Consider the following 72089-nt stretch of genomic DNA (forward strand, 5'->3'; position numbering starts at 1 on the left):
TCTTTTTGGTCTGATTTTGAAAGATTACAGCCAGCTGCATGTGATAATGATACTGACTGAAATGCACTCCTCCTGATGCACGACAATCCGTGTCAGAGCACAGTAATTTATTGGAACAGATTATGGGAACAGACAGAATACTTTCAGGGGAAAAAACCCCATGGTTTAAGACACATCCACTGTTGAGTACCATTATATCTAGCTGAAATAGCAAACAAGCCTACACGTAGCAGCAGAATGAGGACAGAAAAACAAGAGCAGTCACAGCACCATGACAGAAATGGGCATTCTTGCTTTGACAAGCTTAACCAGGGGACAGAAACAATTTCACAGTTAGATCTCCCCGAAAATGTTAGAACAGCTTCCAAATAAGGGCCAGAATAACAAAACACAAGTCAACAGTCCCATTTTTTCCAACACAAATGTCTGTGTGCCCAGGAACATCAGACATGGAGCAGGATGGATTCTGTCTCAGATCTTCAGGTTTTTCATGATACTTGGTAATACTTTGTTTGGGGGGGGGGGAACATTGGTTTCATAGAGCTGCCAAATATTGTCCACATATACTTTCTGTCAGCAGACTCGACTACCTACAGGCTACCTACCCTCTATCAAGGTTTTTTCATTGCCTTAGAAATCCACCATGTTACTATGTCTCTGGTAGAAAAAGGTAAAAGTTTCTGTAAAGTTTCTCTGCTTTCCATGAAAATCCAGGACAGGATCTCAGATTGCTGCAGGTTGGAAGGGACCTCTGAAGATCGTCCACTTCAACTGTCTGCTTGAGCAGGGCCAGCAGAACTGTGGCCAGTCAGGTTTTAGACATCTTCAAGGATGGAGACTCCACACCTTTGCTGCGCCACTGCTTCGTCACCCTCACAGTGAAAAAGTGTTTGCTGATGTTCAGGAGGAATCTCCTGTGTTTCCGTGAGTGCCCATGGCCTCTGGTCCTGTCACTGGGCACCACTGAAGAGAGCCGGACTCCCTCATCTTCATTCCTGTCACCACTTATTTATACACATGGATGAGACCCCCTCATGAGCCTGCTCTTCTTGAGGCTGAATAGTCCCAGCTTCCTCCCTGACCCTAACCCTGTCTTCATAGGAGAGATGCTCCAGTCCCTTCATCACCATTGTGGTTCTAGGAGGCCCAGCACTCCAGATGTGTCTCACCAGTGCTGAGTATAAAGGATGGCTCACCTTCCTCGACCTTCTGGAGACACTTTGTCCCAGATGTCATTGGCCTTCTTTGCTGGCTCATGGTCAATTTTGTGTTGACTGTGGACCCCAAACTATGTGTTTCACCATGTCCCCCAGGGCTATTTCTGCCATCTGCTTTCCAGTTGGGTGCCTGGGGGCAGCACTTGGCTTTTTGTTTTTTTGAACTTCATGAGGTTCTTCTCTAGCTTGTTGGTAGGTAGTCAGAATCAAAAAAACTCCCTAGAGAAGGATTTAATAACTGAAGCTTGCATTAGCTTGCTCTGGAGCAGTCAGTTGCACAGACATGGTCTTACCTGAGGTGAAACACTGAGGATAGGACGAGAAGTATCAATTTGCACATTCAGAAAAACACACACTGAGCACACAGGGTGCACGTGTGGACAGTGTGCAGTAGTCAGCACTTTGGTGTGGCCCCTCGCTGGGCGTGTTGTGATACATACTCCATGTGTGTGTGCTCTGTCCTCCATTGGTGGTAAAGGACAGTTGTAATGGGAAGGAGCATTTTTCTACCATAAGACACAGAGGGGTTCCAGGTCTTTGTGTTTCCGAGCAGCTGACATGTCCGGAGAAGTGGTTATCACAAAGAGACCTTAGCTGGGGTCCCCATCAACAGACCAGAGCTCAAATCCTCTCTGCCTTGCATACGTGTCCTAGAACCAAAAACCCGTTGCAAACCATTTGCATGGACAAAAGCAGTAAGAACATCTCTCACACATTTGAGGCAGTGTGGGCTAACTGGCCAGGAGCAGACAGAGCACACAAAGATGTTAATTTTCCCTTGTCAAAAGTTCAAAACCATGTGGAAGATGCAAATCCTTCATAACTTGAAATGTGACAACAGCCTGGCTGACTCACTTCAGAGGACTAGGGGTTGAGATTGAGGGAGTTGCATCCCTAGTGATGTTCAGATCACTGGTTGCAGAAAATAGAACATGCTGCTTGGAATCCACTGGGGACAGGTTTGGCACACTGGGGTTAAATGGAGTTCTACTAATTTACAAGGTATATCCTTAAAGATCCTTTCTATGATTAAATTAACATAAAATGCTTTAATACATGAAAATCACCAAACAGTATGTATTTCTGAGAGGTTTTTTTTAAATTTTGTTTACATTTGATAGGACATAATGAGGCCATCTTGGTGCTAATTGTGTGTCTGCTAGAGACATGATTCAGGAGCACAGACTACCATTGTTGAATGGAATTGCCCAGAAAAGTAATTGCTTTTCAGAATGAGCTTGTGCTCGTTTATATGATTATTATTTTTTGATTAACCTTTTTTTCTTTCTTTCTGTTCTGTGCATGGTAAGCAGGATCTTCTCCTTTTGTAACTTTATCATTTTAATAAACCTTGGCGTGCCAGCAGCAACCCAGAGATCATTGTGACCTGCCCATGGCCACCTGAGCCCTACTTAATCAATTTAATTAATTTACCTTACACAATCCTTGATATCAAGTTTAATCAAATCTGTTGGATACACTAAAAGCTCACTGGCCACTTCTGTTACATCTTGGTGGGGGAGGGGTGTGTGTGTGTGTGTTGTAAAAGTTCTTCAGTTTGTCTTTTTAAGAAGAAATTACCTCTTTCTCTATGACCATTGCTAAGTGAAACCATATACATGAAAAGTAGTTAGATTAACTTCTCTCAGCAAAGGAAAACAGTGAGAGTGGCCATACAAGTTCATTTGCTCCATCTCAGTGTGACCAGTATGGGATGTCCCTGGAAGAGTACAGCAAAATGGCCATCACTGTTAAGATTTTAACTGAATATTCTCCAACTAAGTAATGATTTACAGCTCATGAGTGTCTGCCACCTTATTTTTAGCAAGATGTCCAACTCAGGAATGTGAAAAGGGGACAGTAATTCCCAACCAATCCTAGTGTTTATAAATTAGTTGCAGAATAATCATAGGAAAAGAGGTGCAAAAGGAAGAAAGGTTGGCCATACAACTTATAAACTGTATAAACAAAATTGCAAAGACACAGCATATTGAAAAAAGTCACACACAGAGTGACACACAATTTGAAAGCAACTCAGGTGACTGAGGCACCATCCCCAGCAGCCTGTGATGTGTTGGTCCCCAATATATCACAGCAGCACCTCCAGGAGGGGGAACTGTTACGCATTACACCCTCATCACAGCCATCCCTGGAGTTGACACAGGTCTACAAGGTGCTCTGCTGCAAAGTGGGCTTCCTTTAAATGTTACATTGAAATGACCTCTCTCCCTCTACTACTGCACGAACTCCTTTCTAAGGGAGATCTGTCTGCAAGTTAAGATATGCCTTTTGCTTCATATTGAACAAAACATCTTCCCTGACCCTGAAAATAAAGTCAAGGAGAATCGTGTTCTCCTTCCACCCAGAATGATCTTTGGTGGCTCCTAGCTGGTTTTCCATGGGGAAGGGAGACCAACAGAGCAGACTGGGTGTATAGAGCCACTCCTTATGGGGGCAGGACAGGACTGGTCCACAGGAGGGCAGAGGGAAAACCCCTGCTGAGGAGTGAGTGCTGGCACCAGAGGAGTCCAGCAACCTGCACAGCCCCTCACAATATTGCTCAGTCACTCCCCATCCCACTCAAGCCGCAATGACCCACATGCAGGCAATTTTCACCATTCCCAGGCTCAGCAGGGATAGGGGTAAGCCAAGGTTAATCAGAGAATCACAGTATAGTTTGAGTTGGAAGGGACATTAAAGATCATTGCATTCAATGCTTCTGTCAAGGGCAGGGACAACTTGTATTATACCAGTTTTTACTCCAAGCTCCATCCAATCTGGTCTTGAACACTTCCAGCAAAAGGGTGTCCATGAGCCTGAGCCCTGTCCACACGCTGTCTCTTGGCAGCTCAGCTGGTTGCAGCCCAGGCCGTCAGCGTGGCTGGATGGCTGTGGACTCATAGTATTCGGAACCAAGGATTCTAGAGTTGGAAGATTCCAGAGATTATCCACTCTGTACTTGAGTGCATATGCAGTTCTCTTTTCCAGTTTTCCAATTCACACACCCAGAGAGCCCTTGAGATTTGGATATGCAGTTCCATGTTCCTGTTGGCCCACAGCCCCGTTGCTGCCAGAGGGGTTGCTGGCCCCTTCACAGCACTCTGTTCCAGGGTCAGAACCCTCGGCAGCAACACGCCTTCTCCTCAGCCTCAGGGACTCTCCATGCCCAGCTGTCCCCAGCACAAGCCTTTTCCTTGTGAACCAACACCTGTCAAGTGGGAGAGCAGAGGGTCATGCGCAGCACCACAAACAGAAAAGCAGGAGCCTGCTCTCCAACTGCAGCACACCACCTTCTCCCGCCTTTCCTAAAACACATTCCAGACTCTGAGGGAGGAGAAAGTGCCCCAGACCTCCCCTCTGCCAGGAGGGCATAGGAGGTGTGTCCCCACTGCTGTCCCTGTGTTTAGCATCCCACTCTGGACCTGTGCCTCACTGCTGCCCTTCAGGGGCTCTCCATCTGAGGCTCTTCATCTGACTTCTGTGCTGCTGTAAGGCGGAACCTCCCAGCAGCCAGTCAGTCCCCCTCTAAATGCAATATCCTCTTCTTTTCCATACACACCCATAATCACCTGTCACAGGACTATTTGTCTAAAGCTGAGTACATCAGTATTTTGTGCTGTGGCCAAGCAGCCGAGGGAAGACTCTAGGCCATGTATGGGAAGTGGAACACAGTGATTTTGAGGAAGACTGTGATCAGATTTATTTTTTTTAATTTATTTTTATTTTATTACAGTACAGTATACAGTATATAAATATTGCTGGTACAGTTCCACTACAATAGATTACAGTATTGTTGGGTCACAGTCCCTCCTGTTGAGTCATGAGCCCTCTCCGTCTGAACTTCCCAGAGAAGTTTAGGTCTACTTAGCCTCAGATTTGGTCACAGCCTATGTCTACAGGGTTATTATATAAGCAGGCTCAGCTAGAAACACAGGTTTATGGTATATGGCCTTGCAGAATTCACAAGCGTTCAACAGAACGCAGGTGTTCTGTTGGTTTTTGCTTTACAGTTTTATTCTGTACTGATCAGGATTTTATCTAAGCAGCCCAGATCCCAATGTTAATCTCCTTTTTTATCCCATAAATTAAACAACTGAAAAATGTATCACTATGTAATTAATTAAAAACGAATGAGTTTCTAGCTGCTGAGCTTTCAATTAAAAGAAAACCTGTATTACCCTGAACATTTGCATTAGGAGGCTGTAAAGTATTGTTGCGCAGTGATATTGAGAGAGTTTAGAAGATCTGAATGCAGATCTTCATGTTTCCAAATGAAGATGTCGCTGCCAACAGTAGGAAGCCACGTCATTGTTCCCCATTTGGGAACTTTGCTTTACGTTGGCTAAATTTCCCCTTGCTAGGCCAACACATCCAACAACTCAGTCACATTTTCCCACCTGGTCTGTGAAGCTGAAACCCTGAAAATTAATACTGGAGCAAGGCTGATTATGTTTCTTCTTTCCCAATTAGCTACAAGTTTTCAAGAAAACTGGTTTTGATGGGGAATTTAAATTGCAAATGAAAATTTAATTTTCACAATTGATAACATCATTTTACAAGGTAAATATCAATCATTTCTCTCCCTAGGAAAAGGTTTATTGTTTTTCTTTCTGATGTTGGGCCAAAGTTACCTAATCCCGTCAGTCTCTGTGCTTGCTTCCTATACTGCTCCTCAGCCTCATGAAACTCCTCAGAACGTCCCTGATGTTTCCTGAGCCCCATGAGCTCACTGTCTGGTGCTGACGAGCACCTTCTCTGAGTTCAAACGTGGGGAATCCTCCTTCTGGCCAGAACTTGGCAGGGACAGCCAGCTCCTGTGCTCCAGGGAAAGGCCTGATAAGAGATCGAGAGAGGCCCCAGCCCTGGAGCTCCTAAACCTGCTGCTGTACATCAGCTTGTGAATTCCACAGGCATTCACAGAATCAGAGAGTCATTTAATAGTTTGTGTTGGAAGGGACATTAAAGGTCATTTTGTCCAACTTCCCTGCAATAATGTTTTGGTTTAGATCTTCTTGCTGAATTTTTCCATGCCACCGTGAGGTTTTTGGTGGGAGGGGGAGGTGGTGTGCGGAGACGATGGCGCATGGCGCCTGGCAGCAGCACCGCTGCCACTGCCCCAGGCCCGAGCAGCAGCCCCGGAGCAGGGAGGCTGTGCCGCACCCCGCCCTCCAGCGGCGCGCCGCGCCTGCCGCTGCTTGGAGGGCTGGCCGCGCAGCGGGGTCGGGGCAGGCGTCAGGGGAGACAGGATCCCTGAAGCGAAAACACCATGGGAAACGAGATGAGATCCCCTGAAGTGAAGGTCCTGCGAGAACTGAGGCGAAATAAAAGAATCCGACAGTTCCACTTTCGCTCTCTTTGCCCTGAGACCGCAGCCACCGCCGCTCTCGCTCCTGGATGGAACCCAGCAAGTTCCCGCAGCCACCTCCGCCTCTCTTTGTCCTGAGACGGGACCTGGGAAATCTCCACAGCTGCTGCAGCCACTCTTGCCCCTGCCGTGGAACCCAGGAAGTCCTCGACCGTCGCCGCCACCTTTCAGCCGCCGCTGCCTCACTGCTGCGCGGTGCCGGCTGAAGCCGCGCCGTCTGTCCCCGGAGCCCCTGCGCTTGCCGGGCTGGTCTCCAAACGCTGCCCACTGCTCCAACCTACCGGCTCCCTGCGCCTTCCCCCCGATCCCACCACCCACTGGGGCACCGACACACCGCAGGCAGAACCAGAGCTGCCCGCCCATCCCTGCCCGCCACCGCCCACATGCCACTTCTGCAGCCGCCGCAGCCGCACAAATCCCGTGCGCCACAAGCTGCCGGCGCCTGGAGGGCTACCCTGCGCCAGACATAGCTCACCATCGCAGCCCAATGCATGCAACCAGCAGGAACGAATTAACTATCCAGGTTTTGCTTTATTTTAGGAAGGTGAAATCAGTGGGAAAAAAGCTCTCCACCACCTTCCCTATATTCCCTTTGTTTGTCGAGGGCAGGGGAGAGCCATGCAGCTGACTGGTCTCCAGTCTCTTCACGGGAGCGGGTGGAGAGGCAGACCGTTTTCTCTCTATATTCCTGTGGTTACTGTGTTTTGCTGCTTTTGTTTGTTTTGTTCTGTTTTGTTCTTCGTTTTCAGTAAAAACTATTATTCGTTTCTATACTTTTCTCAGAAGTCTCATAATTTCAAATTTACAGTAATTTGGAGGGAGGGGTTTCTGTTCCATCTGAGGTCCCACCTTCTGGCATACACTGTCTTTAAACCAAGACAAATGAGCATCTCATCTCCCACATCCTGATGTGGGATAGACAAGCTTTCATGTGGTTTTATGAACATGGTGGCACATATCACAAAATAAAGCAGTTGCAGATGTCCCCGCTTACTGCCTGGGGGTTGGACTAGATGGCCTTTAAAGGTCCCTTCCAGCCCTAATACTTCTGTGATTCTATGAATACTGCCTGGCATCAGCAGTGTGACATGGAAATTGTCTCCTGTAGGATATCTTGATTTGCTTTACAGAGTTTCTTATGACTCATAGTTCCTCCTTGGGATTGTGAGTCTTGTGAAGGTTCATCTTCATCTTGCTGTTGCAAGCAAACAGTCTGTCTGAGACAGTAATTTCTCCTTTTGCCAGCAGATAAAAGGGAGAATTTTTCCCTAGAAGGGATGGTCCTTAACTCGCTCTGTTTATATTGTCTTCAGGAAAAGTGGCAATGACAGGACTCAAGCTGGCAGGAAGGGGAGCCTGGGAAAACTGAAATCCATGAGAAGCAACCAAGGACCCAGAGGGGTCGTGGGAGGTAACGAGCATCCTCCAGAGGGAGGCTTTGAGTGGGAGGCAAAGGAGCTGAAAGCTGCCACAAACTGAGAAGGTACAAGTTTTCTGGAAGAAAGGGAGAAGGAGGAGGAGGAAGGTGATACGGGTAAGAAGGCTCTAAAGGGTGTGGGACATGTATGTGGAAGGAAGACTTGCTACGGGTGAAAACATAATGCTGAGGATGGAGAAAGCCTATAGTCTGCTTTCGAGGTCTGTGACCACTGAAGCTAACTCACACCCCACGAGCTGCTGGTGAGCACAGAGCTTTGTAGGTGTATCTGGCTCAGATGGACTTCGGAAACCCTGTGTGAAGCAGGGCCAAACAGCTTCCCATGGGAGTCAGGGTTAGGACAGGTGCTGACCCCCAAGAGGCAGGAGCTGCCCCTTGGTCTGCCCAGCTCAAACCAAATCAGAATGTGGGTGATGCAAGAGAAAAACTACCTGATTTCTTTTTGGGGAGTTGTTGGGTAAAGGGTGGTTTTAATGTCACGATGACTGGAGGCAGTAGGAAGGGCTAAAGAAATGGTTTTTGCTCCTTTGCTACAGACACACAATGAAATCTGCCCATTACTCCCAGTAGGATATTTTTCCCCTTCTCTTTCCTTCCTCAAAGAGAAGGTCCTTAAATTAATGTCATCTCAAGATATAAACACACTTTATTTTCCCAACACTTGATTAGGCATATAATTTCCACCACTTAACATTTAAGTTTAATCATGAAGTTGTTAACCATAAAAAAACTATTAAATGAGTACAGTACATTCAAAAAAATTAGTTAAGTATTTCAGAATGAGCACTTAAAAAGAAAATTTATGCACAGAAACAATGGAGAATTACAATTAAGAGCTCTAGGGATCTGAGAGTGATCTGTCCAGCCATTACACAGTCATTTCAATTTAAATTAAAATTGCAACTATTTTCTAATCTACTAAAAATATGTAGTGTCACATTAAGAGTTTTAATGGAGCTTTCTCTAGGGAATGTAGCAAAGCTAGTTAGTAGCACATAAATAACTAAATACTGGAAACTGAACATATTGTCTGCCAAAACCCTAATATGATAAAAACAAAAATGACAGTGGATTATTTCATTTTCTCTAACAAAGTGCAGCCCTTATATTAAACAAAAGGAACAGTTCACAGGGTGTCCAAATCTACATCATTTAACCAGAGCTGACTGACAAAAATAAGTAAATCTGCCATACATATTTTTCTAACCTGTCAAGTATCCATGTGAATGATGCTGCATACATTGTTCACAAGATACAACAGTGTTATTTACCAATGTGCAATTGTCCCTCCTACTTCTAGGACATGCAGTAGAAGTCGCTATGGTTTATTCAATATCTCTGATGTTGGGAAAATTAGCTTAGTCTCTAAGTTTTAAGATTTTAGCTTAGTGTTTTCACTAAGCAAAACAGGTTTTCAGAAACTGAGTTGCTTTGTTCAAGTCTACTTAAACACTAAGATCTGACCAAACAAAATATACCAATGTGCCTTCAGGTGAACCTGGATGGCTTTTGCAATTCAGAAGGTACTTGGAATCTGGGAGTGGCAACTGGGTCATTTGGGGTCGGCTATCCCAGCTGTGCCCCCTTCCAACTCTTTGTGCCCCCAGGACTGCTTAGAGCATGAGAAGTTGAAAGTCCTTGACTTAGGTTAAGCACTGCCTAGCAACAGGGAAAACATCTGTGTGTTCTCAACGTTATCCTCATCCTAAACCCAAAATATGGCACTGTAGCAGCTCCTGGGAACAAATTAAATCAGTCTCAGCCCAAACTAGCATAATAACGAACATAAACTGAGTTTAGACTCTCAAAGAGGTTGCTAGTCAAGGGAGAGAGGTTAGTACATACCAAGCATGCTTTCAAGACTGATACACATGATGTACAACCTGGCTGCCTGAAAATAAATCTTCAGGCCCTCTGTTCCTTTGTGCAGACTTCCACAAGCTTGGCACGCAACTGGTGCTTCTCCTTATCCACATATCTCCTCCGTCTATTCATCTTTGTTTTTTTCTCCGAGTTCCACCTGAAGTCAGCTGAAATAGATTTCCAGCAATCTCAGTAAAAACAATTACTGACCAAGTAGCAGCAGTTTAGTTTAAAAAAAAAAAAAGCACAAATGATTCTTGTTCTTGCACATTCACTGATTCCTATCACCAGATGGCATGCATTCACAGCAAGGAATATTAGCAAAAAAAGTCGACGTGGTAGCCTATGAAGAGGCACCTTATTTCGCACATCAGCTTGTAAGACAATGTGAATTAAATCAGTGATTTTTACCTTAAAAGGAACGAAGAAGACATCTTAATTACTATTTGTGCATTCATAACATCAGTTTTGTCACCACAGGGAGGAGATAGTTACACAGAATGTGCTTCTGAGCAGTGGCAGTTAGGGTGTTCCAGGATACTTCTGTAGTCTTTCCTGAATTTAAAACTCAAGGAGTGCAAAGGCAATTGAATGTTTCAGTTCTTCAGCCCTTGGGCTTCACGGTTGTGACTGGTGATTTAAAACATATAGCATGCTATTCATTAGTGAGACTGTTATCAATATGCCTCCTTCAATCAACCCTTCTACCCTTACTTCAGTTCTGATCAAGTTCCAGACAGAAGCCAAATTCTTGAGAAGTTTGTATTGAAAAAAAAGAAAGCAAGGAAAACCAGAGCTCACACAACACTGCAGCACTCAAGAGACGCATCAGCTACAACCCTTGGCTGCTCCACCACTTGCACCTGATTTACAACTGATATTTAGCAAACTCAAATTTCAGCATGCAGAAACCAAACAGGAGTGTCATGTTGCAGCTGGGAATACCAAAAGTATTTAAATGCTGATATGAAGCTTTAAGCACTAATTTAGTAGAACAATAGGTTAGCTGTGCTTTTGGCAACACAAACCTTTAATTTATGTGCCAGTCACACTCCACTTAGGAGATTTCCTATATGTGTGGGCATCACCATTTACACTTCAGTACTAGCAGTTAAGGAATGTCAAGAGTATAATTGTCTCCTCTAGCATAAGCACAGCCAAGAGTACCGCAGAACACTGCCTGTGCCTTGACTGTATGTGTGTCCCCTCCTTGCTGTCTGGTCTAGCCCAGTGCTCACTGAAAGCATGCAGCAGTCACACGTGGGCCCCTCGGTACACCCCAGGCTTGTGTGTCGCCCTCAAAACCAGCACGCAGTCTTTGCCCACCTGACACCCCTGCCCCGACCTAGGGCGTCCTGCTTACCTGTTGGTCCAGCTTCACATTTGCTGGGGAATACCCACATTCAACATGGCTTGGGGGGGTGCAGACGCTCTGCCCCACAGCCAGCACTGGGCTGAGACCCCTGAGCATCACCCCATCAGCTAGCACCTTCCCATTGACTCCCCCCAACATCCCACACCCTCGGGATTCCAGTCTCACTAGCTGCAAAGTCCCAATTTGCTGCAGTTTTCCCAAAGCCCCTCCACTCGCTGTGACTGACAGCATTTATTGTCTTTCTGTCACTGAACGGAATCACAGAATACATCAAGCTGAAGGAACTCACGAGGATCATCAAGTCTGACTCCCTTCTCCTTGCAGGACTGCCTGTCAGGTTTGCATCCCTATATTTTTTATTTCTGACTTTCCCCCTTTTCCTTACTATGCCATTTGACAAGGTCCTCAGTTAGATAACCTTTCCAAAGTGAACACGACCACGTTCCACACCCCTTATCAATTAACATGACCAACCAACCCTGACTCTCGTTACAACCTCTCTTACCCTCTGTCAGGTGAACTTGTGTCATTGTTCATGTTGTCCCTCTTTTCCTTATAGTCCCTTCTGCATCTAAAAGGTTCTTGACCAGAAATGTTTCAAAGAGCAACAGTTTTCTCTTTGCTCTCCCTGCTTGCAAGTATTCCTACTTTTTCTTCAAAACTGCTAAAAATGTCCCTGTTCCTTTACCTGTCTAAAAAGCAGTAAACTGACAACTTGGCATTGGAAAAAAGCATTGAGGGACACTTCTACCTTGGTAGACACAAAACACGTCCTCCAGTTCCTGCAGTAATGGTCACAGAAAACAAGCAGACAGCTTTCATTACCACATGTCTGTCACTGCAAGTTTTCAGCAATGCTCAGCCCTCCACCCACCTAACCCTTGTGTGGATGTGCCTCAGGCTCTAGTTAAGGGGTGATAACGTGGGCTGTACATGCAGCATGTGCCAGTTGCCTCCAGGTAGTTTAAGAAAAAGCTGCAGCACACTGTCAACTTGTCTAGGTATTACTGGAAGTCTTTGCATACAGAAAGGCTTTAACATGTGTCTTCCCACTGCTGTTGCTTGGGTTCAGCCGGATGTGGTTGCTGCTGAAGCATAGCTAAAGGCAAAAATAAACAATCCACACAACAGACAGCACAAGCACATGCACCATTTTCTAAAGGTATTACCCCAACCCCCCCAGCCACCTCTTAGGTGTCCTTTCTTGTTCTGCATATTTCAAGTTTTATTTCCGGTGCTTAAATTCTGTTACATTCTGTTAAAGGTGTCACTGGATTCCTTGTAGACAGTCAGGGTGACAAATGCCTTCTCCATTCCCAACAGTTCAAAGGTGCTGTTGTTCTTCAATGATCCTTATATCATCACGTTAACATGAGAGCATCAGAAAGTGCACAGGCTTATTAAGTGTCATTGAGGCTTTGTAATGAGATACGGCAACACTTTATATGAGATCACAGTTTAAATCCAAGCACTCTTGACTTCACATTTATTGAAGCCAGTCCTATTTTGTACAACACTGAGCATATAGTGTAACTCTGGGAACCACAGCTGTGACTTAGTTAATGATCTCAATAAATCCTACTTAAGCAGAGACAAGAGAATTATGCAAATTACAATTTCTGTGCCACATGCACTTGATAACTGAAGACATAGCACAAAAAGCTTCAGCACATAAACACCACTACTTTTTTAACACAGATATGTGAAAAATATATGAGAGAGGGAACAGCTTACAGAATTTTGCTTCAGAAAAGTTGCAGTTGCAGAACATTTATTATGAACCTAATAAAGGAAACGTACAGAAGGCATATGTACAAAAAGGGATGGTTAAAACAGAAGAAATATGACAGATTTTTCAAATATAGCTGTGACTGTGACAAAGAATTACTTCTCTGAACAGACCTTTCCAAAACACCATGATAAAAGCCTCTGCCACTCACACTTGGCAGCTAGATAAGATGTCTTCCATCAGCCTCTTGTAGACCCAGGCGTCACCCTTAAGCCGTTGTCGCCAAATACCCACTGCTTCAGTTTTATCGAGTTGACACACTTCTAACTCAAACTCCATAGTTACTCTACCAAAATCTGACCGTGTTCGACATTTCAGGGTATAACTGTAGAAAACAAAAAGGAAAACAGAATAATCATTGAACCATTTAATGTTTGTTTTGCAATGCAATTTTAAATTAATAAAACCACTTTACAAAAAATATCCCATTGCTACTGAGAATATTGGGAAACAACCCACAATTTAGTCAACTGAGAGCTTTGTGAATACTTTATTATCAGAGTACTATTGTTATCATTATGACCAAGGACCAGGCGTTCAGCACCAATGTTCCACCCAGCCACAGGAACCCCTAGGGGCTAGCCACAGACACTCATCCTCAGAGCTGGAATGATGGGAAGTTCCCATGTTTTTCCTAAACAAGACCACTCTTATCTCTGGTTGTTACAGCTTAGCTGGTGTGAAAATAGGAAAATCTGAATGCACAGTTTGAAACATTACAATGGGAGAAGGTGCTGCGGTACAATCCAACATCCTTCCAGATTCGGAGCTTGGGAATGCATCAGAGGCTGATGTATACTCTGATGTTTTACAATGCCCATCATTGAAATACTCAAGAACTTGAGAAAATGCATATTGAAAAGTGCCCACAATGTTTATTTCATGTGTTGGGTACTCAGGAAACAGACACTGAGTTTGATCAGAAGTAAGAACCAATCTAACCAATCAGTACCTTAGTCTAGCTAGTAAACCCTACAAGTTAACCCACCAATGGTGTAGATTCTGCACAGCTTTTAAACTATACTGATCTCTTGGATAAAGGCTAATGTCTTTTAACTGCCAAGAAGGAGGGCTAAAAAATTAGTAAGTTACTTCCCAAATTGTCCCATTTGGTCATGTGACTGTAGCCAAGCAAACTTTTTGTATTTAAAATTTCACATGAGACACAAGATGATGTGAATTTTTATCTCACTATTATTGGTTGATAACTGTTGGTCAAAGAGATCTGCTAGAGCTCACTTAGCATAGTTTTGCATTGTGTCAACAAGTTTTATCGCACACATTAATGTAGTGCTTTGTACATTTTCTATAAGATTATTTTACAGTGGTGTCAAGAAAGTAAGTTTAAATACTCTCTTTATCAAAGACTGGAGTAACATCTATTTAGACAAATATAAGTTGGAGCCATCATATTTTACACTTACCCCTTCTGAACATATTCCACATGCTTCTTCGAAAGAACAGTGATTATTTCATTCAACAGTTGGTCTGCATTCAGTAGGTGAGTGATGGTAACATTGCAGTGTGCCTAAAATAGTCAGCTTGTTAAAACAATTAGAGGAATAAAAAAATAAAAATATCTCTCCTAAAACCGAAGACATTGCAAAATGTTTTCACAAAGAAAGTTTCAGAACAGCTAATCTTCATGACAAATGCTTCAACTTCCCCAAACCATCACCCTGCTGCGTGCCCTACAGTTGGGAGATGGCCTTAAGAGCTGAGACTGAGTGCTTCCGATATCAAGGAACAGGCACAGCACCATGCCGCTTTTCACGTAGAAAGAAAAAAGGTAACTTACTACTCAAAAATTTACTGTTATAAGTAAAGTATACTTTATATACATCACATCTAGTACTTCATATAAGAGCTTATGCACTAAGTGAACTCTTGAACAACTTGCGGACATCCGCAATAGATGTCCCGGCAGCCAGTCAACTGAAGGGACACATCACTGGCTTCTGCAGAACTGCTTATGCCTTGGTACACAACCTGTGTTCTTTCATGGTGATCACATTTTTCAAACATGTTGCCTACAGATTCAAGTACAAATTCCTCCTTGTATAGCTTCTGAAGTATATATGTTGCATTTGAGTGATGTATAACAGAATAGCTAGGTTTGGAAGGGACCTCTGTAAATCATTCAGTCCAACACCCCTGCCAAGGCAGGGTCACCCAAAGCAGGTGACAAAGGAATGCGTTCAGGTGAGTTTGGAATGTCTTCAGAAAGGGATACTCCACAACCTCCCAGGGCAGCCTGTTCCAGTGCTCTGCCACTTTCACCTACTTGCAGAGTACAGCACCCTCCCCACACACCCTGCCCATGCAAACTGCCACGCAAACTGCTGCACCACATCCCTTTGCTGCAACACGTCCTGTTTGTCCACCTGTTCACTTGTGCTCCCTGGAGCTTTTAAATCTCCGTCGCTACTTCTGGAAATGCCCCTCAACAACTGGTTGCCTGCTAAGGGCTTCTGGGTCCTGCCAGGGCTTGGAGCTGCTGCTTGGGTGTCCCTGAGCTCCAAAACCCTCCTGTACAGCTCGATCAGATGCTCACACCTGGACTTACCTCATTTGCCACTGCTGCTGCTTCACCAAATGACTGTCCTGTTCACTACAATAGTATCATGCCAATGCCATGTGATGTGTATTCTACACAGTTAATATTAACCTCATAAGTAATTGCAGTAAGAACAAATTAATAATGAAATATTAAAGTGTTCTGTGCAACACACTGCCTAAGGAACTGCTTTTTCTATGGCTACCTAAAGGATAAATAGCCAACCAGCTTGAATGCAGTGACATTGAAACCTAAACAATCTAAATTACAGGGACACTGTCAGAAACTCTCTCACAAGGTGTAGTTATTTAGGCTCTAAGTGTAATTTCAGATTCCCTAGACATCTAAGGATGACCCTAGAATGGACATATTGCTTCTGGGTCACAGAAACCTAAGCCAGGAAGGTTAGCATTTTTCAGTGGGACAGCTAGCAGTATTTCTTTACAAATAACATGAAAAACTGTCAGCTAGGGCTCTTTTAAAACCATTCTGCTTCCTTCACATTTGGTTTAGATGGGCTATAAGCAGCAATGATGAAACTCCTACCTGGATCGGATGACTTGCCTGAGTCCAGACTAAAAGATGAAATGCCCACTGTGAAAACTGGGGCATTGTCTTGTTAACAACAATACAGTAAGAGCACCCTACTGTAGAAAGCAGGCAAGACAGGTCACAGAAGCTTTCACAAGACCATTTCTGAAGCTATTGGATGTTTTCAATAATAATAATAATTGTAATATAATAATTAATATATAATTAATTTAGTCCTAATACTTGTTCTCCTGTAAGACTTTCGCAGCAACCATACCTTACGTTTCCTTGGACAACTTCTAGTGCATCGTTTCTTCTTGCTTGGCGTAAGCATTGTGATCACTTTATCTAAGCCTCTTTCAAGACTTCCAAATATTTTGGCTTTTCTCTTCTTTTGGCTGCTATCCATGTGACCTAGGTTGAGATCTAATTCCACTGAGTGACATCTGTTACATGAACAAATCAATCAGTTATTTTTCTCTCAGTGTTAAAAAATTAAGTATTTTTTGGACATGTCACTAAAATACTACCACACATGCCATAACAAAAAAAATCAAATCCAGTGCAGTATATTATAGGAGTTTCTGTTCAAAAGTTTGAAAGGTTTAAATCCAGAGATGTATCTAGAAACTGCAGTCCTCTGGAGAACTGGGATAGGAACTCACATTATGGAAAATAGGAATATATCCTAAAGATAATTGAGTTACATAGTTTTAAAACTTTTCTGTACCATCAGTGTTGTAGAAAGAGGTTTAAGGGAGGTTTTTACCAAGAGAATAGAAATTACTGCTTGCTGCTGTAACAAGACTTCCTAGGCAGCACATGGATTAAGGCAGTCCTGCTCTAAATCGGGAGTGTACACAAATAACTGGACACTTACCTTCTTTCAGGAAGAACCTCAGCTGCTGTGAATTCATCTGTGTTTGTCAGGTTTGTGGGTTTAATTGGGGTGACTGCAGTGAACTGGCTCTCTGAAAGAAAGCATCCAAGCCAAACAGGTATGTCTTTGCATAAAGGATTTTCTTTTCTTCAGCAACAATTTCTCATTATTAATAATTTATTTCAAAAATCAGATCCCTTTTCTATCTCAGGTCTGTATTTTCAAAATGATAAAATATGTTTTTCATACAACAACAGTACTACCTCTACTCTACAAATTAAAACTGCAACTGATTTCCCCAGGGCTCTACAAGTCAAACCATTGCTCTACAAGTCAGCAATGCAGTTCAATATAAGGAATTTCAGGATCCGAATTGCTTTCTTGCTCTGCCACTGCGCCCACAATAAATACTGAGCAATCCACTGCATCAAATAGTTGTGTTCTTCACTGATCCATTTCCCTTATACAAAGGGTGTAAGTTTATATAGCCATGTTTAATACATGATGTAGATGTTACATAGCAGCCTAAAAAGTCAATGTCTGCAGAGCATGGTTTTGAATGTGCAGGAGAAAACACTAAGTGAAACAGTCATCAAATGAGTTGGTGCAATTAAACCCAACTTCAATGTTCAAAGTTTCAGCTTTCTACAGAGTTGCACCTGATCCCAAACAAACAACCTCAAAATTTCCAATGAATACTTCCATTTTTCTACTTCTAGGGAAGTATTAATACCTTTCCTGAATCAAAGATTTTTCAGTGCATCGAAGAATTAGCTTTCATTGTTTAATAATCAAAAATCTAAATAAGTGAGCTAAAACAGTGTTTCTGCCTTTCCCATTTCAGAGAGTACCTATTTTGCTTTTTAAACTTACTGTGATGTCAGACTTCACATTATCGCACACAATCTTAAGATAAACTCATGAAAGACTAGTCTTTTTATTGCAATTGTTTAAACCCTTTACGAAGGATGACATTAAACAGCAATAGGTCCAAGAACCCTTATTCCTTGAATCAGTCTGCAAGGACTTACTGTTCCTGAACAATATTCCTTAGCATCTGGAACAGATGACTCTCCTATTGCAAGGAGCACTTGGCATTTGAAGGACAGAGATAGCATTTACAGTATCAACACCAAAACTTCTATGGTAGTCATTGAAAGAAACAGTAATGTACATACAGGACATGTACGTGACTAGACAGGCTGAGGATTGAAATACGTGATTACTCAGAAAAGCTGACATAATGTAGACAGATCTCTGAGGTTTATTGCATAGCTGCAAGACCTATATGTTGTTAACAGAAGTATTTTCACTGCTACAATGGACTGTTCCTGTGAAAATGCTGATATGCAACTATGAGAAATCCAAAAGTTAGGTTTCTCTTAGAAGTAGCAATAAAAGCAGATGACTAAAAGTGTACCTTTATTTTCACTTCAGGTAATCACAAAGGAAAACTGGAGTGTTGAGGAAATCATGTTCTCAACCTTCACGGAAAAGCAGAACCAGGTGCAAGTTTTAGGAACACAGCATTTAGCTCCACATTAGAATGTGTCAAAAGGAACTCATAGGTGATACTGTGAGCAGTAATAACTCCTGTTCTTAACACACAAGTAACATGCCCTGATGCATGGTTAAAACTCTTGCATCACCCTACCAGATGTACTAGAAAAATCAAGATGGTGACTAGGACAAAAGAAGTCTTCCAGAAACAGATGTGTTGGATGCACAAGTATTGTGCTCATATTTGAATTCCAATAATTCCCAAGCCACATATATGTTCTAAGCTGTCATTAGTTACGTTCCATGTACCTTTGAAGGCAGGTGTGTGAGGGGGTACGGCTTGTTCCTGTGTCTCAATCTGACTCTTCGCAAAAGGAGTCTTTGGAGCAGGAAGTGCAAAGGGCATTTCATTTCTTAAAGCTGACTCTGTCTCTACATTCTCTTTGTTTTTATGCTTCTTTGATGCCACTTTTTTTGTCACTGGAGTTGACAGTGTGAATTCCGTATCATCCAATTGAGCATCAGGCTTTGAATGCTACAAAAGATGTAACAGAAAGAAAAGAGGCATCCTTTGCGGTATTCTGACCATATTCAGGAATGTTACAGAAAAGGAAATTCTGAAGCAGGTTAAAAATACCGTACAATGCTTGCCTATAGAGCAAAATAGTTAGAAACTCTTCAATACTTCTGATTCCTTCTATAACTTGCTAATAAAGTTCTTGAGTAATTTGCCACTACTATATCTGCTCTTCTAAACTCTTTTGTTTGCCCATTTAAAACTGTTAGTGACCAACTCATTGAAACACAGCTAAGAATTTTCATTTGGCTTAATTGTAAAATTTTAATTGCTTCACTGGATTTTGTTGTTCAATACAGACAGGTTGCACTTCTTCGGAGACTTGTGCAGCTCTAGCCTAGCTCCGAGACCTTGTTCGCTCCACTTTATTTTTTCTAGGCAGTTTTAAAATCTTCATTTACTCATTTTCTAGATGTTAATTTTATGCAAATTGGATGTCAAGTTATAAAAAAAATCAATCATGACCTACAGCTAGAGGAAGTCACAACATATGTGCAGCCTATATATTTAAAACACCTCATTACTTAGTTTGTAACTCATCTTGGCTAGGGTCCACTAAACATTTAAATACACAATAATTTTTATGTTCAATGAGATAGTTTTTGGATTAAGAATAGTTTATCAAACACCTGTTTTGTTCCATGAGTATTTAGAATAAATTCTTCTAAAGGAGATTCTTTAAGCAGTGAAGCTGTATCTGAAAATTCCATGGATCCAAACGCGCATGGCATTTCACTGCAGTCTGGCATGTCTTCACACATCACAATGTTTTCAGACTGAAAAGAAAGATTCAGTTGAGATTCCACTGCATGCTTAGAAGTAGAATTTCATCAGAAAAGCACCATTAAAATCTAAATCTAATATCTTTCTAAGTTCCTAATAATGGAAGTTCCCATGATGGTGACCTAAGTTTTAATATCATCATTGTGGATTTGTCATTTGTATCAAAAGCAGATGTGAAACTATTCTCAAAGCATCATTGCCAAGTCATCTTTCATTACCTGTGTCAAGAAGAGAAGCAACTCATAGAAATACCCACCTTTGAATTCAAGGCTTGGACTACAACCTCTTTTTACCAAAAATCCTAATAGTAAAAGAATAGAGCAAAATTTGAAAGGGGGCTGGATAAAGGTAAACACATACTTGGAACTAGCATTTGGAACCTTTCATCTGATGGGTAGCTCCCCAAAAAAGTTGTCATTTGTTAAATCAAGGAATTGATAACTTCAGCCAAGATTGCTAACCGTCATGGCTCACACCACATACAGTCAGATGCATATCAAGGTACCCTTAGTTTCCAACACCTTTTGTTATTTTCGGGAAACTCTTCCCGATGCCTTGTTCCATAGTATTTCAGTGAAACTGCACACGGTCATTTGGTAGTCCTTGGCTGGAATGGATACCATTTTAGGAAGTTATGTCTGCTGGCAGGTAAGTTTCTGTTGGCCTATGATCAAGGATATCACAGTGAACTGATCTCTCATTGCTACTGGAATAGAGACAGAGCTCCCTGGTATGCTGCCAGACCTACCATGATGATTTACTCAAAAGCCCTTACCAGAGGGCTGCTAACTACAGCCAAGAATCTAGGAGCCTGATATTACAGTTGAAATCACATTCCATTACAACATGAATGCCTGATTAGGATACCTGGGCTACTGTGTTCCAGATAAAATTCATGGCATGGTGAATTTTTTGCAATATCCTTCCACATTAAACTGCTTGAAATAAAGAAGTATTCTGTACAAGCTTGTGCCACCAAATTCAGAAATGCCTAAATTAAAGGTTCTGTTTGCTTGGTTGTTTTCACATTAGACCAGGTTCAGCTAGAGAGCTCTTCTAGGTAGGTGTTTCAGCAAATTCAGTTGATATTCACCCACAGCATCTACACACAAGCAAGTTAAATGTGTCCTGAGTGCTGCTGGAGGATTAATGGATTGCTGTATTGTGCAGCAATTCCCCACCGTCACCTGGGAAGGCGTAATGCATATGTTAGTTAGTAGCATTTGCCAGACCAATTTACCTAGGACATCACTAGCAATACAGTAACTTCACAGTATCAGCGCAACAGAACCTAGAGAACCTCCATTTAATCATTGGAGTGTAGAAGGCTAACCTACCATGATCATGAAGTCACATTATGCATCCTGAGAAACACTTATGGTTCACGATCTGTTACGCAGCTCTAGTAAGCCTACAATTCTCATCTCAAAGAAGCTGTATGGGTTAACCAAAAGGATTTAAACACAACTGAATCAGATACATAAGAAAGTATTTCTCCTGAGTGCTTGCCTCTACACAGAAAACAGCACATTCAAGCAGTTTCACACAGATGCCTCAGCTCAAAGGGGAATGGCTAATGCTAAGTCTGAGATTCCACTGAATGCTTCTCAGTTTGTCTAACAGACAAATATCACCAACAGCTCATAGAGCTGCATATTATATACAACACCGCAAGCGATTTAGCAACTTTGGCCAATTTCTGAAGTGCCCTATGTGCACTTTGCTATCAAACTACAGGAATAGAAACTCCCTTAAGATATACAAAACTGCTTGAAAATCCCAATCATCAGAAAAAAAGCAGCAACATGTTTCCTTTACTCAAAATAAACCGGGTCCTCTCTAGGATTATGTTCCCAAAGGAAACAGATGAGGAAGGAGTGGCTCTCTGATCAACAGCTCACACAGTGCCCATGTCATCTCAAAGCAGGCTGCCCAGGTGACATGCCATGATATTTCAGATTTTCCTTACTAAGCCATGTGAAATGCAACCCGAGGTACAAAAATATAGAGAGAGAAACATGGAGTGCAGTAAGAAGTTAGTAATCACAGAACAAGATCTGGAATGATCACACAGGCCAGACAACAGAGGATTAGGCCCATTAACATGAGCCAAGGAGGGATTCTGTGCAGCACTTGATACATTGTGTCCTGCCAGAGGTATTCCAATAAAGCCAATCCATAGAAGCATCCCAGCTGCTAGGTCGTGTTAATAAGACTCAACTGTTTAATGACCAAGACTTTGGCTGACTGCATACATGTTCTCTTAATGATATTTAGAGCACCAGCATGTTTTCTCAGGCAGAGCTTTGTCAATGCAGAGCAGGATTTTAACCAGGATGCTATCCTGCTGAACTCAAGCTTACCTTGAGGCCTGCCAACGGCAGGGTTCTGGCATGCTGTGTTAGACATGGAAACCTTAAACACACACGCTTGCCGCGAGCCTTCTTGGATTGAAGCAAGAGGTATGTTGCTGACATCTGGTCATATTTCCACTGGCAAGACACAGAGAGAAAAAGAGTATTTTAATCTCCTCTTTGGAAACCTTGCAAATATGAGGCAAGCTCAGCCTTCTGAAAATTTCTGTGTCTCTGCAAGTTTTTCCACCTGATGTGCAACCCTAATGTTGGATCACAGCGTAATTTCAGACTTCAGGTGATTCACTTTATGTGTCTGAGATCATGAAACAGGCACTACGAAGGTTCTTCGCAAGTTAGTTTGCAGTTCATGTGCTAGCATGGAAACTAATGCTGGGATCAGGATCTATCTACTGAAGTGAATGGCAAACCTAGTAACTGGGTTTATCCAATATTTTAACCAGAGATTTGATTTTTTTGAAGTCCCTCCTGCCCATTCTTCCCCTACAAACAGCACCAACTTTTCGCAGGATTTTCAGCAACTCTGCTTGTGTGAGGAACACAAGCACCATGTTTGATAGATCTGCAGCATATACAGTTAGTTTGAATTAGTTATAAGGGATTAGAAGTCCTTCAGTAAAGGACTATGCAAATATCACAAAGCTATTTGGAAGGACTTTTCCCCATGTAGACAGACTTTTCTGATCATTTGCTGTAACTGAAAAACAAGGAGCATCGACTCCACAAACCTATCGTAAGTATCACACACAGTTTAAAAGTCTGCTTCTGCTACAGTTACATGGGAAACCCAACTGTTGAAAAAAAAACCCAACTATTGTCACTGCTAACAATTACAAAGAAGCAAAAAATTCAATTTTAAGGAAGAATTTTCAGATTCAGGTAAAAGCTGGAGTATGCTTTAAGTCTCTTCTACAGCTTGCAATGTTATTGCTAACCTTTGCACAATTCTTCTAGAAGTAGTCAGTTCAACTTTTGTCAGTTGTAGTCAAAAGTGACTCACTACTTTTAAAAAACTGTGAATAGTAACTCCAAAAAAATACATATTTTGTAGTCTACCTTGGTGTTGCTCTGATATTTTTCTCCTTTTTTCTTCACCTGCTACTTATTGAACCATTTCAAAGCAAAGAGCTAACCCAGCAAATGGCATCTGTTGTGCAAATATAAATTTCTGTAAATCTACTTTAACTTCCAGAGATTCAGAAGAATTTTACCATAGTGGGAAATAACAGTAAGATTTAGGAAACATCATGAGTACAATCAAATGGTAAAAAGAAATAAACAAATTTGAACTTCAGAACTATAGTTACAAGCTACAGCCAGATTCTAGTTCTGCAGGGGCTCCTTAAATCTGCAAAGTATTTAAAATGTCATACTTGAGAATACATAACACAGTATCTGATAACACAGTCAATTTTTTTACTCTATTACCATCATTAATTTCTGTAAGTTACTGATATATACTCCTTACCTCTGTTATTAATTCCATTATAGTCTCCCTGCTCTGCTCATGAAACACAGAAAGCTCCGTTATGCAGTCTTCATCAAGATGTCCCAGCTGTAAGAACACGATGGATATTGAAACATGAGGTTTTCAAGTTGTCTCATAATCCACACCTCACAGTGACGCTGTCATGAAACCCAGTGGGCTGAATCAATAGTCAACGATGATTTTAGACCTTGTCTTTCAAATGTTCAGCATCATAACTAAACATTGTAGGGAGTAGACTGCAAAAGTCATACAACTTCACAGCCTGGCCACTCACAGCTGAGAGCTTGTGAATTCAAGTAAGCCACCCAACAGGAGGTGAGATTTTTACTAGATAAGAGGCTGTTCTTTCATCTGTCCATAAATATCCAAAGCCACTAGACATGCATATCTTTTCCAGAGCCAGCTAGTAGCACTGACACTGCGAGCACAGTCAAGCTCTTCTTTATGTAGAGAAACAGTGGCATCTGGTGACAACATACAGGAACTTCTCAGCACCTTCTGCTGACAACCAGATTATTCTGTTTTTTTTCCTCTGCCTTCATCTCTCACACAAGTAAAACAAGCGACAGAGAGACAGCACGAACATTCTTTCAATGAGATTGAATTTTTTATTCATATTTTCAGTGAGGACTACATACAAGATAGACCATAATCATGTCTTAGCATGCTCTCCAGAATATTTGTGTTTTACACCTTAAACAAAGTATCAAGCAGCCTGGAGAAGGAATTGGTCATTCATATGAAGAAATACTTCACATTTTGATGAGAATTCAGTTATTTTGCAGATTCAGCTGCAGAATATGATGAAAACACATTTGAATTTTCTCCACAAGAGAAATCAAGAGCAAATAATAATATTTTGACAGTTAAAGAATCAGAAAGGAACCATGGCCAACTCAAAGTTCATCTTTGAAGAAATGCCTTCACACCCCCATACTGTAAGGATGGTAATAAGCCAGTAAAGATTACACTAAACAGTTCAATATTCATCTGACCAGAGTACTTACTGGGTATTTACTTTGCCACTGAACAGCATCAGAGTAGCCTTGCATAAGCCAAGGGTGACTTAACAGGTGTTTGACTGTAATCCTCTTCTTTGGGTCAACCTGGTGGGCAATAAAAATCAAAGTGATAATTAAGCTGTGGAGAAGTGAAAAAATAATTCGTCTTCTACACAGAATGGGTGGCTAGGGGTAAAAATGGAAACCAATACTGTTTCAGAATTTCATCAAAAGGAAGCTCACACTCAAAGATGTGAGCTGTGAAGGACAGTTACAGAAACTGTCAAGTTACAATAGATGTCCCAGGGATATACAGCACTGACTACATTCCCTAGGCGTAGCCCAAATACATATTTAGTAAGTTTACCTTCATTTACAAAAGAGCTCTTGTTTTTATAGTACATTAAGAACAACCGGAAGCAAGCTGTTCAAAGACTCTGTTAAATCATTTAAACTTTGTTTAATTATTTCCATTCTCAAATATTTTTGAGCCAAAGGCAACGGTAATAATTTCTTCAAAAGTGTATAAGAATTAAATTCCTTTTTCAAACACTGAATTCTTTTTAAATGTTTCAGTGATGTAATGTTTTGACCTATGTAACAGTACTTTATAGACCTGTGCAACAGAAACAATACCTTTACCTGCAGCATTTGGTCAAGGAGCAGTGTACTACTAGGAGAGAGCCACTTTGGAATACTGTATTTTCCTCTCTGCAGAAAAGAAGAGGATTTAGAACTAACCTTGAATCTCAGAAGGAACTACTAAAGTACTTGGACAATAGTAGCATCTGCACACAGAAAAAAAAGAATAGCAGGAACATGTTAGCTTTAAGAATGACTTGAATAAACATCAAGGTAGTACTAAAACCCAGCTGCATCAGTAAGGAAAATACCATGTTTGAATCACCAGCTGTAGTTTCAACCCATTCAGCTTGTTTGAAACTTCCATCTCTGCCCACTTTTGCAGCTAACCTGCTCTTTTATCCATTGTATCAAGTCAATACTGAAGTTCTAGAAGTGCAAACATGCTGGAGTATGAATGACTGATATTAGCGCTCAGAAATGTGAAGATTCACTGAAAGCAATACTTTTCAGACACTAAAAGTACACCATCCTCAGTATTAAGATATTCTTTTTTTGAACAGGTTAAATCTAATGCTCAATCTTATACTGCAGACAGGAGAAAGGTTACAGGTCTAAGAGGTAAGTTTTTTTCAATCAAATGATTTACTGTTGGTTTTCTTTAATTCTCAATTAGAAGAAAATTGAAAACAGCTTTCAGAGGTGAGGTACAACAGTGGCTAAAAACCAAACCAAATTCACCATCAAGGATCATTTACTTCGCAATGAAAATTGCCAAAAAAAAATAAAATTAATAAACAGTCATTGTCAAATAATGTACTTATCATTTTGTCATGGCAGTTTTCTTTCTACAGATAAATTCCTCAATGAAAAAACATTTGCATTATATGCAGCCTGCATTTCTAAGCAGAGTATGTACTGCTTTGACATCACGGTTAAAGAATTTAGCTTACCTCTTTACAGACCTTAGTAAAAGGTTATTTGTGAATACTTCGTTGGGTGTTTCACAATGCAGTTTTACTCTGAAACTAAGTAATGTATGTAATCTACATTTCGCTTTTAATATATTGCTACAGAAAATGATGTAACAAACAATTCTCATCTACTGGGCTATGGGCAATGCCGGATAGGTTGCGATATCTACCAGGTGCATAAGATCACACCAGATATAAGGGTTTTTTTACACCACAACTTGATTTTTCATTCAAAAGACATTCATTCTAGTATTCCCAAATGAAGAGAGGTGGAACATTCTGAGGAAAGAAACATTGTATGTAAGTCATACGATTCTAATTAGATTCAAACAGCAGATTTGACTTGGAGCAACTGGTCCAAATTGAGATTACAATAAATTTCAGGATTTGTAATGTGTGAAATTAAATTCCAGAACAGTGGGTGAGTATTCTCATTTCAAGCAATTTCCAGTTCATAGCCACATGAAATTAAAACAAATTTGGAGTGGATATAGTAAGACTGCATCTTAACACCTGTGACACGATTGGGTTTTGACCACTTCCAGACTAAACTTTAAAACCTCATTGGTTGTCTCAGCACACTTCAGCACTAGCATTATTTGGTCAACACTCCTCAACACTCATGTGGTTTAGTTTTAGGTAGTCCTGCAAGAAGCAGGGAGTTGGACTTCATAGCTCCCTTCCAACTCAAGATATTCTATGACTATAGAATCATAGAATCATAGAATCGATTGGGTTGGAAAAGACCTCCGAGAGCATCGAGTCCAACCCTTGGTCCAAATCCAGTCCATTTACTAGATCATGGCACTCAGTGCCACGTCCAATCTGCGCTTAAAAATCTCCAGGGACGGTGAATCCACCACCTCTCTGGGCAGCCCATTCCAATGCCTGATTACTCTCTCTGTAAAGAATTTTCTCCTGATATCCAACTTAAATTTCCCCTGGCGGAGCTTAAGCCCGTGCCCCCTTGTCCTATTGCTGAGTGCCCGAGAGAAGAGACCAACCCCCACCTGGCTAGAACTTCCCTTCAGGTAGTTATAGACGGTGATGAGGTCACCTCTGAGCCTCCTCTTCTCCAGGCTAAACAACCCCAGCTCCCTCAGCCGCTCCCCATAGGACTTATGCTCCAGTCCCTTCACCAGCCTTGTTGCTCTTCTCTGGACCCGCTCCAGCACCTCAATATCCTTTCTGAACTGAGGGGCCCAGAACTGAACACAATACTCAAGGTGTGGCCTCACCAACGCAGAGTACAGGGGAAGGATCGCTTCCCTGCTCCTGCTGGCCACGCTATTTTTGATACAGGACAAGATCCCATTGGCCTTCTTGGCCACCTGGGCACACTGTTGGCTCATGTTGAGCTTCCTGTCCATTAGTACCCCCAGGTCCCTTTCTGCCTGGCTGCTTTCCAGCCACTCTGTGCCCAGCCTGTAGCGCTGCAGGGGGTTGTTGTGGCCAAAGTGCAGGACCCTGCACTTGGCTTTATTGAACTTCATCCCATTGGAATCAGCCCATCTCTCAAGTCTATCCAGATCCCTCTGCAGAGCCCTCCTGCCTTCCAGCAGGTCGACACTCCCTCCCAGTTTGGTGTCATCAGCAAATTGTGAGTATGGAAGTCATGTAATTTTAATGGCACCTCATCTAAACATCAACACCTTTACACAACCTCTTTGAAGCCTTTGCTTTCTTCTTTTTCCCTTATTTTTTAAAGTTCTCTGCAACCACTCAAACCAAGCTTCCTAGGGATCTTCTATCCAGGTATTTAAGTCTGCTCCAATTCCAGAATAAAAAGCCACACTCTTTGATGAACTAGTCTGGTGCTTCATGGAGACCAGACTGTTAGCACGCTAAAAAGACTTCCTGTGCAGAGCAGTGTCAGCTGCCTCCTGCCAAAGTAGCCCTTGAACACCTCAAGGAGTTTTCCTAGGGGGGTTTAAACATACTAGACTCCGGACAAGAGAAGGAGAACGAGATAGATGAACCCAAAGCCCATACTGAACACTGCTGTTCCTCATCCCACTCACTTAGTGTAAGCTTTATCAACACAGATTTTATGGCAGCTCAGAAGTGGCTGGCAGAGGTGCATGTGTGATAAAAAACAGCATCTGTTTAGCCACATCAAGAGGAGTTTACAGGGAAACAGAACCAATGGCTTAATTATATAACTTACTATTTATTCAACTCATTTAGGAGGAGGAAGGTGTAAGAGCAGATGCAGAATCCTGCTTTTCCTAGATATGAGAATAGCTGACATTTAAGAACAATATTTTTGGTAAACCATAAAATACAAGGAGAAGATAGATAAAGACTCAGACGCAAAAATCTGGGCCACTAGCAAGAAAATGCTTCTACTGAAGCTCAGTTTTCTACCGTATCACAGGACCGGCCTAGAGTCCTGCAAAGGCTGATGGAAGACAGAAACAAATCCAAAACAAAATATTGATCAGAAAAGTAACAAAGCATAACAAAATTCCACAAATAAGCCTTTTGCCCAAAGCACAGCTCAACAAGTTCTGTCATCAGAAAGCAAAACCCTCTCATAATGCTTAGAGATGCCTGTTCCTCACGTATTCTAGCACCATCAATACCTACCAGTATCTTCCTGTAGACAGCCATGACATTGTCATCATCAAAGGGGAGAAAACCACACAGCAGAGCATACAACAGTACTCCCATACTCCAAATATCTGCCTAAAAAATAAAAGAGTGAGAGTTCACAAACCTGATCTGTCTAAAATGGCTCAGACACAGCTAACACTGTCTCTCTTTGGCACATGCAACTCACTAAAAGTAGGCTCCCTAAGTCTTTACATTCCAAGTGAAAGCACACAACCTGAATTCAGTTTTCAATTCACTCAAGCTGGAGCACTGGTAAAACTATTATCCTCTCCTTAGGTCACCAAATTGCTGCATTACCTTCAGCCCAGGAGGATGTCTCAAGCAAAAATGAAATCAAACTCATTGGAAGGGATTTTGTACTGAAATGTATTACCGATTACAATACCTATCAGCACAGTTACAATCAGCTTTAAAGCCCCTCTGTTTTTTCTATACAGTCATGACAAAGTCCATGTGCCTCATACTGTAATTCACACTTCAATCATAAAGCAAAAGGAGGTTTTGAGAAGCACTGACTTCATGGAAAACAAAACAAAAAAAGAAAACAAGAGTTAGAGGACAGGGACAGTGGTGCAAAGGGCAGTAAAGGAAAAAAGACTGACTCCACCCAACAGTAGAGCCAGCTAAGTTTGAGTGAATTGCAATTACAGCATTTTGGATGGATTTACAAAGGCAAGTAGCAGGCCCTAATGTTCCAGACATGGAATCAAAGCTGGATAAATTGCACAGTTTTTCTTCTCTCTAATTTTACTACACTGCACAGTACAAAGAGCAAGTTTTCATACACAAATTTAAAGGTAAAGTACACAAGACACTGAGACTGCATAAAAATTTCACAACAAGAGTTGAATAATTAACAAATTGCTGCTTGAAATAATGTAGACGGAAGGAGTATAAGTTACTTTTTGTAGGGCACTAAAACACAGAGTAACACCTGGAGACAGTGAAGGATTAGTCAGACATGAACAAGCCAGCTGGCTAAGAGCATGATATGCTATTCCAGGCTGTGACTGCTGTCAGTCATACAGCTTCTGAGAGCCACTGAGGCAACATTATCTAGTGGCATTGAAGAGAGACATCAAGGGAATGTATCTCAACCTCACCACCTTTAAATACAAAGGAGGCAGGAAAAAAACCACCCTAATCCACAGTTGTGCTACATACCTCTGAGCCAATGTATGCTTTGCCCTGAATCAGCTCTGGTGCTGCATAAGCTGGGCTTCCACAGCATGTGTTCAGATGGTAATCAAGGCCACCCTAGAACAAGACAAGAAATCAATGACACAGAAGCATTGGCTCTAACACAGATGGTGTCTTCTAGCAACAACATAAGAGGTCTCAGAGGCTTCATTTTCCTCTGTTGTCTATCGACATCCACCTTATATTTTGCTTTGGTATAATATATGGGTTCACGAGGCAAAAACTGTCCACGGCCATGAGTGTCCTGCAAACATTCAGATCCCAAACTGCTCATTCACCTGTTATCCCACTAGTCTTTTCTGCAGCTCCTCCTCCGATAGGAATACTTCCTTTCATGACCACAAAGAGAAGAGATGGAACTTGGGAAGCAGTGACCCAAGAGCTACTGGGCATGAGGCTGGTTGGATATTTATACCAATATTTAAAGCAATAACTTCATAAAGAACCACAAAAAAATGCTCCCTTATTAAAACCATGTAAATACTCTGCCTGGGCTTTGTTCTAAGCAGATCAGAGTAAGATGACATTGTACCATCAAGACAGTGGTTGCAAGGTGCTCTAACTTGAGTCAGCTAAAACAATCCGAGGACTTTGGGTCAGGCAAGACTTTCTTCCCATTAAATTGTTTCTTACAAGCACCTACCTCACAGGTGAAGCTGACAGAGCAGCAGTCTAGAAATCAACTTTAAACTTGGAAAACAACTCTGTACAAGCATATGGATCCAGATGCTTTGTAAATGTAAGGGGAATCTATTTGATTTGATCCACAATCTCCACACACAGACAAATCTTATGGAAAAAGACACACGCCACCGAAATTTATTGGGGAAAAATGCACACCAACATAACTCTTACAGTACAGGTACTCTACACACACAAGGTGATCTCTGCCTTAGATTGGGATAAAAGATGAAGTATAAGACGAGAAAGTGATCTGAAATTCTGCTTAGAACATGCAGGTTACTTCTTTCTCACACTGTTAAGGCTCCACCAAGAAACCAGCAATGGGACAACAACTAGACAAACAGCTTGAATTCAATGCAAGGCTCTGCACTGCACGTTGAAGTTACATCTGCAATTCTTATGTGTGCGCTGTAGCTGATTTAGCTCTGCTCTGTGAGAGCAACTGACACTCTTACCTTTGGCTTTGCACAAAGTCCAAAGTCTATCAGCTTCAGGTTATGTTCCTCATCAATCAGCAAATTTTCCTAGTAAAAGAGAAAGCAGTAATGAATTCTTCTGTAACCCGTCATTCCAGAAACAACATTTCCTTTCTCATTATTTCTTCTTGCCATTAGCAGCTAGAATTTACCTAGAGCTCTCCTCTGGAGATTTTGACCAGTTGTTAATGATTATGTCCTGTATTCCGAACAGGGAATATGAGCTCCTACGTGCTGAGAAGGGCCTGGAAGTTTGCTAGACAGGAAGTTGAGTGTGAGGCAGAAGCCTGTCGTGGCAGAAAAGGCAGCCAGCAATATCCCAGGTGGTATGAAAAGGAGCAGAGCTGGCAGAGTAGGGGAACTGACTCACCCTCTGTTCAGCAGCCCATCGAGTTTCTGCCCACCCCCCCCAGCACAGGAAAGACATCAAACTAAGGTAAGCTCCATGGTTAGGCACAAGCCTGCCAAGGATGCTGGAGCACTTTTTCAGTGAGGAGAGCCTGAGGGAGAGACACTCTGCGGGTGAGAAAGTGTCAGTGGAGGTCTCATAGCAGCCTTTTAATTCCTTCAAGGGGGGGCCTGAAGACAGAGTCAGCCCCTCCACAGCAGCATGTGGTGGGATGATGACTGGGACTAAGGAAAACCCTTTCTCTTCGTAAGGAAGAAAGCAGAGACATTGTACCTCATCCTTGGGAGAGGTCCAAGATGTGACTGGATAAAGCCCCAAGAAGCTCAGTCTGATGCTGTTTTGAGCAACAAATTCAAACAGAAGCCACTAGAAGTCACTTCCCACCCAAGGTATGACATGATCCTATAAATCTGTCAGCACTCCTGTCAGCTAGGAGACAACTCCTTCCAAGAGATGCAATGAAGGTTTTCCTTGGAGAGAAGTTCTTTGGAGACAATGATTTTATGAGCTACCTAGTAAAATGCTTGTACAGTAAGAATTTGCTTTTCTCAGGGTTGCCAGCGTCTCTAAACATGCAAACTTCTAACCCCTTCAAAGAGAAATGGTCTCAAGGCTTCCATTCCCTAAACCCACACTTAAACCCTGCAGTGACAGCAAAGCCACAGGTCCTGTGGCATGTCCCTCCCCCTGCGCCCTGTCGAGTCTCCACTCGTTTAAGCTGTGGGGGTCACCATTCTCTTTTGGGCACGACAGTTTGCACAACAGAGAGGAAGCATAACAACTCTCTCTGGGTACAAGCTGAAATAAAGAGGATAGAAGGAATGCCTAAGCACCAAAATCATATCTGTGTCTGCTCCAGTCTCAACTGAGTGCACTGTTCTGCTTCTCTTTCAGAGGAAGTTCCTTCCTCAGATACAGACACATCCAGCTCAGCTGAGGAACAATGCATCAAGTAGAAATAATGCTCTTTCAGCAAACGTTAGAGAAGATGTTAGATAAACCTGCTCCATATTGAGAAATAAAACTGGGTCTTCATTATTATTTGTGCAAATTTGACTACTGTTCAGACTTACTGGTTTGAGATCCCTGTGGGCGTATCCTTGACTGTGCACATAAGCAATTGCTGAAACAACCTGCCGAAAAAATACACGAGCTTCCTCCTCGGAAAGGCGGTCCTTAGAAATTATGTAATCAAACAACTCTCCTCCAGGACAGTACTGCACAAAGGTAGGAGAAAGAAAACATCTGGAATACAGTCATGAAATCTAAATGAGAACGAAAGCACTCATCCTTTCCCTCTGCTTTATCCCAGCAGCATCCAAGTGTGTCCCAGGCCAGCCTGCAACAGACCCAACAAGCCCAGGAGCCCGACTGTTGCCCAACGTGTTGCTATAGACATGTCACTTTAACATCACAGGCAACAGAAACTGCCCAGGAGGTGACAACTCTGTGGGAGTTCTGGGGTCCTGTGTATCCCGCTGGTGCTAGTTTTTGGAGCATGAGATGGGAATTAAAGTTAGTTAGGACAGAACATATTGCCAGCTTTATTTTTAAACTATGGCACCTTGGACACACTTGCCATTGAGATGACTTTCTAAGAATTGTTTCATTTGGACTTAGTTACCATCTGCTGCTATAGCTAAACCCAGGGACCTTTGTCATAGCAGAAACGGTTTCTTACCTCTAAAACCATGAATATTTTCTTAGGTGTTTCAATCACATGATACAACCGGCAAATGTGCTGGTGACTCAAGTCCTTCATGGCATCAATTTCTAATTTAACACGAGGCAAATCATCCTAAGAGAACGCAACAGCAAGCTATGAAATTGCCAACTAGTTTGACAGCCTGTACATCACAGTAAGTAGACTACTGCACAACATTAAATGTCACAGCACACAGTCCAACTGCTCAAACTCAAGCAGCTCCAGCTCTGTCACTGCTCACACACTAGTCAGCAAAGCCCCAAGTGACAGATGTACAATTGCTACTATTCTCATCAGCACTGTGTCTGAATTACTGTAATTTATTCTGTCATTCATTATTTAAATCTATAACTCCCTCAGTTTTACAGCCAGAGAATGTTGCCCTTTCCATATGAGGGCACAGAATTTTGTGGTGCTCTGTTAACATTCTTTCAAGCCCACAGCATCCACCACCAGCCCACAGAGACAGTTGCACCTGTGTTCCCAAGAACTCCACAGGAACAGCACGTTACCGACTTAGAAGTATCTTTTGACTTACCTGTAGAGCAAGTTTGTCCATGATTTTTATCGCAACTTTTTCACCAGTGAGACGATGCCGCGCAAGTTTTACCTTTGCAAACCCACCTAGAATTTGAAACAGAGATGTGTAAAGCTCTGCATGGCAACAAGCTTTCTCACCTGTGACCTCAATCGCCCTGGAACACGTCCTATATGCACAGCATGCAGCACCTTTGTTAGGGGAAAAAGTGATCACTCCACTACCTTCCAGCTACATTTCCACACTTCTGCCTCGCAAAATACACCTTGGAAATATGATCCACAGCCTCCGCAGTAACAGTTAATCTCTGCTCAGATAAACGCTCAGGCGGGCGAACACGTCACATACACCTGTTTGCATTCCCAGACTAAGCCCACCTGTGCCGACTGTTCCGTGTAATTCATAGTACTTGAGAACTTCCGCATAGTCACCTCCGGCCATTCTGCGACCCGCAGGGGCCAGGCAGCTCTTCTCAGCTCCTGAGAGGAGAGATCGTAGCCCGCGCTCACGCTTTCGGGCACGGGAAGCGGCTCGGCTGCGGCCCCGGGGAGGGCGGCTGCTCTCACAGGCAAGTTCGAGGCGGACTCCGTAAGGGCTACCCGGTGACAGGCGCGAGCGAGTCCTGGTCCCCGGGGCGGTGCCACCAAGAGACTCCCAAGTTCAACCCCGCTGGGAGCAGCGACCCCGCAGCGCAGTCGCCTCGGGAGCCCGTTACCGTTCAAATCTCCCGCTTCCGGCTGCCGGGCCCGAGGGGCCAATGACCTCACGCTGCCGGACCGGAACGGGCAGGGATGGGAGGGGCGTGCCAGGAGGGAGGGCTAGAGCGAGCGGATGCCGCCACGGTGGGTGGGTGTCAACTCCCGGCTCGCAGCAAAGGTGGGCGGCCTCGGCCGCGAACGGTCCCTGCAGAGACGGGAAACAGCACCCGTACCTTTCAGGAAGCGCATCCACGCCTGCAGCCACCTGAGACTGCAATGGGACCCGCATTGCTGGGGCTGTCGCCACGCACAAGATGGCAGCCGGGACTGCGGGCCCCGGGAGACGAAGCCTCCCAGCGCGCTCCGCGGCCCCTCCCGTCCCAGGCCCGGCCACCCGCGGCACCCTGCGCGGCCTGCTCGTGGGCGCACCTGGCCACGGCGAGGCATGGCTCTGGCCCGGAGCAGCACAGGACAGGCGGAGAGGTCACTGTCATCCCCTCTGTCCCTCTGTGTAGATGGCCATTAACAGACAACAGGCTCATTATGCAGTATTGCAGCTTTGCTCTGTACACACAAAACCCACAAGCCAGTCTGTAACCTCGTGTGTCAGTTAATTTAAAAATGAAGGAAATGTGAGAGGAAAAGGGCAGGAGACATGAGTGAAAAAACGTGAGGGAAATGTGAGGGGAGAAAAGGGCAGGAAACGTGAGAGGAAAGCATAAGAAACATGGGGGGAGAGAAAAAGCCAGGAAATGTGAGGGGAAAAGGTGGGAAACACGAGGGGGAAAAAGGCAAGAAATGTGATGAGGAAAAGGGCAGGAAGTGTGAGGGAGAAAGTGTGAGAAACATGAAGGGGGAAAATGGGGAACACGCATGGGAAAAAGGCCAGGGAATGGGACAGGAAAAGGGTGGGAAACAAGCAGAAAAAAGCATGAGAAATGTGAGGGGGAAATTATGAGAAACACAAAGGGGAAAGTTTGGGAAACATGAGGGGGAAAGGGTGGGAAACATGAGTGAAAAAAAGAGGGGGAAAGTGAAAGAAACATGAGGGGAAATGGTGGGCAACATCAGAGGGAAAAGGACAGAAAACCTGAGGAGAGAAAAAGGGCAGGAAACATGAAAGGGAAAGTGCTAAAACGAGAGGGGGAAAGTCTTGAGAAACGTGAGGGGAAAAGTGTGAAGAACATGAGAGGGAAAGTAGGAGAAAAGTGAGGGGAGAAAAAGTCTAGAAAATGTGAGGGGAAAAGTGTGAGAGATGTAAGGGGGAAAGTGAAGAGTACTAGTTTGACTTAGACAGTAAGAAAGACTGAATTGCAGTGCAAAATCAGTAGCTCTGCTCACCTTGAGTTCTGGCTGTCCAAACGACAGTTCTCTGCAGGCACAGCTACACAGAGTTTGGCTTCCCGGTGCTGCTGAAAACGTCCTAGAATCCCACCATACTGGAGGTTGCTTTCCATGCTTAGTCAGAAGTTCTGAATAACCTTGGTTGAAATGTAAGACCTGCAGAGAGTGACTTCTGCTCTCCGACTGGGGGACAGACTGCTGGGCTTGAGTGAGGTTTCTCTTCTGATGTTTTAAATGTTCTCAGAATCCACATGTAAATCTTTATCTACAGGAGGAAGCTGAAAATAAACAAAAGAGAGAGCAGCTGGAACACTTGTGGAAGGACATGGGCAGTGTGTGTGTGCAGGGCAGCACACACAGGTACCTCCCCAGGAAGAGAAAGGTTACTGCAGAAGTTTTCTGAAGAGTTTGCCTTGTGAAGTAATACCGTGCTTCTTTGTCCTCACAAGAAGTGTGAAAGCAGCTCCATGTTAGAGGAGTGGGGCTTCAGTTCCTGTGGGATTGGTCACACTTAGCTCTTCTTGTGTCAGTCACAGGTTTGGAAGAAACCCCACTGTGTAGCTAAAGCAGTGGACCTACTAGAAATAATGAAATACTTTAGAAAAGGTGAAACAGTCAGATCAGAATATGAGAAAGCTCTGCTGTTGGCTGCACTGTTCCTTATATGAGCCGAGTAGGTGCTGATGGAGTCTGTCCTGTGTCTGGGATCCACAAGCAGCTTTCTGTCCCCTTAGAGCAGGTGTTCATTGCTGGGTTTCTGTGCAGATAGAAACCTTACCTTTAGCAAGCTGGTTTGTGTACAGCCGTTTCTGTTCCCTTCAAGGACCTGATGCTTCTGCAATGGGTCCCTCTGAGCTAATACTAACAATGAGGAACTCTTGATGAAGAGCAAGAAGAGAGGGAGGGTAACACTGATGACATTGACCATGAAGGTAAGGGAATGAGGTCTAAAAGTTGCCTGTCTAGTCAAGAAATCCCCTCTGTATTTCATGACCTGGATGGACTGTAAGGAGAGCCTAGAAAACAAGCAAACATTCAGTCACCTGACGTGTCAGAATCTGTAGCAGAAGCTCAGCTGCAATGGTCACTCTAGGGATATCACTCTGTAACCTTTGTGAAAGTTGAATTTTAAATTTTCTATTCAAGTAATTAATAGGTGTATAACACACATAAACCAGAGAATGCAGTGACTTCTGAACCTGATTATGCACAGATGTGTCCATCATCTTTTTGGCCTTACAGTTTCTGCCCCTGGCTCTCTTCCCTTTTCCTGTGACTGTGGTCTTGGAGCAATCTTCTAAGTTGTTACAGTGTGATTTTTCTCTTACATAGCTCACAGACTCAATCTTCATTCTTTCCCTGTTCCACTGATGGGTAGGATCACTTATTTCCTTTGCCCCGTAATGTAGTTGAAGATGGAATAGACTTTCTATGTTGCTTTGGCTATCCTGATTCTAGCTTTTTTTTCAGTAACACAAGTAGAACAAGTACTGAAATAGCCCCGGAGTGTCACTTCTTCCCCCAGTGACTGAGGAGAGTCATGAAGAACCAGCCTTCAGAAACTTTATGCAGGACATGTGGATGAAATGCCAGAGGAGAAGCAACCTGAATGAATGAGACCTTCAGAAACAGAAGGTTTGGAATCACTTGTAATGGAGCTAAAACTGAAGGAACGGCATAAAGAAACTTGCGCGGAACCATGCATGAAGACTTTTATCCGTGAACAACTTCCTCTGATAGATTTTTATTTTTCTTTCTGCAGTAACTTTTGGTCCGATGAGTTAAAGGTCTTGCAGCCAACTGACTGCACATTTGGCCATCTGCCACTGTGGCTTCCTGAAGCTGAAGGAACCAGAAAGCAGTTTCTTTAACTGCAAATTATTCAGATCTCTCTGTTGAGAGCTTAGATTTTGAGCTCTGACAGCATTAGCATCCAGAGTACTCACTGGTCCCCAGAGGCACCTTCTGTTTGCTGAGTGCAGTCAGGCATCTGCTGCAGCCAGGGCACAAGTTGATCGATCCACTGTTTGATGTTTTGCTTTTCATTAAATAGATTTTACGTACTAAGAAATGCATGATGGTTAACAGAAGGAGATTTCATGTCACCATTCTAAGGTGAGACTTTTTCCCCGGGCTTGCAGCCTATCCTGCAATCGGTTATGTCTATCTCATATTGGCCTCATGAGCCACCAGCGTGCCTGTAATAAATGTGGATAGAGCCTTCCTTAATCTCCGTTCGCAAAGCCTAGCCATGATGATGCAGCCTATCCATATGGATGCACAGCAAATGCATCTTAAGTATATTACAACCCTGCAGGTTACCTGGTGAAAACAGGGAGGTCCCTTTGCCCACACTGCGTTTCTCTGGCCCCTCTCCAGCCTGAGGCCACTCCTCTGTTCATTCACTCTGGCCTCACTGTCCTACACGATGCCTCTTCTGTCTTCTCCGATGGCTGCTGCCAAGAAAAGAGGACTCAGTGAATCCCAAGTGCTGACTCCTACACCTGGAGAACCACTGTGCCAGCTCCTCAGTGATTCCACCTCCAGCCCTATCCCCATATGCTGGGATAGCGACTCTGGGGCTGAAGCTGGAATATAGTGTCTAGAGCTGGACCCGAAGTAAACATCCTGCTCTGATCAAGGAGCAACTTCACTTGGTGGTGGGAAGACGTGGAGCTGGAGCTGAAATCACTGTAGGGCTGGGATAGCAACTGCAGGGATTGCAGAGAGGCGTGCCAGAGATTGGTTCGCAGAACCTGGGCGCAGATCAACTTCAGCATCAGCGGGGACTGCGCGGGAGAAGGAGGGTGGGCAGCGGGCCTGGGCAGGGGGACAGGCGGTGGGGACGGCACTTAAAAGATTTCGGCCAGGGAGCTGATCTCAGCCAGCACCCAGTCGGGGCAGTCTGAGTCCCCGCAGAAGCAAAACTGCTGCGGGGGGAGAGGCGGTCAGAGACGCACTGCTGCTCTGCGTCCTCCCCGCTCCCCGCCGCCAACTTCCGGCCCACCACGTCGCCGCTGCTCCCCGGTCCCCCACGCCGCACAGTCCGCCTTCGCGACCCGGAACCGCCCCGTGTGCCGGTGCGGGGCTCCCCGAGGGGCTCTGCAGGGGCCTTGGGGCCGGGCCCCCGGGAGTGCGGCCTGACCAAGGGGCGGGGCAGGGGACGGGGTCCCGGGAGCGGGACCCGGGACGGCCACGGCCCCGCGGGAAGGGCCCCTCCGACACGGCCTTCGTCCCTCCGCCCGACCACCCGAGCACCTCCCGCCACCCGCGGCCGCGGCCCCGCGGGCTCCAAGCCCCGCCAATCCGGGCCCGCCTTTCTCCGAGCCGTCCAATCACAGCCCGCCTTTTCAATCCGGCAGCGGTCCCGCAAGCTCTGCCCGCTCAGCCGCGGCGCGGCCCCTCCGAGCGGCACCGTCCCCCCGTTCCCCTCAGGCGCTGCTGGGACCACGGAAGGGCGGTGGGAGCTCCGCGGTCACGTCTCGTCCGGGAGGTCTCCCAGGAGAAGGGGAGGGAGGCGGGGAGCGGGCGGGAGGGGCTCCAGGAGCGGGGCCTGCGGGGCCAGCGGGGTTCTCGGGAACGGGCGGGCGGGGATTGGCGGGGCTGGCACGGGGGGGCGAGGCTGTGCGGGCCGCGGGCTATAAATACCGGGGGGGAGGGCGGCGCGTTAGGGCAGTTCGGCGGCGGAGGTGGAAGCGGCGCTGCAGCTGCGGGAGCCGGAGCGGGATCGGCGGTGAGCTGAGGCGGGACTCCCGCGGCTGCCGGTCCAGGCACCTGGCCTGCCTTGGGCACAGGGGCCGCTCTCTCCGGGAGGTTCTGGCTGGCTCCCGACCTGCAGGTCCGATCCCGGCCCGCCACTCCCAGCCCGCTTTTCTCCGCTCCGTCCAATCGCAGCCCGCCCTTTCAATGAGCCCGCCCTTTCCCGTAAGCTGTGCCCGCTCAGCCGCGGCGCGGAGCTGCCCCCTTCTCCACCTCGACCCCCGCGTTGCCCTCAGGCGCCGGTCTCGGCGCCTTTGCTTCGGGATCCGGCGGAGCCGCGCCTGCGCTGCCGCGGCGCCCGCAGGCGCTGTTGGAAGGGCGGGCGGGAGGTCCGCGGTCCCGTCCCGTCCCGGAGTTCTCCCGGGAGAAGGGGAGGGAGGCGGGGAGCAGGCGGAAGCGGAGCAGCCCCTGGGAGCGGGGCCTGAGGGGACAGCGGGGTTCTTGGGGACGGGCAGGGCGGGAACGGGCAGGCGGGGATTGGCGGGGCCGGACGCTGCCGGACGCTGGGATTGGCTGGGCTGGCACGAGGGGGGCGGGGCTGTGCGGGCCGCGGGCTACAAATAGCGTGGGCGGCGGGCTCTCGGGGCAGTTGGGCGGCGGGGCTGGGTGCGGCGCTGGAGCTGCGGGAGCCGGCCCGGGATCGGCGCGGCCGCTGGGCGGAGGAGCGACGGTGAGCCAGGGTGGGACCCTCGCGGCTGCCGCTCCAGGGAGCGGTGGGGAGCCATGGGGCAGCACCCCCTCGACTGCCGATCCAGGGGGGGCCGGGGTCGGTCCCTCACAGCTGCCGAGGCAGGGCGTTGGGCAGGCGGTGTCCCGGGCAGCTGTGCCGGCCAGCTTTGGTCGGTGCCCAGTGGGGAAGCAGCCTGTGCTCAGGGGTGCTCCCCCGAACCAGAAGGACTAGAATGCAGCCTCTCAGGGGGGCTCCTATTGAAAGTATTGTTACGAAGAAAAGTAATAAAAGGTGTTTCATTCTATTATCACTTTATTTTACTTTTATTTTCATCTTTGACTACTTGATTGTTTATTCTCTGTTTTGTTGCTGTAGTACTGTTCCCATTGGGATGGGTGGGACAGCTCCTAGAGATATTTAAGTGAATGACTGAAGCTGATTTGTGGCCTTGTCAACAGCCCCGGGCTGCAGAGATACCCAGAAGCAGCTTTAGGCAGAGGCAGCAGAAAGCTGAGGACCTGGAGCTCAGGCAGCAGAGCTGGTGGAGACATAAAGTCAGTAGGGCTGTGGGCAAAATGAGTGAGGCTGGGTTAAGGAGCATGGACCTAGCATAAGTACTACAGACATGGAGCTGGGATAAAAATAGTCAGGCTTGGCATGGAATGTGAGCTTGAGAGCTGGGGTGGAAAACTCAGACCTTTAACAAAAGAAAGATGCTAGGGTTGGAACGTGCAGGAGCTTTACTGGGAGCTGGCAGAGCAGAGCTGGCAGAGAAATAAAGGTTGTGGGTCTGGCTATGGGATAGGGAGAGTGGAGCTCGGAAAGGGACTGTGGAGCAGGGATAGGGACCATGGCACTGCAGCAGAAATCACTGTAGGACAGACAGGGAATGTGGCACCATCACTGAAATCCCTGTGTGGTGGCATAGGGATTGTAAAGTGGGAATGTGGACAGGGAGACTGGGGCTGAAATCAGTATTGGGCTGGAATTGTGTCTCTGGAGCTGGCAGAGTGTCTCAAGCTCAGATAGAGACTGTGGCACCGTCACTGAAATCCCTGTGTGTTGTAGACGACGGGATAAAGACACTTTTAGACCACAAAATTGATCATAACTTATCCAACTTTATTGCTGCAGGCTCTGTGCTTATAAAGGTTAATAATTAGCCTCATACATATTACAAACGCTAGCTCATCATTGGCTTCTAATTACCTAAGTTATATTTGCGCAAATGCTGTTTCTTTCATATACTTATGGTTACTTGTTTGCTATTTGCTCTGCTTTCCCATCCGCTTTATTCTATTTTTCTGTCACGTACACAGTTTCACAGATATAGTGACCTTCTAATAGTTTTCCCTTACCATGGGACCAGAGCTATAGCATCTTTCTCATGTCCTCTTTCTATCAACCACATTTCTGTAAAACTTTCCACACCTGTGCAGCTGTGGAATAGGAATTGATGGGTGGGAACATAGACTGGGTGGGAAGAGCTGAAATCAGTATAGGGCAGGGATTGCGACTTTGGAGTTGGGATAAGAGTTGTGGGGCTGTAGGAGTAACTGGGGGACTGGGATTGGTAGTGTGAGGTTGGAGCTGGAAAGTCCCAGAGCTGGAGCCAAGCTGAAGATCCTGCAGTGAGAACCTGGAGCAGCTTCCCGTGGCGGCGCTGGCAAGATGCAGAGCTACTGCTGAGAGAGCAGAGCTGGCAGTGCAATAAAGCTTGTGGGTCTCGAGCTGAAATCACTGAGGGGCTGGGATAGGGATGGGTTCTGGGCTTGGGACTGTAACACTTGGGCAGTAATCACAGCAATCACTGTGAGACAGGGCCTGTGGCACCATCACTGAAATCCCTGTGCAGCTGTGGAATAGGGATTGTAGGACGGATACATGGACGGGGTGGGAAGAGCTGAAATCAGTATAGGGCAGGGATTGTGACTTTGGAGTTGGGATAAGAGTTGTGGGGCTGTAGGAGTAACTGGGGGACTGGGATTGGGAGTGTGAGGTTGGAGCTGGAAAGTCCCAGAGCTGGAGCCAAGATGAAGATCCTGCAGTGAGAACCTGGAACAGCTTCCCATGGCAGTGATGGCAAGATGCAGAGCTGCTGCTGAGAGAGCAGAGCTGGCAGTGAAATAAAGCTTGTGGGTCTTGAGCTGAAATCACAGTCGCACCCCAGTGTCCCTGTTGGAAAAATCCTTGCTTTCGATTTATGAAACGGCAAAAAATACCTGCAAGACAAGGAAAATGGCAGCAAGAAATCCTTCATATTGCAGCGCTGGGTGCAATCCCAAGTCACATGGCCTGGAAAGCACACGCGGTTTGAAAAACAGCATTCTTTTTGTACCCTTTTGGTTACATAAGCTGTTAAATATTCAACAGGTGACAGGTATTTTACCTTAAAAGGTAATTTTTCGAATTCGGGAGGGGGTGTCACCCTCCCTCCTGATTGACTGATTGATGACGTACTGTCAGAGACTGAAACAGTGAATGATTTATGCATTCTAAGAGACTTCTACAGGCTTTTGACTTTCTGATGGGCAACTGGGCCCATCCCCCCCCCTCCTCCAGTGCAGAAGATGTCAAGCCCCGAAAAGGCGGGAAGAGCTGAGTTTACCACGCCCTCCACATGAACTCCGTGCCGCGCCAAAAAGGGGGACACCAACCTATGAAAACAACTCCCCGCCCTGGGGGAGGTGCTAAGGATATGGATTTTGACTGGTGACTTTGGGGGTTTGGCGGGGTTTTTGCTTTTCCTTCTCCCCCCACCACCTGCGGATCAAGACATCGCTGGATCCAGTGGGCGGTGATTATCTCATCTTCTTTTTTTTTCTTGCTCTCCCTTACTCTTACCCTGTCTTTCTCTCCCCTATACACTTTTCTCCTCCCCAGAAAGGTTACAGCACCCGAAAATGTTAACTTACCTATTGATTCAAAATTGTTAAAATAAATCTTATCAATATATGTTTTCATACACCGATTATTTAGTGTTGTTTCGCTTTAATCCACCCCAAAGGAATTATTGATGAAACCTGGGTTACTCCCTCCCCCCTCTTTTCCTGGGGCAGGTCGTAACACGTATCCCCCTGTACATGTACAGGAGGGTCTTTCTGCACACAAAGGCCGGCCATGTGGCCAGGGTATATTTTCCGTTTTTATAATTTTCCCTATCCGGCGTGGTGGCCACCGGGGAGCCCACCCGGTGTGGCCCCCTGGCGGCGTGGCCGGCTTGGCCGGGGGCTGGGAGCCCGCCTGGCGGCCATATCACCATTGGCCAATCAGAGCTCAAATCAGTTCAGCAGTTTAATTCCCTAGGCAGCCTCATCTCCTCGGATGGTGAGGTTGACGGAGAGACAGACAACAGGTTAGCAAAGGCATACAGTGCCTTCGGAAAGCTTCATAAAAGAGTTTGGCGAAATAAACACCTGAAGAAAAGTACGAAGGTCAGTGTTTACAGAGCCACAGTGCTGTCTACTCTCTCATATGGATCTGAATCATGGGTCATCTACCGCCACCACCTGCGACTCCTCGAACGCTTCCATCAACGCTGCCTCTGAACAATCCTAAACATCCACTGGTCAGATGATGTGACCAATCCATCTGTTCTAGAACAAGCAGCAGTCACAAGTATTGAGACCATGTTACTGAGAACACAGCTGTGCTGGGCAGGGCACGTCTCCAGGATGAAGGACCACCCCCTCCCTAAGATCTTGCTCTATGGTGAACTTGCCACCGGCTGCCGCAAGAGAGGAGCCCCAAAGAGAAGACACAAGGACTCCCTGAAACAACATCTCAGCCTTGGCCATATTGATCATCGTAACTGGTCTACTCTGGCCTCCAATCGGGAGGTCTGGAGACACACCATCTATAACGCTGCAGATGCTTTTGAGAATGCAGCAGGATCACCCTTGAGGAGAAAAGACAATGCAGAAAGAATCGTGCCTTGCAGAATTTACCATCTAAGGAGTCTTTCTGCTGTGCCTTTTGCAACCGGACATGTCTGTCTCATATTGGCCTTTTTAGCCACCAACGCACCTGCAACAAACGTGGGTAGAGCCCTTCCCAAATCTTCGTTCGCGAAGCCTAGCCATGATGATGAATTTTCCCTATCCCCACCGCAACGTTTTCCTGGCGTCAGGCCCAGATGGGCCTTTTACCTTACAGTCTCCACAAGGTGCCTAAAAAAACTTTGGAATTAAATGAAAGAAAAGAAAAACTCCACCACCCGCTGTTTTCCACTAAATTCATTTTACTTATAATAAAACCAGATTTTTTATTTCTCGTACCCCACTCCCAGCTCAAATCCCCCAAGTGCCTCCAGTCCTTCTCCAGCCTCCCCAGTCCCATCCCTGTCCCTCCCCACTGCCCCAAGTCCCTCCCAGTGCATCCCAGTCCTTTTCCCCAATGGAAGAAACACAGAGGGCATGAAATCCCAGGGCAGCTGCACTTGCCGCGGGGGCTGCAGTGAGAAGCAGCTGGGGGGATTTGCTCTCTGCCCCTTTCCCACCTTCCCCTTGGTTCCCTGGGACTCCATTGAATCCCAGCTCCCCTTGACTTCTCTGGGGGCCTCATGGAAGGGTTTCTGAGTGTGGCCCTGAGATTTTCTGGCCTTGGAACTGATTGCTGTTTTGGGGCAGGTCTCACCGGGCAGTCTATCTTTTAACACTTGCCGGGGCAGGAGAATTGCAGCGGAAGAAAGCAAAGGAAGCCCAGAGCCTGGACTAGGAAGGCCCGGGCCTCTTGCGAGCCCAGGCCTTGCTGCTCGGTGCTGATTGTGCCCGGGGCTGGCCCCGCGCCATCTGCTTGGGGCTTGTTCCTCACCGTCTGGTTCCAAATGAGAGAGGAAGCAAGAGGCAGAAAAGCCCACTGCTGGGGCTGAACTGTCTTGCAGTGCCCGGGGGCCAGGCAGGACTTGGCCCCGATGCCTGCATTGCTCTGCAGCAGCCAGGGAGGGATGCCAAAAGTCATCCCCCCACGTGCTGTGCGGCACAGCAGGGGCTGGGTAGCTCGGTTCCCGGCCGGGGGACACCGGGGGAGGCCGTGGTGGGGCTGAGGAGCTGCTGCTCTCTGGGCCTCTCGGGGTTTGTCTTGGAATCCCAAAGCCGGTGCCTGCGCGGGGGGGGGAGGAGGCAAAGGTGACTGTAAATTGGTTCTGCCGCTGCCGCTGCCGCTAGAAACAGCAACTCTGTGAATTGCTCAGCTTTTCCTAGGGAAGGGCAGGTTTCAGGGAAGAAAGGCCCGTACTTGCGAAAGGCGCCGTGGATCTTGCGCGGGGGGGGGGGCGGGGGGAGACGCGGCTGCAGTGCCGCTCCCGGCCGTGTCCGCCAGGCGGCGACTGCGAGGCGGGGCTCGGAGGTCGGGGCGGGCTGGGAAGCGGTGCTCGCGCAGAGCGAGGCGTTGGCCGGGCCGGGCCTGAAGCGCTCGGGGTCGCCGGGCAGGGCAGGGGCGGGGACCGCCCGGGGGCGGGGGGTGGTGGTGGGGGGGGGGGAGTAAGAGCGGGTTTTAGGGAAGAAATGCCTGTTGTGAGTAATCAGAAGAGAAGGGTGAAAGCCAAGAGCTTTTGACTTCCCCAGTGCACTTAATTCTCTTGTTCTCTCTTTCAGGACGGGGAAAATCATTGACTTGGGTCCAGCAATGCCCTTATGTGTTGGAGTGTGAGCAGCCAAAGGCAACAAGCTCCAGCCCCACTGACCGGTGCTGGGGGCACCTGGTGCTGCCCGTGGGGTGGGGTAAGTCAAAGGGACACATTTCTCTCCTCCTGGCTGTTGGCATTTGCTCCCTGGGCACTGGCTTTGTTTCTCACTGCAGGCTGGTCCTTGCGTGCTGGGAAGGGTGGAGAGGAAGGGGCAAAGGGCCAGGTGAGCGTGGGATCCCTGAGCTGTGGGGTTGGGCTGTGCTGAGTGGGGCAGGTGGGTCCCCGTTGGTGAGCCTGAGCCTTGGTTTGGGAGTTCAGGAGCCCGGGGAGCTGAGCCTGGGGGGGTGTTTGCAGCTCTGCCAGGGCTGGAGCTGACACAGCGCTGGGGGAGAGCCTGGAGCTGGGCTGGACCGTGGGACAGATGCTGTGGAGCTGGGGGAGGGTTTGGGACTCCCTGGGGGGAAAGGAGGGGTGGATGGGCTGGATGGAGCCACAGGTGTGTGCTCCTGGGAACACACTTGTCCAGGGCGCTGGGATCCGGGTCAAACTCTAGTTCCCCTCGTGTCCAGGGATGCAGGGTCTGAGGGATTGGATTTCCCTGGGGGTTTGCAGGAGACCAGGAATGAGAGGAAATGCAGTGCCAGAGCAGGCTGTGTTTCCCTGTGAGGACAGAGAGCCTATGGGCTGAGGTGAGATTGCTCTGAGTGTTGGGATGAGCATTCCAGGGAACAGAGAGCTCGGAATTCCAGGTGCTGATGGAACCATCGCCTTAGGTGTGTTTAGTTTGTGTCTGTGGGAGCTGGGATTCAGTCTGGAGAGCTGTTGCTGGGAACAAAGGGTGGAGAAAACCTGCTCCATGGATGTGTAAGGAAGGATGGAGTAGCAGGGAAGGGGAGTATTTCTATACAGTATCAATATTCTCCATGTGGGATGGAGCAGTGGTGGAGGTGATTGGGTTTGGCCTGGGCCGGTCAGGATCTGCCATAAACAACCCACCAGACCCTGAACCCTCATTGGATATGTCCAGCCCCTCAACAGAAACCCAAGTCGTTAATTTTCCATAGAGGACAAATGATTGGTACTTGCTTCTGATCTGTGGAGAATTTCCTTTGGAATGATCAAGCAGAGAGCATATCAAGGCAGGCAGAGCATTTCCTTTGGTTCTTTTTTTTTTCTGGTTTGTCATTTTCTCTTTGGCTTCAATGTGTTTTGTGTGCTCTTGTTCAGGAAGCAGCATATTTTTACCTTGAAATTTGGGGTGGTTTTGTTTCTTTGTTTAGGGTTTTTTTCTTTCCCAGTTGAATCAGGCCTTCCGTGCATAGTCCGGTGTTGTCCTACACGACAGCTTTGGTGTTGGGTCAGAGAGAGAGAAGGGGAATGACTTTTCATTCTCTTCCAAGCAGAAGTGGGAGGTTGTCTTGTCCCTCCCCAAAGCACTGCAGGCACATGGGAGTAGCTCAGTGCTGGCCCAGTTCTCTGAGAAACACCCATGGGGGAGAGGTTTAAGTCTTAATGACAACGCTTTGGTCTCTTGATGACAAAGACTGGGTCCTACAGTCCCAGCCTGATGAGGGAGAACAGGAACTTCTGTTCTTCGTGGCAAACCTTCTGTTACTCCTTGTGCAGTTCTTTTCTTTCTGTTGTATGTGTTACTGTCCAGAATCTCTCTGAGGAAAGCTGTTAGAAATTTAGAGGTAGGACTGGAATTTGGGTCTGTTCCCTACAAACTCCTGCAAAGCCTGAAGGACTGGGCTGATGACTGCTCTTAACAAAGGTGGTTTATTAATATTCCTTCAGATTTCCCTCAGCTCTGGGCAGGACAGGCAAGGGTTAGGGTCGGGAATTGTGCAAGCAAGACCTGTTATTTCTCCTGTGCGTGTGTCAGTTTGGCAGAGCTGGGACAAGGAGAACTCGTGCAGGCACCTCCAGAGACAGCGGGAACGGGAGCATGTTGCGGAGAAGGAAAATTCCAGGTGGTGAGTGCTGAGAAATTTGTCCTTCCCTGTGTGTCCTGTGCTCTGCACTTAGCAATGGGTCAAGTGCAGAAGTTTCCTGGGGACTCTGGAAAATGATGCCGGGTCTGCTAAGAAAAGTGGGGCCAAAAGAGCAGGACCTGGGTCTGCGAGTGTGGGAGAAACAAGGGAGAGAGCAATGGCCGGCTCATCCTCTGCCTCCAGGAGGGAGGGCAGCAGGAAAGGCCGTGGACTAAAGCACTGAAGTTCTGTTCCCCAGGGAGCCCCTGCACAGCACTGAACTTGCTTCTGCACTTGCTGTCCCTTTCCCAGCGGAGCCAAAGTGTTGGGTGCGGGTGCTGGGGGGATGGAGCTGCCAAGGACAAACTGGGAGGGTGTTTGGGAAGGAAGGGGGTAGAAGGAGCTCTTGCCGTGCTTTTTTTACTTCTTCATCCCACAGAATTGCCATGAGAGGAAACACCTCAGAGGTGCTTCCCTCCAAATAAACCCTGAATATGCCAGGACATTTCAGATGGGAGAATGGAGCTGTGGAAGAAAACCAGCCTAAAAATAGCCAGTGGGGATTATCAGGTTTTCCAGCCAAGAAAAACAAGGACGGAGATGAGGGAATTGAGTTCCAATTAATAATGACTTGGTGGGTGTAAGAATGATTTCTGTATGTTTTCCAGTCCCTTTTGATTCCTGGGATGATTTTAAAATGATGGCTTTAGCAATCAACTAAATTGGAGATGTTGTTTTTGAGAGGAAATGATGCCAAATAAATGCAGAGAGAGAGCATGGAATCATCCTGGGATCCTGGAGTGGTTTGGGTTGGAAAGGATCTCAGGGATCATCTCCTTCTACCCCCTGCCACGGGCAGGGACACCTTCCAATAGACCGTCCAGCCTGGCCTTGGCCACTTGCAGGGATGGGGCAGCCACAGCTTCTCTGTGCCAGGCCACCTCCCCACCCTCCCAGGGAAGAATGTCTCCCTTATGTGCAATCTTTCCCTTTCTTCTGTGCAGGAAGTGGGCTGTGACAAGAGAATTGGCTCCCACGAGGCCGAGGATCAGAGTGGGCTCTGCACAGGGGACGACTTCCACTTCCGAACAGGGAAGGGCGCCTTTGTCCCCACCCCCGGCAAACTGGGACGGAGTAACATCTGCCTGCAGCTGGCTGGAGTTCCCGTTGGCTCTGGGCTTTCTGTTCACGGGCCGGGGATCATGGCCAGAGTCATTCAAACCTGGGGAATAGTGGCCTTAACACCATCCGTGCAGCCTGTCCAGGGCAGGCTGCTGCCCATCGGCCCCTGATCACAGGTGGATGTAGAAGTGGTGGTGTTTAGGGAATGCTGATTGTATTTCCCTGACTTTAGCAACGCGGTCATTAAAAAGAGAAAAATAACAAGTCTATGGAAATCCCCTGCACTTGGGAGCTTGCGGCGCTCTGGATTAAATCTTGGCTCTCTAATGTTAAAACTGTGGGCGAGGGGCGGTGGCCGAGCAGGGCCAGCGGCGGGGCCGGACGGGGCCGGCCCGGGCGTCCCTTCCCCGCGGGGTCGCAGCCGCGGGACCCGCCCCCGCCCCGCGCGGCCCCGCCCGGCGTTGGGGGCTGCGGCCGCTCCCGGCGCTGCCGAGGCTGCCGGGGAGGGACCGGCCTGTGCTGGGGGCACGGGGTTTGTTCCTTGTGTTCGAGGGCGGTAGCGGGAACGGCGCTGCGGGGCGGGACGTGCAGGAGGTGCCGGGTGACGGCGGGGAAGCCGCGGCGGGGCCCGGGGGCTGCAGCTCTCTGGCTTCCCGACTGGCTTTGCAGACATTTGCCACCTTCAGAAGAGGCACAGATCCCCGCGAAGCTGAGCAAGGGGTGCGGGGAGTGCAGTAGGGTGCAGCGACCTGGGGTAGGGTTGTGACCAGGGGAGGGTGTGCGCAGTCCCCCAAATCCGCACCCAAAACCAACCCAAAATAACACCAAAGCCCGGAGCGGAGCGCCGGCCCCTCTCTCGCGTGCCCGCCTGTGACTCCACCCGCTCTTCTCTCCCCTCCCATGCGGGTCAGCCCCAGGTGTGGCCAGTGAGGATGACAAAAAGGCGGGACAGCCCTAGGTGTGGGCAGTGAGGATAACGAGGGGCGGGCCGTGCTGGGTGGTTATCTGGGGCACTTTTTATAGGGAGCTTCTGCAGGGGAGCAGTCGATCTCAGGGAGTCTCTCAAGCAGTGATGGTGAGAGCATATCGCAGGGGCTGGAGGAAGCATCTGCTATACCTGGATTATCGCTCGAGGAAGGTGCCAAGGGATGAGCCCTGTTCCAGGAAGCAGTGCAGGAGAGGGGAGCAGCACACGTGAACAGGTGGGAGAGTGTGGGGGTGCAGAGAAGATGCAGCTCGGACTGGAGGAAGACCTTGGAAGTTTCTTTTATTGATACAAACGTGCAAAGCAGAGAGTGAGGTGGAATATAAACACTGTAGGTGCTCAGGCAGGTGAGCCAGGACTTAGGGGAGGGAATCGCTTTCCTGAGCACCTAAAGTTCCAATTGCCTCTCTCAGGAGCAGTCGAGAGGAGTTTCTACTTTGGGGCTGGTCTCCAAAGGCAGGTACCTGAGACTGCTGTGGGAAGCTTACTGCTGTCACCAGACAGTAATTTCCCCTGATATTTTAGCTACTAAAACCAGTGAGTTTTATTTCCTCTGTGCACAAAACCTGATGGTATTTGTTAAACTCACTTGCTAAGTTATGCATTGCTTGATGAACCCTTGCCTCTTTCCCTTTTCCCAGAGGGATGATTGGTCTTGTCTTGGAAGCAAGAGAATGTCCTGGTGCCTGTGCTTTTGCCATTCCCCCCCCCCCCCCCCCCCCCAGCTTATCTTGTGGTGAGTCACTTTGACTGATACATGCCCCCTTTGAGCCTTACTTGGTGCCATGTGTGATTATTGTCAGCACTGGGAGAAGGGCACAACTTGCCATAATATTGGCCTGTTTCCTCCTCTGTGCAAAAGGACATGTTTTAGCAAGTGTGATGTTGCCTGGTGCCACCTGCAGAGCTCTCTGGCTGCCCGACCCTTCTTTTCCTTTTGCTTTTCTTTCATGGCTGTAATTAGCACCTGGATAATTTTAGAAAGCTGTAAAGTTCCTTGACTGTGTAAATTTGCTGGTAGTACCAGGGAGGGAAATGCTTGAAGAAGTAACCAGTAACTTGGCTATGGGTAGAATTTCTGAAGGAATAACAACAGTGAGGGGAAGAAAATAGCAAGTATCCAAGAATTTGGCTGTTTTGAATGCACCAAAGTATGTTGTTTGGCACAGTGTTCTGAGCAGATGGTTTTGGGGAACAGGTTTTGAGGAAATTCAGTGTTGGTTGTGTGTGCCCAAATGTGTCCCTCTGTGCTTGTCTCCTGCTGCACGAATCCCACCAGCGGGGCTGCTGTTCCCGCTCTCGGCATTGCCGTGGCTGTGCTGCTATACTCAGATCCGATGGGTGGGTTGGGGGTGCTCAACAGCTCTCCGTCAGAATGGTGAGGTGGGGGTGCCCATCCTTAGGGTTACGCTGTGGGTCAGGAGCATTTTGTGGTTTTGCTGTTGGAAGATGGAAGGGAGTGTGTGCTTTTTAAATCCAAGGACAGTCAAAAAGATGGGAGAGATCCCAAGCAGGTTTGGTGGCACGACATCAGTTTTAAAAACTCCTAACCCTTAGAGAAATGGCCTGGGAAAATGGTTCTTTGATTGCAAGGAGGATGGGGGGTTTGCTGTACTCACTAACCAGAACACTCGCCTTGGGATGTACAGGGTGACAAGATCTTGGCCCTTCCTAGGCTTGAGAAAACATGTATAGGTACCTGTGTGCGACATCTGCACGGATGTAGGAAAGGAGATCTGTGACATTCAGCTGCCAGGGAGTCAGGAAACTGTGTGATTGTCTGAAAAAGGCAAAAGCTCTGTCGGCCTCTATCGACACCTGTACCAATGGAGATGCAAAATACTTTTTCCTCCTCTCAGCTGAAGACCTCACTAGAGGTTTCACAATAAACATTTTGCAGATGAGACTGGACGTGGCACTCAGTGCTCTGGTCTAGTTGACAAGGTGGTGACTGGTTTTTCCCTAGTCTAGGGACGCTGAACTCATCAGGAGCAGAGTGTCAGTCCTGCTGTGCTGAGCAGGCCCGGGGCCACCAGTGGCTGTGCTCCGCAGCAGGGCTGGCCTCAAAGCTTGGCACCCTCGACTCTGAGGAGGTAAACAAAGACTGCACTTGGCAGTTTTCCCGGACTCTGGCAGCGTTCCTGGACCTGTTCCCAAAACAATAGATTGGTTTGCAAAATAACATCGAGCTTGGCTGTCTTCCTGGACAATGTTTTCAAAACAGGCCAAACTTAACCAAAATATCCTGGATGAGCCCCCAATAAGAATGTGTGTATCAGTTTGGCCTGGCTCTCCTGCCAAGTCCAAGCTGTCCCCAAGCAAGAGAAAAGAAAATGAACCACGGGAAAAAAACTGAAAAAAGTTCAAACGAAAAGGGATTATATCAAATATATATATATTACATATATTTACAATTATACCTACAATTTGAATATATTATACACAACAGGGAAAAGGAGGGGGGGGAAAACAGGGATAAAAAGAAACCTAAAAACCAAATATCTTCTAAATATACCCGTTAATAGAGAGCTAAAGAATAAATATAAAGACAAATAAAATACTTCCCTGAGCGGGACAGCAGAGCTGTGCAAGGCAGCAGCCAATTCCCCCACGCCTCACGGAGAGACTGGAGATAACGGCAGGTCTGAGTAGCAGGCCCTGGCCTATATAAGCAAAGCCCGTCTACGGAGAGACCTTCAGCCACCGGAAGAGAGAAAAGCGAACTCTCTTATCTGTGCCTTTTTATATGTTGTGTTACAGAAAGGAATGATACGGAATACTTCCTTTGTCACTTTTCTAGTTCCTTCCTGGTTACAAACTGGTCTCCAGGAAGGCCTAGGGTAAAAACTATCACAAGTTTGCAGGAGACTGGTGGTTTGATTAGTGCCCCATTATTGCTTGTAAAAACAGCATTTTCAAATGATTTCTGGTGAAAGGCTTATCTTTGTTCAGGCTTTCAATTAAAAAAAAAATTGAAAATCACCCTCCAGAAGAAGTTATTTTGTATATGGCAAGTGTTACAAATGCTCTTTATTTATTTTATTTGTGTGTCCCTCTTGTCCACTTAATGCATCCTTCTTCATCTCAGCACTCTTTCAACACTGCAGTTTTCTTTGTCAGTGCAAAGATGAAGTGTCAGAACTGTAGTGGAGTTCCAAGGACAAGTGCAACTGTGCTGTCAAGGGTGTGTTTCACTAGTGCTGGATAAGCTTGCCTGACCTGTATTTTTTCCCTTCAGTATTGGGAAAGTTTTGCTAGGAACTCCGTAGAAAATACAAAATAAAATTACTTTTTAAGAGAAAATTCTCTTTTTTCAGTGTGGTATTCAGATCCTTCAGAGCACATTCAAGTTTTCACTACATTCAGCACTCTGTAACTGTGTCCTGGGTCCGGTGCTCATTCCCGAGGCCCCTTTGCAGAGGTTGTCCCTACAGACTGAGGCGCACAGAGGCCAGGGTGTGGGTGCTGTGGATTCGGTTCGAGGTGGGTCTGTGAGCACATATTCTGATCCCGGTGTTACAGCCATGTCCTAAAGCTTCATGGGCTGATCTCCCTGCAGCAGTGTCGTAGGGTAGGGCTGAGACATCTGGCACTGACTCTGGAGCGCAGTAAACGAGGGGGAGCGTGGTTGAGTGGAGCCTGAGCCAGGAGACAAGGCACCATCCTCATACAGGTGAGGTTGGTGGGGAGTGAAGGGATTTATGCAGGGTCCTTCTAAAAATGCCTGAAAATTCTTTGGGGGGTGGGTGGGGCACAAACAATACTAGTATGGCCAGTCTTTGCAAACGAAGATTTGGGAAAGGTCATTACCCTTCGAGCCTGCGCAGTGGATGTTTTAGGTGAGACACAGTGTGCGCTGAACTGAGCCCACCCTTTAATACTAAGGTTCATCTGCCAGGGCCGAGCGAAGCTCGGACGGTGGCAGCGAGGTCCTCAGGAAGTAGGTTTGTTTTTAGAGTGACCTTCTCTTAGATGGATGGCCTTACGGGGCTGGCGAGCTCCATCTGCCCGGAGGGGTTCCCTGACCGGGAATCGAACCCGGGCCGCGGCGGTGAGAGTGCTGCATCCTAACCACTAGACCACCAGGGGGCCCCACAAACAATACTAAAGACTAACATTTCTCATTTTTCTATATATTGAAAAATAATACTACTTTATATATAAATTGATTTCAAAATAGAACGTTTTAACAGCTGTATTATATATAGGATCTTAGAGTAAAAGAAATTCTGAATATAGATATATAGGGTTGGGAAATACAAATGTAAGTTTTATATGTAAAAAAACAGGAAAGGGCGTGAAAGTATGAGAAAATATGCTGGATATGAAGGAAATAGAAACTGTGTGTTCAGAGAGTTTTTTCTGTCTCCTCTCAGTGTAACAGAGCAAGTCTGAGATCTTGGCTGGGATTTAAACCACTGCTGCCACCTGCTGATGAAGACGGAGTACTGCAGTCATCCCCGAAAAGGAGGTGCCTGGCTCCGCCCCCTCAAGTTCGTTTCCCTCCCCCTCGCCTGTGGCTCCACCCGCCCTCCCCTCCCATGCGAAGCCGCCCCAGGTGTGGCCAGTGAGGATGATGAGGGGGAGGCCCTGCTGGGTGATTATCTTGGAGCACTTTGTGTAGGGAGATTTTGCAGGGGAGTGGCCGATTCCAGGGAGTCTCTCAAGCAGTGATGGTGAGAGCATCTTGCAGCAGCTGCAGGAAGCCCCTGGGTGTATCTGGAGATGGATCATCGCTTAAGGAAGGTGCTGACGGATGAGCTATTTGCTGGGAGGCAGCTCAGGAGAGGAGAGCAGTGCACGTGAACAGGTGGGGGAGTACGAGGATTCAGGAAAGATGCAGCTTGGACTGGAGGAAGAGCCTGGAGGTTTCTGTTACTGGTATGAATGTGCAAAACAGGGAGTGAAGTGCAGTATGAGGGTTAGGGTTAAGGTTAGGGTTAGAGTTAGGGTTAGGGGTTAGGGTTAGGGTTAGCAAGGCTTAGGGTTTAGGGTTAGGGCTTAGGTTTAGGGTTAGTGTTAGGGTTAGGGTTTAAGGTTAGGGTTTATGGTTAGGGTTAACAAGGGTTAGAGTTAGGGTTTATGGTTAGGGTTTATGGGTTAGGGTTAGGGGTTAGAGTTTGGGTTAGGGTATAGGGTTAGGGTTAGTTAGGGTTAGGGTTTACGGTTAGGGTTAGGGTTTTAGGGTTAGGGTTTTAGGGTTTGTGTTAGAGTTAGTTAGGGTTATGGTTAGATGGTTAGGGGTTAGGGTTAGATTAGTGTTATTGTCAGGGTTATAGTTCAGTGTTAGGATTAAGGTTAGGGTTTGGAGTTAGGGTTAGGGTTTGGGTTAGTGTTAGGGTTTGGGTTAGTGTTAGGGTTTGGGTTAGTGTTAGGGTTTGGGTTAGTGTTAGGGTTTGGGGTTAGGGTTAGTGTTAGGGTTAGTGTTAGGGTTAGGGTTACGGTTAGGGTTAGGGTTAGTTAGGGTTAGGGTTAGAGTTAGGGTTAGGGTGAGGCTTAGGGTTAGGGTTAGGGTGAGGGTTAGGGGTTAGGGTTGAGTTTAGGGTTAGTGGTTAGGGTTAGGGTTTAGGGTTTGGGTTAGGGTTAGGGTTAGGGTTAGGGTTAGGGTTGGGGTTAGGGTTAGAGTTAGAGGTTCTGGTTAGCTTCCAGTCTTTCTTTCCTGGGAATAAGGGCTACTGTTTCCTGTTTTCAGCTGTGTCTGGCGACTGCCAGCCCGACTCCAAAATTGCATACGGATGAAGGTTCCTCCCACACAAAAGTTGCCAGCACAGAAAGCTCTTGCTGCTTTTGGAGTCCCCAAGCTGACACGCCAACTGCACCACAAAGCCAAAGCTTCCAGGCTTTCTTTCCTGGCAATTAGGGCTGTTGTTTCCAGTTTTCAGCCCTGCCTCCCAACTGCCATCCCAACTCCCAAAATTGCATACAAAGATTCCTCCCACACCAAAGGCGCCAGCACAGAAAGCTCTTGCTGCCCATGGAGTCCCCCGGGGTGACACACCAACTGCACCACAAAGCCAAAACTTCCAGGCTTTCTTTCCTCGGGATAAGGGCTGTTGTTTCCTGTTTTCAGATCTGCATCCTAACTGCCAGCCCGACTCCCACACCAAAGTTGCCAGCAGAGAAAGCTCTTGCTGCCCATGGAGTCTCCACAATGGTCCACCAACTGCACCACACAGCCAAATCTTCCAGGCTTTCTTTCCTGGGGATAAGGGCTGAGGAGGACAGAAAATCGGACTGGGAACGATTCCAGGCCTGGAGAGATGTTTACAGGGCCTGAAAAGACTGTTATTTCATGGGCTGACCTGTTATTCCCCAGTTTGTTACCAGTTCTATACCAAGTTTAATGTACCACAATGTTATTCCCTATGGTTTATATGGTTTAGGGCTTGTCTGTACTTGCCCTCGGTTACTCCCTTGTTCTCCCCTGGTTTTCCCGCTCATCTCTCGCTGATGGTTGCCACAGTGCAGAGTGAGCTTCCATTGGTCCTTTCCCTTGGATACCCATAAGTTACACCCACCTTTCCCCTGTCTCCCAATCCTGTTTCAGCCTGGGTTGTCAATCCCATGCTCCGCCCCAGTTATGGAACCTCCCCTTACCCATACCCTATGTGAGTCCCTGTTTTCCCCTAAAAAAAGTGGCATTGCACCCAGACTTTCAACTGCACCTGAACCCTTTTGTGTGGTGCTGCATCCCTATCCCCTTTACCCTCGGGCCGTGGCAAGGGCTGTTGTTTACTGTTTTCAGCCCTGCCTCCCAACTGCCAACCCGACTCCCAAAATTGCATACAAAGATTCCTCCCAGAACAAAGGTGCCATGACAGGAAGCTCTTGCTGCCCAGGAGTCTCCAGGCTGGCAAACCAACTGCAACAAAAAGCCAGAGCTTCCAGTCTTTCTTTCCTGGGGATAAGGGCTGTGGTTTCCTGTTTTCGGCTGTGTCTGGCAACTGCCAGTCCGACTCCCAAAACTGCATACAAACAAAGATTCCTCCCAGAACAAAGGTGCTAGCACAGAAAGCTCTTGCTGCCCATGGAGTGCCCAGCCTGGCACACAAAGTGCACCTCAAAGCCAAAGCTTCCAGGCTTTCTTTCCTGGGGATAAGGGCTGTTGTTTCCTGTTTTCAGCCCTTCCTCCCATCTATCAGCCTGTCATGGTTTGAGATAGCCCCAAAATCCAATTCCCTAGTCCTAGCCCCCTGTCACATCTCAATCCAATGTGAGATGGGTTTTTTTCCAGACAAAACACACCAGACTCCAAATGGGGGAAAGGGAATATATTACAATGACTATACAAATAAATATTATAATACATTATACACACAATCACAACTATCTCTACCATGACATAAGTATTTACAATGGATCAGATCTCTTCTCCCCTCCAAATAAAAGTCCATGAGGGAAGAAGGACAGATCCCTTCCAGTCTCTAAGCAGGAGTATCCTCTGCAGCAGCAATCTGTCCTCTTCACATGCATGCAGCAGCTGATAGCTGGATTTCTGCCAGCACTCACAAAGGGGTATCCCCCTCAACCACCCGTCTTCAACGAGGGTCTTCCTCTGTGGGCTACGTCACCCCAGACAAGGTCGTTCCACCACGGTCATATCACGAGACTCAGGGGGGTCTTCGTGACAGTCTGGTATCTTCAGGAGATTCAAGCTCCTTGCAGGGCCCTGCCTCAGGCTGGTTGCAAGCTTCTTTGTAGCTTGCAGCAAGGGAGGGCTCCAAGGTCAACCTCCCACCCACTGTCCTGGCTAAGCTCTCAGGACAACGGAGCTTCTTAGCTCCTCTCCCTGCAAGTGCTGTAGCACTCCAAGGCTCTTTCAAGTAAGAGTCCATCATCTTCCTCCTTTCTCGGAGGTCTCAAAGGAGTTTGGGGGGGGGGTCTGGTTCAGTTCTTACCCCCAAAAACTCTGTCTCTCTGCTGCTGACTCTCTTTTTCTCGGCTCTCCTTCCAGGGGTCCTCTCTGCAATTGTATTGGGACGAAGTCAGGATGTTATTTTTTGGTCTGTGTTTGGCCCAGCCACCTGCAGAAGTTTATGGTTCCTCCTGCCAAGTCTTCTGATAAAGCAGTGAACTTGGCCTTGGAGGGAGAATTTCTGTGTAAACTGTTTTAATTGGTCTATTGTGATTGGTCAATGGCTCGTCAAGGGCATTTGGGGGACAAAGTGATGACTCCGTGATGAAGGCATCCCCCAGCCTCAATTGGGACAGACCCCCCCCCCAGTTCACTGCGCCTGTGTGAGGGAATTTCCAAAGTGCTCATGCATGCGCAGGAGGGGTGCACTTACATAACCAGGGGGGTGGGATTGAGAGCCCCTGACGGGGCGGTGCTGGTCACACCTCCCCGGGGCAGGTGCTCTCAAAAAACTTTATAAAGGCAGACACGTTTTCTGTATGGGGGCTGGCTCTTCACGATGGACCAAGTTGCTTGTAGCGGGGATGCCTGCTCGAAGTGGGAGCCTGCCACCCCTCCGGAACACGCAGCTGCTGCAGAGAGACTTCATTACTGGTTAGGATGTGTAAGACTTGCTTACGGGTGACACCTGGGTGAGTATGGGGATCGAGCCTTCTTTCTAGGGTCTTTGTGCACTTTTTCCTCCGCCCTAAACCTTTTCCCTCAGGCGCCTGTTTTTTCCCCTTTTCCCTGTTTGCCACCTTTCCTAATAAATAGCTATTTTTGCCAACTAGCAACGGTGTTTGGTTTTTTCACTTACCAGAATCCCTCGAACCTGTTTTTCCCTGATATATTAACCCCCTCCCTGTTACAGCGGTACATGCCGTTTGCTGTTTGGTTCAGTTCTTATCTGTCCTGGCTCTTAGCCAGAGTCTCTGGACGCTGCTTCTGCCACTGCTGTCTCTGCTCACTCACATTTATGCTGTTCCAGGTCCCCACAGGCCCCCGCTGGGGGCTGGGGGCCAAAGCCCCCCTGTGGGGCTCTGAGCCCCTTCCTCATGGCTCACAACATGGCCACCTCTCCTACAACAACCAAACTACAACTCTTCCGTTTGCTTGTGGTATGTTTACATTTTGCAGGAGCGTCCATTGGACAAAACTTCAAAACTTCCAAGGGTTACCACCCCTTGGGGGTTACCACTTTTTCTTAGCTTCGGGGGAAAACTTAGTTCAAGCTACTACACAGCCGTACTCCAAAAATTGCATACAAACAAAGATTCCTCCCAGACCAAAGGCGCCAGCACAGAAAGCTCTTGCTGCTCATGGAGCGCCCAGCCTGGCCCAACAACTGCACCCCAAAGCCAGAGTTTCCAGTCTTTCTTTCCTGGGGATAAGGACTGTTGTTTCCTGTTTTCAGCTGTGTCTGGCAACTGCCAGCCTGACACTCAAAATTGCATACGGATGAAGATTCATCCTGCAACAAAGGTGCCAGAACAGAAAGCTCTTGCTGCCCATGGAGTCCTCAGGCTGACCCACCAACTGCACCAGAAAGCCAAAGCTTCCGGTCTTTCTTTCCTGGTCAGAAGAGCTGTTGTTTCCTGTTTCTAGCCCTGCCTCCCAACTGCCAGCCAGACTTCCAAAATTGCATACGCATGAAGAGTCCTCCCACATGAAAGGTACCAACACAGAAAGCTTTTGCTTGCAGAAGCACTGTGCATTCCAAGTTATAGCTCAGCAGTCTCAGTGACTTGTCCAACATGAGAGCTCCTTTACCATTTCTCAACCTCCAGATTCCTCAGGAGGAGGAAACTGAAAACACTGTCTCAGAAAAGCTCCTTTCATTCCTAATAATTGTGCTTTGCCCTTCCCATTTGACAGTTTTTTGGAAATGTGCTGGTTTGGTCTGGATCTGGGAGCAGCCCTGACCTCCCACAGCACTCATCCAATGGCAGGAAGACCCTGCCTGGCTCCTGCTGGGGTTCTCGCCGCCACTGACCCAGTATGGGTCACTGGAATGGGGAGCAGGGCGGTGGGACCAGTAAGGACCAGTTAAGGCAGCTGGGGGCACTTCATCATCTCCATCAAGGTCAGACCAGTACAGACCAGTACAGACCAGTACAGACCAGTATAGACCAGTATAGATCGGTATAGACCAGTATGGACCCATATGGGTCTCTGGAATGGGGAATTGGGCGGTGGGACCAGTAAGGACCAGTTAAGGGGGTTAGGGGTACTTCAGCATCTCCATCAAGGTCAGATGAGTACAGACCAGTATAAACCAGTACAGATCATTACGGGTCGTTGGAACGGGGAATGGGGTGGTGGGACCAGTAAGGGCCAGTTAAGGGTGTTGGGGGCACTTCAGCATCTCCATCAAGGTCAGGCCAGTATAAACCAGTATAGACCAGTATGGGCTGGTATAGACTGGTATAAACCAGTATGGACCAGTACGGGTCACTGGAACGGGGAATGGGGTGGTGGGACCAGTAAGGACCAGTTAAGGCAGAACTCAACTGGGACTTACTGGTTTGGGGGTGGGCGTGTCCCCTCTTTAGGTGGGCGTGGTCTCTCCCTGGTGGGCGTATCCCCTCTTTAGGTGGGTGTGGTCTCACCAAGTGGGCGTGTCTTTTGCCTCCTCTCCCCCTCCCTGAACTGGGAGCTCAACTGGGACTTACCGGTTTTTTGGTGGGCGTGTCCCCTCCCAAGGACGGACCCAACTTCAGCCCCTCCCCCCACCTTTAAGGACCCCCCTAAGGTCCCTCCCCCCCCTTCCTGCCCCTCCCCAAACCTCAGTGACCCTCCTGCCCCTCCCCCACCTTCAGAGACCCTCTGGGCCCCTACCCTACCCTCGGAGTCCTCTCCTGCCCCTCCCCCACCCTCGCAGTCCCCTCCTACCCCTCCCCCACCCTCAGAGAACCTCCTGCCCCTCCCCCACCCGCAGGAACCTTCCCTTCCCCTCCCCCACTCCTCCTTCCCCTCCTGCAGCCTCAGGGACCCTCAGAGACCCTCCCCCACCCTCAGAGTCTCTCCTGCCACCCCCCCACCCTTGGGGAACTTTCTACCCCTCCCCCACCCTCAGGGACCCTCAGGGCCCCTCCCCAACCCTCGGGTTCTCTCCCTGCCCCTCCCCCACCCTCAGGACCCTCCTGTCCCTCCCCAACCCTTGGGGTCCCCTCCTTCCCCTCCACCACCCTCAGGGACCCTCCTGCCCCTCCCCCACCCTTGAGGTCCTATCCTGCCCCTCCCCCACTCTCAGGGTCTTTTCCTGCCCCTCCCCCACCCTCGGGGTCCCTCCTTCCCCTCCCCCACCCTCAGGGACCCACAGGGCCCCTCCCCCACCCTCAGAAACCCTCCTGCTCCTCCTCCACCCTCAGGGTCCTCTCCTGCCCCTCCCCCATGCTCAAGGCCTTTCCCCCACCCCCAAAAAGCCCCCTCCCAGACCCCTCCCCCACCCTCTGAGCTCTTACTGGGCTCTTACTGGTGTTACTGGTGTTACTGGGAGGGTCCCCGAGCTCTTATTGGTGTTACTGGGAGGGTCCCTGAGCTCTTACTGGTTTTACTGGGAGGGTCCCTGAGCTCTTACTGGTGTTACTGGGAGGGTTCCTGGGCTCTTACTGGTGTTACTGGGAGGGTCTCAGACCTCCCCAGTCTGTTACTGGTCCGTTACTGGGAAGGGGGCGTGGCCTCGCGCCACCACTGGTCCCTTACTGGTCAAACTGGGCACCTCCCCCGAGCTCCCCTCAGCCCTTACTGGTGCCTTACTGGTGGAACTGGGAGGGCGGGGGCCATTATTGGTCCCTTACTGGTCTGGACTGGTCTATGCAGCCCCTGGCTGCACCCCCACCTTCCCAGCCCGCAACCATCCCTGGGAGAAGGAGCCCACCTGCACTGTCCCTCTGACGGTGCTGCAGGGAAGGCCTGCCCTGGAGAACATCCTCCTCCTGTGCAACAGAGAAACTGGGAGACAGATGCGCAAGGCTGTGGCATGGGGTAGCTTAGTTCCTCCAGGAACACAAGCGACATTGCCCTGCACCTGTAGACTCACTCTGCAGAGCAGTGTGAATTCGTGTCCCCAAGGGAAGTCTCAGCTGAACACCTCCCATCTTTCCTCTGCCTTAAACCTCCCTCTACCTTGCTTCTCTTCTCTCGTGCCTACAGGCAGTGCCCTCGGCCCTGCTGGGCTGTGCAGAGGAGCTCCTCCTGGGCAGAGCTGTCTCTCTGCAGTGCTGCCCGCTTGCCAGGAGCTCCCTGTGTGCCAGGAGCCCGGCCCAGCTGAGCAGCACAACAAGAGCTAAAGGCAGCCCATTGCAGCAGGGGCAGTGTCTCCCTGGGCTCCTGCTGCCACTCCCAGAGCCTGGAGCCACCTGGAGCCACCTGGAGCCACCTCCAGCCCTGTAATGCTCCCACCCTGCCCACTCCTACACTTCAGATGAACACTGGGGTTTTCTACTCCCTGGAACTGCCCAGTCCAGCCCTTTCCCGGTCCCCCCATCTCCCTACCTCGCCCCAGCCCAGCAGAGCAGCACAGTAGTTTCTGGTCGTGCAGCAAGAAAGGGAGGAAATAGAGGACAGGGAGAGTGACTGCGTGTCTGGACTGCTCAGGAGATCATCAGCTCAGGCGGCAGATCCTGCAGCCCCAGGGCCAGACACTCAGACACACTCAGGCACACTCAGACACACTCAGGCACACTCAGACACACTTGCACACACCCAGACACACTCAGATACACTCCGACACGCTCAGAAACACTCAGGCACACCCAGACATACTCGCACACTCTCACACACACTCAGACACACTCACTCAGACACACTCAGGCACACTCAGACACACTCAGAAACACTCAGACACACTCGCACACACTAAGGCACACTCTTACACACTGAGACGCACTAAGACACACTCAGACACACTCATACAGACTCAAGCACACTCAGATGCACCTCCACACACTCAGACACACTGAGACACACCTGCAAACACTCAGACACACCTGCAAACACTGAGAAACAATCAGGCCCATAAATAGAAGCTCAGGCAAACTCAGGCACACTCAGAACCACTCGCACACACTCAGAAACTCTCAGACATGCTCAGACACATACAGACACACTCAGAAACACTCGCACACAGCCAGACCAACTCAGGCACACTGAGAGATGCCCAGACACACTCGCACACGCTCAGACACACTTGAGCACACTCAGACACACTCAGACGCACTCAGACACACTCAAGCACATTCCCACACATCCAGACACATTCAGAAACATTGGCACACATTCAGACACACTCTCACACACTCAGAAACACTCACACACTCTCAGGCACACTCCGACACACTCAGACACTCTCGCACACACTAAGGCACACTCTTACACACTGAGACGCACTAAGACACACTCAGACACACTCATACAGACTCAAGCACACTCAGATGCACCTCCACACACTCAGACACACTGAGACACACCTTCAAGCACTCAGACACACCTGCAAACACTGAGAAACAATCAGGCCCATAAATAGAAGCTCAGGCAAACTCGGGCACACTCAGACACACTCACACACTCTCAGACACACTCAGAAACAATCAGACACACTCAGAAACACTCAGAAACACTCAGACACACTCGCACACACTCAGACACACTCGCACACACCCAGAAACATTCACTCACACTCAGATACGCGCAGACACACTCAGACACACTCGCACACAGCCAGACACACTTAAACACATTCAGACACACTCAAGCACACTCCCACACACCCAGACACACTCTGGCACACTCACAAACACTCAAACACACTCAGGCACACTCAGACACACTCAGGCACACTCAGACACACTCAGATACACTCCGACACGCTCAGAAACACTCAGGCACACCCAGACACACTCGCACACTCTCACACACACTCAGACACACTCACTCATACGGCGGATTGGGGAGATTGGGGGAGACCTCCAGGCCTAATGCTGCTTGCCCCATTACCTGCGAGGTGAATGCCCTTCCCCCCACCCCTGCACGTGGCCCGGTGACCCCGCAAGGAGCACACACAGACCACCAGGGAGGGACGGACGAAAGAGGAAGTTTATTGTGGGGTTGGGGTTTATAAGGCTTTTAGGAAGGTCAAAGGGGACCAATCACAAGTTCAGGGTCACACAAAAGAAACCATCAGGTAAGGGGTCAACAGCCAATAGGAAAGGGTTAACAAGAATGAGAAACCTCAGGACACCTTGTGTGGGAGACAATAGCTTCACAGGGGGTGTCTGGGAGACAGTGACACGGCAGAAAATACACAAACATGTTGAGACATGTTTAAACTACAGTAAAAACTTCTGTTTCCATAAGGTTTGAGCTGTTTTCCTCACTAGTCCATCTCTGACAGGACTTTTTCCATACTGTATATGGCAAGTTCATAGCCACACACTCAGACACGCTCAGGCACACTCAGACACGCTCAGGCACACCCAGACACACTAGCACACACTCTGACACACTTAGACACACTCAGACACACTTGATCACACTCCGACACACTCAGACACTCTCTCACACACTAAGGCACACTCTTACACACTGAGACGCACTAAGACACACTCAGACACACTCATACAGACTCAAGCACACTCAGATGCACCTCCACACACTCAGACACACTGAGACACACCTGCAAACACTCAGACACACCTGCAAACACTGAGAAACAATCAGGCCCATAAATAGAAGCTCAGGCAAACTCGGGCACACTCAGACACACTCGCACACACTCAGACACACTCAGACACACTCAGACAGAAACACTCTCAGACACACTCAGAAACACTCAGAAACATTCAGACACACTCAGACACACTCAGACACACTTGCACACACCCAGACACACTCAGATACAATCCGACACGCTCAGAAACACTCAGGCACACTCGGACACACACTCGCACACTCAGGCACACTCAGACTCGCTCAGGCACACTCAGACACACTCAGAAACACTCAGACACACTCAGAAACACTCAGACACAATCTGACACACTCAGACACACTCAGAAACACTCAGACACACTCAAACACACTCAGACACACTCAGAAACAATCAGACACAATCTGACACACTCAAACACACTCAGACACACTCGCACACACCCAGAAACATTCACTCACACTCAGATACGCTCAGACACACTCAGACACACTCGCACACAGCCAGACACACTAAAACATACTCAGACACACTCAAGCACACTCCCACACACCCAGACACACTCAGAAACACTCACAAACACTCAGACACACTCAGACACACTCAGACACACTCAGGCACACTTGCACACACCAGACACACTCAGATACACTCCAACACGCTCAGGCACACTCAGACACACTCAGACACACTCGCACACACTCTGACACACTTAGACACACTCAGACACACTTGAACACACTCTGACACACTCAGACACTCTCTCACACACTAAGGCACACTCTTACACACTGAGACGCACTGACACACTCAGATGCACTCATACAGATTCAAGCACACTCAGATGCCCCTGCACACACTCAGGCACACTGAGAGATGCCCAGACACACTCGCACACGCTCAGACACACTTGAGCACACTCAGACACACTCAGATGCACTCAGACACACTCAAGCACACTCCCACACATCCAGACACATTCAGAAACATTGGCACACATTCAGACACACTCTCACACACTCAGAAACACTCACACACTCTCAGGCACACTCAGAAACACTCTGACACACTCAGACACTCTCGCACACACTAAGGCACACTCTTACACACTGAGACACACTAAGACACACTCAGACACACTCATACAGACTCAAGCACACTCAGATGCACCTCCACACACTCAGACACACTGAGACACACCTGCAAACACTCAGACACACCTGCAAACACTGAGAAAAAATCAGGCCCATAAATAGAGGCTCAGGCAAACTAAGGCACACTCAGAACCACTCGCACACACTCAGAAACACTCAGACATGCTCAGACACATACAGACACACTCAGAAACACTCGCACACAGCCAGACCAACTCAGGCACACTGAGAGATGCCCAGACACACTCGCACACGCTCAGACACACTTGAGCACACTCAGACACACTCAGACGCACTCAGACACACTCAAGCACATTCCCACACATCCAGACACATTCAGAAACATTGGCACACATTCAGACACACTCTCACACACTCAGAAACACTCACACACTCTCAGGCACACTCAGAAACACTCTGTCACACTCAGAAACACTCAGAAACACTCCGACACACTCAGACACTCTCACACACACTAAGGCACACTCTTACACACTGAGACGCACTAAGACACACTCAGAAACACTCAGACACACTCAAACACACTCAGACACACTCGCACACAGCCAGACACACTCAGAAACACTCAGACACACTCAAACACACTCAGACACACTCGCACACAGCCAGACACACTCAGAAACACTCAGAAACACTCAGACACACTCAGACACACTCAGACACACTTGCACACACCCAGACACACTCAGATACAATCCGGCATGCTCAGAAACACTCAGGCACACTCGGACACACTCAGACACACTCAGAAACACTCAGACACACTCAAACACACTCAGACACACTCGCACACACCCAGAAACATTCACTCACACTCAGATACGCTCAGACACACTCGCACACAACCAGACACACACAGAAACACTCACAAACACTCAGACACACTCAGAAACACTCAGGCACACTCAAACACGCTTGCACACACCCAGACACACTCAGAGACACTCCGACACACTCAGAAACACTCTGGCACACCCAGACACACTCGCACACTCTCACACACACTCAGACACACTCACTCAGATATGCTCAGGCACACTCAGACACACTCAGACACACTCAGACACACTCGCACACACTCTGACACACTTAGACACACTCAGACACATTTGAACACACTCCGACACACTCAGACACTCTCTCACACACTAAGGCACACTCTTACACACTGAGACGCACTGACACACTCAGACACACTCATACAGACTCAAGCACACTCAGGTGCCCCTGCACACACTCAGGCACACTGAGACACACCTGCAAACACTCAGACACACCTGCAAACACTGAGAAACAATCAGGCCCAGAAATAGAAGCTCAGGCAAACTAAGGCACACTCGGAACCACTCGCACACACTCAGAAACACTCAGACATGCTCAGACACATACAGACACACTCAGAAACACTTGCACACAGCCAGACCAACTCAGGCACACTGAGAGATGCCCAGACACACTTGCACACACTCAGACACACTTGAGCACACTCAGACACACTCAGACGCACTCAGACACACTCAAGCACACTCCCACACATCCAGACACATTCAGGAACATTGGCACACATTCAGACACACTCTCACACACTCAGAAACACTCACACACTCTCAGGCACACTCAGAAACAATCAGACACACTCAGACACACTCAGAAACACTCCGACACATCAGACACTCTCTCACACACTAAGGCACAATCAGACACTCTCGCACACACTAAGGGACACTCTTACACACTGAGACGCACTGACACACTCAGACACACTCATACAGACTCAAGCACACTCAGATGCACCTCCACACACTCAGACACACTGAGACACACCTGCAAACACTCAGACACACCTGCAAACACTGAGAAACAATCAGGCCCATAAATAGAAGCTCAGGCAAACTCAGGTACACTCAGACACACTCGCACACACTCAGACACACTCAGAAACACACGCACTCTCAGACACACTCAGACACACTCAGACACACTTGCACACACCCAGACACACTCAGATACAATCCGACATGCTCACAAACACTCAGGCACACTCGGACACACACTCGCACACTCTGGCACACTCAGACTCGCTCAGGCACACTCAGACACACTCAGGCACAGACACACTCAGAAACACTCAGACACAATCTGACACACTCAGACACACTCAGAAACACTCAAACACACTCAGACACACTCGCACACACCCAGAAACATTCACTCACACTCAGATACGCTCAGACACACTCAGACACACTCGCACACAGCCAGACACACTTAAACACACTCAGACACACTCAAGCACACTCCCACACACTCAGACACACTCAGACACACTCAGGCACACTTGCACACACCCAGACACACTCAGATACACTCCGACACGCTCAGAAACACTCAGGCACACCCAGACACACTCGCACACTCTCACACACACTCAGACACACTCCCTCGACACGCTCAGGCACACTCAGACACACTCAGAAACACTCAGACACACTCGCACACACTCTGACACACTTAGACACACTCAGACACACTTGAACACACTGACACACTCAGACACTCTCTCACACACTAAGGCACACTCTTACACACTGAGACGCACTAAGACACACTCAGACACACTCATACAGACTCAAGCACACTCAGACGCACTGAGACACACCTGCAAACACTCAGACACACCTGCAAACACTGAGAAACAATCAGGTCCATAAATAGAAGCTCAGGCAAACTCGGGCACACTCAGACACACTCGCACACACTCAGACACACTCAGACAATCTCAGGCACACTCAGAAACACTCAGAGACACTCAGACACCCTCAGGCACACTCAGACACACTTGCACACACTCAGACAAGCTCAGATACACTCCAACACGCTTAGACACACTCAGACACAAACAGAAAGACTTGCACATTCTCACACACTCTCAGACACACTCAGGTTCACTCATACACTCTCAGACGCACTCAGGCACACTCAGAAACACTCAGACACACTTGCCATGCTCACATACACTCACACACACTTTGACACAGACACACTCAGACACCACTGCAAACACACACGCATATACTCAGACATAATTATGCTCTTCCGCACACCCAGACACATTCGCTCACACTCAGATACGCTTAGACCCACTCAGACACACTCTCACACACTCAGAAGCACTCACACATTCTCCGGCACACTCAGGCACACTCTCTCACACACACAGACTCACACAGACTCAGGTACGGTCAGAGATGCTCAGAGACGGTCAGACACACTTAGACACACTCGCATACAGCCAGACACAGTCCGAAACATTCGCTCACATTCACAGACATACTCTCACACACTCATTAAGCCTCACACACTCTTGGACACACTCAGAAACACTCAGACACACTTAGAGATGCTCAGGTAAACACGGACACACTCAGACACACCCAGACACGGTCGGACACACTCGCACACATTCACGCACACTCAGACACATTCAGACACACTTGCACACACCCAGACATATTCGCTCACACTCTTTTAAGCTCAGACTCTCTCAGACACACTCTCAGAAAGCCAGACACACTTAGACACACTCAGACGCACTCAACACACTCAGACAAAATCGCATACACTCAGACACACCTGCAAACACCGACAAAAAATCAGACCTATAAATATATGCTCAGGCACACTCAGGAAAAAAAGACGCATTTACACACTCTCGCACACGCTCAGACATTCAGATACACTGATACCCACTCAGACCCACTTAGACACACTCAGACACATTCCCCCACACTCATATCGCCTCAGACACACTCAAGCACAGCCAGACACACTAAAACACACTGAGACACACTCTGCACACTCAGACTCACTTCAGTAGGGGAGTATTTAAAATTCTTTAACAGGAAATCAATACTTTGGTGCTGCCTTTCTGAGAGGGAATAAGAATTCTCTTAACTCGGAACGAAACCACGTAGCCCCAAGATTTACGGTGTAGGCGACAGGAAGCCAGAAGAGCTAACGGAGAGAAGGACTTTTCTGTCCTGACCCTTTCTGTACAAATTGGTGGGAAAAACTATGAACAAAAGCCTGGGGGTGAGCCAGATTAGCCATAGTGATCAAAACGAGCACGGACCGAAGAACAGAAGTAGATGGCACTTTCCCGGTGTTGTAAAGGTACAAACATGCCTAGCTTTTAGTGACAAAATTTGATGGTCTAGGACTAGCCTCATGAGAAATCCCAAAGTATTACAGGTCTGAGCGATGAGGGATGTACCTTTTCAATTTGCAGGTACTGGCAATGTGTCCTTGGGAAAGAGAGCAGCTTTGGAGGTGTGTCGGGGTTGTGGCAGGAAGAGCAGGGTTGCACCGAGCTTTCCGAAATGCCACGGTATTTGTGTGTGGATCACCCAGGTATCCCGTGTGATGACAGCTGCAACCTGGGACTCTGGCTGGAGCCGGTGGCTCCGAGGGCCTCGGTGCCCCTGGGAGAGCATGAGTATGGGAATTGTGGGGTTTTGGCTGAGCTGCTGCTAAACTCCTGCAAGTCTTCTTTCTAGTAGCTGACAAGGAGGAAAAGCCGGCGGCTGCGTGAACCTCTGAGGAAGCCGAGACGACTTTCTCTTGCGTTGAAGAAGGCTCTCGCATCCCTGGCTCTCGGAAAGATAAGTGGAGGGCTGTGTCACTGTGAGGGGAGGGTAGCAGGCTGGGCATGGCTGGGATGGTTTTAGAAATGAGCGTACGGGAACAGATGTCCAATAACAGGCCCCATAGTGCACCTAGGGGGACTGACTTACTTTTGAGCACAACACTGGGCTGTGCAGGGCAGAGCAGTTCCAGTCTTTGTCGTGTAGTTTGTCTAGTCCATCTTGCATGTCTCTTGGTTTCTCAGTTTAGATGTCTTTGCGTTCTACCCCGAAGGAACTTATAGGAAGCTTCGGGCATCATCCCCGGGGTCTTAGGCGTTTGCTCGGCATGGTGCCCATATCATCTGTTCCTTGACATGCAATCTTGCATCGTAATCGCCTCTTGGAATTTTATAGTCGGGTGTATTCTGCGTCCACGTTTCCGGCTGTGTCGTCGGCCACGCTCTCCAGCCATCCACCGTAAAGGAAGGGGTATTGTTCTTCGCATCCTCCCAATCTTCCATGCCACATAGCGTTGCGGCACATCCCTCTGTGCTGTTTTGACAGGCCCTTCTTTACCAAGGCGGTTATCTTGGAGTTTTTCCACAGGCTTCCGTAGGGCATTCTCAGCTCGCCGTCGCAGTTGCGTAGGTCTTCTTGCTCAAGAGCATCTCGATTCCCTGAATTCTGCTTCTTGCTCAGAGCTTTCTCTCCTCATTGTACCTCACGTTTGTCGTGTACTGTGTCAGGTGTGCGTGTGTTTGTCCTGGAGCTGCTCTGCCCTGATGTGTAGATGAGGGGGAGGTAGGTGGAGCTCGTTCAGCCCTCTAAGGCTATCCATCTAAGGGAAGATCACTTCAAACCAAACCTACGTCCTGAGGACATGGTTGCCACCGTCCAAGCTCGCTCGGCTCCAGCAGATGAACCTTAGGTTTAAAGGGTAGGCTCAGTTCAGCTCATAGAGTCTCACCTCAAAAAATCCATTGCGCAAGCTCTAAGGCCTTACCCGCCTTTCCAAAGCCCTGTATCACAACCACCCTTGTAGCAAAAGTGGGTAGAGGCCTTTCTCAAATCTTCGTTGGCGAAGACTGGCCGTGAGGATGAATGCAGAATGTAGATGATCTAGTTCTCCTGACTGACCTTGAGAACTATGAAAAGGTTCATTGAGCTTTCATTGAGCTTCTTAGGTGAGCTGAAGAGTCCTTTTTTTTTTTCTTAGTTCACAGGCCAGCAGACAGGGTGTCCAGCAGAATCGGAAAAAAGCAGAGCAGAAGAGCAAGAGGGTGGGTCACCACTCGGCATGGCACGGGCGATGTGATGTTTTGGTTCGTGAGTTTGGCTTTCCGTTTTTGAGCGTGAAGATGGCCAGCATTTTGTGGCGTGGGCTACCTCCACCGGATGGGAGACGAGAAATGTGAGCGTCCGAGGGTCAAAATTGTATAAGGAAGTATATTGCTCGCAGAGCAATGGTGCCCGGAGTAGAAGAGCATTATGAAGTTCCAAGACTGGCGCAACACCCTCTCAGGAGAGACAAAAGATCATGGATTTCTTTCCTGTTTGGATAGTAGCCGCACACAGCCAGACA

General features: G+C 47.7%; 1 protein-coding gene and 1 long non-coding RNA gene across 9 annotated transcripts; one reads left to right on the plus strand and one right to left on the minus strand.

The window, feature by feature from the left end:
* Positions 1–12727: 12727 nt before the first annotated feature.
* Positions 12728–39500, minus strand: MELK (maternal embryonic leucine zipper kinase). Of its 7 annotated transcripts, XM_039381693.1 has the most exons (19): positions 38621–39500; positions 38289–38422; positions 35964–36244; positions 33925–34010; positions 33363–33479; positions 32755–32898; positions 31252–31320; positions 30077–30169; positions 28886–28984; positions 25383–25451; positions 24747–24845; positions 23719–23805; positions 22239–22367; positions 19722–19868; positions 18825–19050; positions 17016–17106; positions 16413–16581; positions 14472–14575; positions 12728–13372 (listed from the first exon to the last, which is right to left on the minus strand). In XM_039381693.1, the coding sequence occupies exons 4-19, from the start codon at positions 33943–33945 to the stop codon at positions 13195–13197; spliced, it is 1842 nt and encodes a 613-aa protein (XP_039237627.1). In that variant the 5' UTR covers positions 33946–34010; positions 35964–36244; positions 38289–38422; positions 38621–39500; the 3' UTR covers positions 12728–13194. The 7 variants fall into 7 exon arrangements, with proteins under 7 accessions (XP_039237627.1, XP_039237628.1, XP_039237629.1 ...); XM_039381694.1 differs by lacking the exon at positions 38621–39500 and having other exon boundaries at positions 38289–38606; XM_039381695.1 differs by lacking the exons at positions 38289–38422; positions 38621–39500 and adding an exon at positions 36394–37847.
* LOC120323332 lies at positions 39120–47946 on the plus strand. Of its 2 annotated transcripts, none has more exons than XR_005563668.1 (3): positions 39120–39459; positions 45990–46115; positions 47907–47946. It is a non-coding gene; the product is annotated as an uncharacterized LOC120323332 (long non-coding RNA). The 2 variants fall into 2 exon arrangements; XR_005563669.1 differs by lacking the exon at positions 39120–39459 and adding an exon at positions 40330–40395.
* The last annotated feature ends 24143 nt before the right edge of the window (positions 47947–72089 follow it).

This window comes from Pipra filicauda, unplaced genomic scaffold (genome assembly GCF_003945595.2).
Source record: "Pipra filicauda isolate LSUMZ 115617 unplaced genomic scaffold, ASM394559v2 scaffold236_size1216567_pilon, whole genome shotgun sequence".
Taxonomy (NCBI): domain Eukaryota; kingdom Metazoa; phylum Chordata; class Aves; order Passeriformes; family Pipridae; genus Pipra; species Pipra filicauda.

Excerpts from the sequence above, each read along its gene's own strand:
- MELK (XM_027723302.2), bottom strand. The coding sequence starts at position 34,365 with ATGGCCGGAGGTGACTATGCGGAAGTTCTCAAGTACTATGAATTACAC. Across the intron at positions 30,170-31,251 it reads GACTTTGTGCAAAGCCAAAG|GGTGGCCTTGATTACCATCT; the intron begins GTAAGAGTGTCA and ends GTCTTGTTCTAG. Across the intron at positions 28,985-30,076 it reads AAGCATACATTGGCTCAGAG|GCAGATATTTGGAGTATGGG; the intron begins GTATGTAGCACA and ends TTTATTTTTTAG.